This window comes from Coccinella septempunctata, chromosome 4 (genome assembly GCF_907165205.1).
Source record: "Coccinella septempunctata chromosome 4, icCocSept1.1, whole genome shotgun sequence".
In the NCBI taxonomy this organism is placed as follows: Eukaryota; Metazoa; Arthropoda; class Insecta; order Coleoptera; family Coccinellidae; genus Coccinella; species Coccinella septempunctata.
Genome location: NC_058192.1, coordinates 33,856,151 through 33,928,239, shown reverse-complemented (window position 1 = coordinate 33,928,239; position 72,089 = coordinate 33,856,151). Strand labels below are relative to the sequence as shown.

At 37.8% G+C, this 72,089-nt stretch overlaps 1 protein-coding gene across 1 annotated transcript; it reads right to left on the bottom strand.

The window, feature by feature from the left end:
* Nucleotides 1–36,467: 36,467 nt before the first annotated feature.
* LOC123311661 (protein still life, isoforms C/SIF type 2-like) lies at nucleotides 36,468–67,847 on the bottom strand. Its single transcript, XM_044895730.1, has 4 exons — nucleotides 67,843–67,847; nucleotides 65,808–66,151; nucleotides 37,371–37,479; nucleotides 36,468–36,816 (listed from the first exon to the last, which is right to left on the bottom strand). Exons 1-4 carry the CDS (start codon nucleotides 67,845–67,847, stop codon nucleotides 36,468–36,470), a joined length of 807 nt encoding a protein of 268 aa, XP_044751665.1.
* Between the last annotated feature and the right edge of the window lie 4,242 nt (nucleotides 67,848–72,089).

Sequence of the window (72,089 nt, the reverse complement as noted above, 5' to 3'; positions counted from 1 at the left end):
GAATGGTGTATGAGCTGGGAGGCACTGAAATAGCCCTATGCGAGTGACGCATTCCAGGACGGTTGCGCCAGTACTCCAGGACCTTTTGCCTTATCCAGCTGTTGTTTCGGTCCCTGATTAAGGAATTGGAAATTCCTATGCTGGGTTCCAGGCCAATAAGCGTTGATGTTGCGCCTTCTCTCGCTAGAGCATCCGATGCATCGTTGCCCCTGAAGCCAGAGTGTCCAGGTACCCAAATCAGTTGCGGTCTGTTTGAACTTCCTAGTTTGGAGAGTTTAGATCTGCATTGAAATACCTGTGCCGAGTTGCATTTGTCTGCCGCGAGAGATTTAACCGCAGCTTGACTATCCGTTAGGATTTTTATCGCACAACCAATGTTAAGCAAATGGCTTGCGCACATATCAATGGCGAAGATTTCTGCCTGAAAATCTGTCGCCGACTTTCTCAGACTGGCACTGAGTTCAGTCAGCGGTCTACGACTGTAGACTCCGGCTGCAGATCCCTGACTGGCTCTGGAGCCATCAGTAAACCAGCAAGGTCCTTGTAGATAGAATTCCTTGTGACGGAGCCATTTGTCTCTGCTTGGAATCAGAGAACTGAAGGTTCCACCCGTGCTGGTTCTAGTGATTATCTGATCAGTTCTTATGCCCATCATATCGTCTGTCTCCAGTTGGACTGAAAGACGACTGGGCACGAAAGTGAGTTCGTCAGGCTCATATGCGGTAAGGTAGTGCAGCCTGTGGGTTGCTAGTCTTGCCTCTCCCTGGACAAAAATGTGAAGGGGAGGGATGTCTAATAGCATCTCCATGGACGCAGTTGGAGTCTACCTCTCAAGTCTTTCCACAAATCCTTTGGCAGGCCCATAGGGAGTGCCTGGCTTTGTGGATGTGGAGGCCAGGGTAAGGAGGCCATTTTCAATTAAAACCGGTCTACAGGAGGACCTAGGCTCCACATTAAATATCATACGCAAGATCTTCTTCTGTATAACAAAAACTCTGCCAACGTTACCCCAGAGTAGGATATTGTATGATAGGTGACTGTACAGCAAACTGTAGTATATGTTGAGGACGGAACGCAATGGAAGTGAATTCCGAACTCTACTCAAAGTAAAGTAAGAGCGATTGAGTTTTTTACAGACAGAATCGATATGTGTGCTCCACTTCAAGTTGGAATCGATCTGGACACCCAGGAAGATTCTGATCAACTTATAATATTGAAAGACTTTTTTTCCTTGTCTGAAGAAAGCAGCAATCGAGATTTCATAGTAAAATATTGTAAATAAAATTTTTTTTAACAAGTTAAATGCAAATTATTTTCCGGTAAATGATTCTGTTGATAAAGACCGATAGTTCATTTTCAGTATCATTTATAAGACGCTCCGTTGCACTTAACGCGCGAATGTTTAGGACGCTGACTGACGGTCTTGGAGTTGAAGATGCAGCTGACATCATTCATTCGTTTTGAGGTATAAACAGTCATATCTGTGAAATTCATGCGGTATCAAATGACTTTGTTTTTTTTAAGTTTGGTCGAGTACATACACGCGGCTGACGTGTAATCCACCATCGTTTATGCAGCTGACGGTTATTCTCCCATTCGGAATGATTTGAACAATCAATATTACGGATTATGGTGCGGTACCGAATCACTTGAAAACTTTTTTTTTCGGCAACTTTGACACGTCGCCAGCATTAGCCCCACTATTGGCGCGGCGACTGACGTTCACTTGCTACTTTCGTGATACTTGAACATCAATCTACCCAGAAAATGAATTTCATGCGGTATCAAATCACTAAAGAAATAGTACGCTACCTCATATACTATAAAGCTTCCTACCAGGCATAAAACATGCTCAGAGGAAGAAAGCTTAAGACATCTCCTAGAGGCTCATTTTCCGGGCTTCACAGAGAACAACAACACGCAGGGTGAGCGCCAACGACATGCCTCACGAGAGGACTGGAAGTTGGCTTCACTAGTGGTGACACAGTCTCGAATCCTATGAGCTATTAACGGATTCGAGCCCTACAAGGCGGCTGGCGAGGACGTCATAGTACCGGCAAGGGGCAGCCCCTTGCCGGAACTATGCCGTCCTCAGGAGCTGGATGTGTTGTCTTCCCCACTAATCCACATACTCCGAGCGAGTCAAGCTCGGTGCGGGTTGTTTTCATCTCCAAACCTGGCAAACCAACGCATACGAGAGCGAACGACTTTCGTCTAAAAAAGCTACGGTTTCCTCGGACAGCCCGTCGACCGTCGCGTCCAGAACGTCAACCGTCGAGGATAGCGATTTCCGCCCGAAGTGGTTTGCTAGAATTGAGTAGGAATTAGTTCGTCGGCTACATTTGTGTGCGGAGCGGTTGATTTTGTTAGTGAAAATAACACGAAATGAGAAATATTTGAAAATGGACCCAGAAAAATTTATTGTAATGTTATTGCTGGAAGAAGAAGAAGAGTAACTAGTGATGACAACCATCAAAGATTCGAATAATGAATTATTTTTGAGACGTCATACGGAAGGTGCCTTCAATATTACAGTGCACGGGAGCCTTTTTAGAAATGAAATGAAATTTAGGGACTAATTCAGAGTCTCCAAATATTATTTTTATTTATTTATTTATTTATCTCTGTACAATTGGGATCCAAACGGGGTGAACCCCATATATGGTATCCACTAACTTTTATATGTAACAAGACAAAAAGGAAAAAAACCGTATTCGAACAACAATGAAACATCCAAAAAAATTCTCCTTCAAAATACGTTTTGCGGCTGCAGATTTTATCACAAAAATATCAAAAAGTTTGGAATACTGATTGACGTGTCTAGAGATCCTGATCATTGGAGAATTCTGGGAAGAATTCGTCCGCATGAACGAATACATTGTAAATGTCTTAAGGTACCAACAAATACCTAATTATTATTATTCTATCAATATATTAAGACGAACAGCTACAAATACGCGCCAGTTGTCCTCTTAAATGTTTATTCATGTGAAATTTTTGTTCAAGTTCATCTTGGCTTGAAATTTTCTTTAATTCCTATTACTTATATTGATGCAAGATTTTTTGTTGAAGAATTTTAACATTCTAGTAACTATCTGTTAATTCCTTCGGGGGATACCCATTCCCAACCACTGCATCATATGCATTTCATCTTCGGGTTAATATTTTTGAAATCTACAACTGATGTATATTCAAATTTCAGCCAAAGAAGATAACGAACATTAACTCTCCTCAAGCCTCAAGCTAGTGCATAGTATATTATGATACTGATCTCTTGTATTTTACATGCAAATAAGTCAAATAACTGGATTTGGTATGCCTTCAATCAGTTTGTATAAATGTTGCGTTAAAAAACGCAACCAAGGAACGAACGAAAGTTCCTAGGGATCTTGCCGCGTACCTGCTTCCCAAATATGCCCATATATGGTAATGAGCTGAATCCGCAAAGATCATTGGTTGTCACACATGTGACGCAAAACTTCCCCAGACGCTCTTCCAAGGGATGGACCGCGGTACCCACGCCACATTAGCCGAGAATTACTCAAGAAACAAAGGCGTTCGACCCAAGCACCACAGGGGTGCAGTTCTTGTTGGCATTCCCTCTCATTTTAGTTTTGTTCTTCTCTCGTTGTCTCGTTAAAAAGTCTTCAAAACCGTGATAAGCAGTGTGTTTCGCTTATCATCATCTTTTATCCGTACTAGTGAAAAGTAATCAGTGAACCGTGTCCGACTGAATTACCAGTACAACTGAGTTTGGCCGAGTATCTAAACAGAAAGCTTAAGCAGAGTTGAGGTTCCCAAAACACAGGACACTCATATCGATCAAAAAGAGGACAATTAGGTTCCACCCGAAGGTCTCAAGCAGACGATTGGGGTATACTTTGAATTGCCTGCAACCTGCAATAAATCTAAAGCTAAGGGATATAAGGTCAGAAAATTCCATTTACTCATACAGCGGTTCAGAGCTAGGAACGTGAAAAAACCCAGTTTCTAGTAACACTGATGTTTTTGCTCAAATAACAACAAAATGCTCAAATAACAACAAAATGAATGAAATTTGGTGCCGGAAATCTAACATCTGATTTTAGATGTTTTTAATGTGCTGATTCCAAAAATGCCACCAGATTTTTTCTATCAGCTCTAGTTTCTGAGATACACGTTACAGGTTAAATGGTATATTTTTTTCTGATAAAGGTCAACAAATGTGTTCTTTTACATAACGGTAACAAATATGGCTCAATTCCTATTGGCCATTCTACTACCATGAAGGAAGAATATGAAACAATAGCATTAGTTTTGAGAAAAATTAAATACGAAGAACATCAGTGGTCAATTTGTGTTGATTTGAAAATGATTAACTTCCTCCTTGGACAGCAGAGTGGTTATACAAAATATCCTTGTTTTTTGTGCCTTTGGGACAGCAGAGCTAAAAATGAGCACTGGGTTAACAAAAATTGGCCTTCAAGAGATGTCATGATTCAAGGAATACAAAACGTGATCAACGAACCTTTGGTTTCAAGAGAAAAAATCTTACTTCCGCCCTTGCATATCAAGCTAGGCCTAATGAAGCAATTTGTGAAGGCTTTAAATCGAGATGGAAATTGTTTTGGGTATTTGTCACGTAAATTTCCTGGCATTAGCACGAAAAAACTAAAAGCTGGTATATTTGATGGTCCTCAAATAAGGCAACTTGTTAAAGATCCACAATTCACCACATCACAATGAACGAGACTGAATCTAACGCTTGGAGTTCATTTGTTCAAGTAGTACAAAATTTTCTTGGCAATCATAAAGCAGAGAATTTCGTAGAATTAGTGGAAACTATGCTTTCAAATTTTAATATTCTCGGCTGTAACATGAGTATAAAAGTTCACTACCTCCACAGCCACCTAGATCGTTTTCCAGAAAACTTAGGTGATTGTAGTGAAGAACAGGGGGAAAGATTCCATCAGGATATTAAAACTATGGAAGATCGTTATCAAGGACGATGGGATAGCCACATGATGGCGGAATACTGCTGGAGCCTTCAGCGAGACTGCCCTAGTAAACTCCATTCTAGAAAATCGTATAAAAGAAAATTTTTATGTGATTAGTGACTAATGTAATTATGTAAATTAAGTTTTTGCAATAAATACTTAAATCCATGTGTCTTTGTTTTTTTTTACTGTCAATAGTAATATTAATAATAATAATAATAATGCTGGAAAACGAACATCACAAGCTCTACTGGGATCGCACGGTTCTCACAGACCGAAAAATAACCCACAATAGACCAGACCTCATATTGCTCAATAAGGATGAGGACAGAGCACTATTCATAGACGTGGCAATTCCAAATAATACCAATCTTCTAGATAGGCACACTGAAAAAATTTCAAAATACAGAGATCTCGAGGAACAAACCAGAAGACAGTGGAAGCTGAAAGATATCAAGACCATCCCTATTGTCATTTCATCTACAGGCCTGATACCGAAGAAACTACTAGAGAACTTGAGGAAACTTCAGTTGGACGAAAATATCTATAGAGTCATGCAGAAGGCGGTACTGCTCGGAACGGCGAGAACTGTACGCAAGTACATGGGGAATGCAGAGGAACACCGTCTGCGCGGACAGGAAGTGCGGGTGGAGCAGGAATCCAACCTACAGCAGGGAGGCGAGGAGCGACCCGGACCCGACCACCACCACGAGCCCGAAAACCTGGAAAGGGTTCCAACAGAGCTTAATCCTTTTGATATCTAAGATATCTGGGATAAGTGAATTTTCCTCTGGAGAGGAGTGTGAAAGCCGCAAGGCTAAAGTCATAATAATATTTATTTCCATAATCAAACAATATTGAAAAGAAAAAACGTCAATATAAGAAGCAACTGAACAAATATAAAACGCTCAGATTTGAAATTTATGATTTAGGTACTCCTTCACATCGTACGGTTCCAATTCTATCAACAATTTCTTGATTCTAGTCTTAAACTTATTAGCATCGAGAATTTGATAATTCCTCGGAAGTTTATCAAATAGTTTTAGGCACATATATTCCACATTCTTTTGTGTCAAAGTGAGCGAACACTTGGGAAAGAGAAACGGATGAATGCGCCTTGTTCTATTGCCGTTCTCATACTCCCTGAATAGATTATAATTGCTTTTCAAAAAAATCAAGCATCTAAAAATGTATGTCCCAGCAGTTGTGAGTATACCTTGACTCTTAAAATGTCCTCGACAAGATGTCCTCGCTGTTAGACCAAGCATAGCTCTGATAGCCTTTTTCTGGACCAAAAAGATTTTCCAAACATCCGAACCATTACCCCATGCCAAAATTCCATAGGACATGACCGAATGAAAATTAGAAAAATATACTGTCCTCAGCAACTCAGAGTCAGACTGCAGTGCCAAGACACGGAGTGTGTAGAGAACAGAGTTCAATCTACTCTGCAATGATCTTATATGTTCAGACCAATTAAGTTGATGATCGATAATCACACCCAGGAAACTAGTACTGGTGGAGATCTTGACAATTTGTCCAGAGAGAACAATATCTTCAGGAATATGAACTCTTGAATGAGAGGTACCGAAAACAACACACTCCGTTTTATTCGAGTTGATTGTAATTCTATTCGAATTACACAAAATCGAAATATCATAAAATCCCCTAGCAGCTATCCCAACAACCTCTGAAATACCAGATGCCGCCACCAGTAGATTAGTATCGTCCACAAACATGACGACTTCCCCCTCAGATTGAACTTCGAAATCTGCAAAGAGATCTCCCAGATAAATAATTTCTTCATTTGCAGGTCTGCTATCAATAGCCAAAATACTCTCAACAGCCAGAGATTCTTCCTCCACCAAAATATTTTCTGGCAGGTCATTGATATATATTAAGAACAGAAATGGACCGAAAATACCCCCCTGAGGCACACCCACCAAAACTTCTGAATCTAACGAAACATACTCTACACCCTGGATCACCAGAGAAACCCTCTGTCAACGATTGCGCAAATAGCTCCTCATAAAATCCAACTGTTTATCTCTAATCCCATAAAGGAACAGTTTTCTTAGTAGATCTTCATGCACGACGCAATCAAATGCCTTAGAGAAATCTATGAAAAGACCGGCAGGAACATCACCACCCTCCAGGGCCCGAAGAACAGAGCGGATCATCTGATAGATTGCAGTCTCAGTACTCTTAGATCTAAGGTATCCGTGTTGACACTTAGAGAATATTCGATGTTTGTTGAAAAAACTTAGGAGCCTATTAACAATCACCTTTTCAAAGACCTTAGAGAAAGATGTCAACAAACTGATTGGTCGATAATTACCGAGCACTTCTATACTCCCCTTCTTAAAAAGAGGTTTAACTACAGCAATTTTCAAAGAATTAGGAAAAATGCCTTCTTTGAAAGATGTATAAATAATATAGGCCAATGGTTCAGCAAACAATTTAATAGATTTCTTGATAACCGTCATTGGTATACCATCATATCCGAATGAACTCTTATTCTTCATTTTATTCACCGTACGAATAACCTCATCAGCTGTAATTTCAAAAAGGAAAAATGTATATAATATGTATATATGTATATAATATTATATATTATAACAGTTATAACGTAAATTATATACATATATATATATATATATATATATATATATATATATATATATATATATATATATATATATATATATATATATATATATATAATATATAATATATATATATATATATATATATATTTGTCCAATAGACGTTTCCAGTCCCGATACGTTTCTAAGGCGACCTGAGACCCACATGATCCGAATGTTTTCTTCGAGTATATATGATGAAATAACGTTAATGAGAATTATAACTCTTTAGGCACACTTAGAGGGGAAAAGAATTCCTTCATTTAAAAAAGTAGCATAATCGATAATATTTTCCAAACCCGAGACATTGCACCAACTTTACAATCCCACATATACTCCTGCGGTAAATATGGCCAACGTTAACGATCCCGGCGCTGTTGCCAGTCTGACGGGACTGGAACCGACAATTTCGATGTATAAAATGACGCGAAAAAGTAGGTGTTACGGTAGAAATTCATATATGTGTGAGTTTGTTGAGAAAGAAGTAATGTCTCAATATTCTCATGAAGCAAATTCCTTTTTAACAGATTCTTCCCAAATTTTGATCCATTAATAACATAACCTTGAGAGGCTGTATACATAAAATGATTGTACTAAAATATGAGAAATTAATTTTTAGCTTCATTCTGAAATCTATAAGGGGGTTCCTGAAATTCGTGCAAGTACTCCAACTATCATAAAAATGAGACAAAAATCAACAAAATTTATTGAAACACTGTTTACAAAAATTCAGATCTAGAGAGCGAAATATGAATTATTTTTATTCCAGAGCCAGACTCATCACACCTAATTCAACGTGTTCAGTTTCATCATATCATTCTGTATGTCGAATTGAAAATAATTGTTTCACTTTCCAAGAAGTCCGTGCCAAGCCCAGAATTCCTCCTCTAATGTATTTTCCAAATTGAAATAAAAAACAGAAAAATCTAATTTATTCCTATAAATATCGCGTCAATGAGATGTGAAATATTCCAAAACAAACTTTAAAACCAGAATAATCGTAATAGCTTTCCTCGATAGGTACAATCATTCATTAATGCGAAAGACTGAAATGAAATAACACAAACAAAAATGGGAAAATTGTTATAGATTACATACATGCATACATGTTGATAAACGAAAATGAAAGCGAAAAATACAAAACTGAAATATCATATACAAAAAAGAAAACAAAATTAGATATAACACCACAGTTCCTCACAGAGAGGACTTCTACCTGTCATAACTGTTTTTGAAACCGTTTACCGAGGTCGATCGCACTACGCATTCAGGGAGACGGTTCTAGTTGTGAAATATACGGTTAAGGAGAAAGTGTTAACATATGAATATAATGGCTAACAAGATAACAACAAAAAACTCGACACATTCCAAATCTTAATTTGATTGAATGATTGAATATTAAAATTATTCACATGGAAATCATGAATTTATCTGCAAAATCAAATAACCCAAATGAATAAACTAAATTTTAATGATATAGATTTTATGAAAACATGTAAAGAAAACAAATTAATACTAGTACTTATACTCGTAATAATTGCTCGAAATGCCACCGCCTTGTTCAATACATTTTATACATCGTTTTTGTAGTGAATCTGCAACCCTGCGAAGTTTCTGACGCATTTCAGCATAACACAATGTTATTCTTTCTATCAGGACCTCTCGAGGCTGAACGCTAATTTAATAAACTTTTCCTTTCAAGGTGTTCCAGGCATAAAAATCCAAAGGCGTAAGGTCGGAGCCTCTTTGTGGCCATCTTACGTTGACCCTCAACTCATGTTGAAAATGAGAAACCATAGTCGCATGGAAGTTTTCTCTTTTCCATACATGAGTTGAGGGTCAACGTGTGGTTGGCAGTCATGAGAAGTGAACTTTTCGGACGAGTAATATTTCCCGATCCGATTGATCCAAAGCATCTTGACAGATATATTGGAGAAAATGTCTGGTTTCAAATAAATGGCTGCCCAGCTCATAATAGCCGGAATGTACGGGAATGAATATTTTGGGGTGCAATGGATTGGAAGGTACAGTCCGGTAAGATGGCCAACAAGAAGCTCCGACCTTACGCTTTTGGATTTTTATGTCTGGAACACCTTGAAAGAAAAAGTTATCACAATATTTTGAATAGAATCTGAGTGGTGTTATTGAATTCTTTTCGTATGCAAACTAGATTATCACACGTCCGCAAAACTATAAACGTCCGATGAAGTCAGGATCTTCGCTAAAAAAAAATAATTTTAACTTTACCCTACTCTACCCTCTGCCGTCAATAGTCAAACGTTCCTCGCAGATTCCTTTTAAATCGTCGCAGTCGTCACTGAAGGTATTTAATTTCAGTTTATCGCAACAGTTGCGAAATAATTTACTAGTTACGAGAAGTAAAAATTTCAAGACATAGATGAGTTCCAGAAAATGTCAATTTAAATGTCAAAATTTGAAAAATCACTATGGTCTTTTCCAGAATTATTGACATCCCAGTAGGTTTTTAAAGTCCAGAGGCACATAAAAGCGTTTCTGGTATTGGAACCTGAAGATGGGATGCGATTAGTCATCCCGAAACCGGTAGTTCTTGTAGAATAAATTGGTGAGAGACAGTTTTTAGGTGTTTTTATTTATTTTGGTATATTATATCATCTGTTCATTTCAGCTCAAGCTAATTCAAATATCTATATTAAACTTATATTAGGTATCACATCACTCTGTAAATTAACTTGTACCTATAGGCGAAAACCAATCGTGTAACTGAAAGTCCTCTGAATTGATAATAATTTTTATGTGTATTTTTATAAATGATAAAATTGAAAGTTTGACTGAGGTATACCCTTCCACTTCCTGAACTGAAAATTTCCAATTGTTAGTTCGGGATACTCGAGTAATTTCCAATATTTCATCTCTATGATTCAAACAAAAATGAAGTTGCTGAAGAATACCAGAGATAGAGTTTTCAAGAATAGTTTTTCAAGAATATAAGGACTTCATACTGAAAAAAACCTTTTTATCACTGTGGTAGGAGTACAAAATCTCCATTGCTTTTGTATATTGATCTTCTGAAAAATTTCTGGAAAATAGCTCCTGTCAACCAAATATAACTACAATGATGTTCAGGAAATTCGTAAATTCGTAAACACGACAGAGGGTCAAGTAGGGTGTGGTGAAAATACAATTTTTGTGCATAGGATCCTAAACGTGCCAGTGCTCCTGAAATTAGGTCGCCTCACTTCGCTTAATCGGGCTTGTATAAGTTTCCATATGTGTGCTATTATAGTTCGTATACGAAAAGAATCCAATAACACCACTTCAATTCAATTCAAAATATCGTCATTGAATATTTTTCATGACGACTGTTCATCATACCGGGATCGTATAAGTTTTCTTATAGTACATTTGAGGTGTATAAATCGAAAAGATGACAAAATAAATTCTCAAGCCTTCAACTGCAGCGTTGCCAAATTTTCGGACTAGATGCGTCGGTCAACTATGCGGATTATATACATCAAGTTCATGTCGCTCGAAGCGCCCTCGCACTGGCCAAACCCTGAAGTTTTCTGTATATAATAACGAGTATAACCGACTTTTCAGACCCACCTGAAAATTCACCCCTAGCATCCCCTAACCCCCCTTATAACGATTCTATGGTCGAACGTTACCAGACCCGGAGCCGGGTCTGACAACGTCACTTTTGGACTGAAAAGTCGGTCGAGTATACCGTTTTGGGTCTGTATATGCGGTCGAACAAATCTATATATATATATATATAATATATAATATTATATATATATATATATATAATGTAAATAATTGCTCAATAGTTTGTTTGACTGTAAATATAATTGTTACGAGTTAAATTAACCGTCTTTCATTATCCTTGCAATACGATCTCTACCAAGTTACATTTCTAGACTCCGCAATTCTGCGTAACCAGTGACAAGGTAGCTCACTGTTCTTCTTTAAGCGAGCGAAGATATTATTCTAATCTTGCGTTCGCAACAAATGGTCCTTCGGGCCGGATCTAGAATTGTGACTTAGGAAGAATTTGCAAGATTACAAATTGTGATTTCTAGGTGATTACCTCTTTCGTGTCTTTCTTCTATCTGCTTGTTTGTATTTGATTGCATGTAATTCTATGTTCTTATCTTCATCGAAAATGGAAGATGTATCTTATAACAATTTGAAATCCAAACGTACCATATTCAAGTCTAAAATAACTAGAGTTAGCAATTGGGTTGAACTAAATTTACAGACAGAATTGAATCCCAAGGTTTTTAAGCGATATCTTGAATCATTAGAGTCTGCCTTTAATAATTATGAAGGTGTTCAAAATGCAATTGAACTCCTACCAGATTCTGAAAATTTCGATGACGAAAATCGTGTAGAGATAGAAACAAAATTCCACAATATTGCTGGAAAAATTGAACTTCAAATCGAAAAAATGTCTAGCCTAATCAGTAAATCTACTCCTCTAGGAAATTTAAAATCTCTCCCTCAGGGCCATTGTAATGTAAATTTACCCCAAATTAATATAAAACCGTTTAAAGGCGATGCTTCTGAATGGACTTCGTTTTTGCAGTTATTCGAAACTTTAATTGTTGATAATTCTTCTTTTTCTGAAATTCAAAGATTTGTTTATTTAAGAATGTCATTGCGAGATGAGCCACTCAAGCTTATTGAGGGCTTAGCGGTAACTCATGAGAATTTTAAGATTGCTTTAGAAATTCCGAAAAAAAGGTACGAAAATAAATAAACTGTTATTAATGCTCATTTTAATTCATTTTTGGAAACAACACATATGTCCAAATGTAATGCTTCGAATTTAAGAGAATTTGTCACAAATTGTAAAAGAAACTGGGATTCTTTACATAATCTAGGATATTCGGACTCAGAATAATTAGAATTCTTTTTGATCTATGTGTTGGGCAGAAAGATTGATTTTAATACACGAAGAGCATTCAAATCTGAAAGGGATATGGACCAACTCCCGTCATTGAATCAGTTTTTTGAAATCATTGAGAAAAGATGTTTAGTTTTTGAAAATTTAAGTAGCACTGAGACAATACCAGTTTATAAAAATCCGAAATCTCAAATGAAAACGTCTCTTCATGTTTCAAACAGTCAAGTTACTTCAAATTCACCGCCTTGTTCATTTTGTAATGACCATTTTCACAGAATTTATGCTTGCAATAAGTTCAAAGGTATACCTCTTTCTGAAAGGAGGCAGTTCTTTAACTCCAAACAACTCTGCTTCAACTGTCTTGGTAAGGGTCATCAAATTTCGCAATGTAGTTCTAAAAGATGTTGCACCGTGTGTTCAAAAAAACATCACTCTCTTCTTCACCACAGTCAGGGCCCACTGTCTACGAACTCCCAAAATACCTCTCCAACAGAGCGTTATGTCGAAGCAACAAGTCCATCTCGACACAATGCTGGTGCTGGACCTCTGTCCCAGTTCGCATCTGGATCTCAACCTAAAGGTCAATCAAGAGCCTTGCAGCAAGGCAGCAGTAGTTCTCAAGATTCTCATTCATTTTCAGGTGTTTCTACAAGAAAAAATCACGCCCTTCTGGCCACTGCTTGTGTTTTCTTATACAACTCGCAAGGTCATAAAATCAAGGCCAAGGCCATTCTGGATAACGGGTCCCAAAATTCCTTTGTTACTGACGGTTTAATCGAGAAATTAGGTCATGTGCCTTACAACCACTCTCCCATAGTTTCAGGAATTGGGTTGACTAATAGTCATTCAACCAAAATGATTGATCTTACCTTCTTTTCTAATGTTCATTCACACCAGAAGTTTAGAGCAACCTGCGCACTTCTTCCGACAATAACATGTCAACTCCCACAGTTCAAGGTAAATGTTTCTCAGTGGAATATCCCCAGTGAGTTGCCACTGGCAGATCCTACGTTCACCCAACCATCTGACATCGGTATACTCATAGGTGCAGATGTATACTACAAGATTTTGTCTCAAGGTATCATTCCTTTGGGGAGGAATCTTCCCTCTCTTATCAACACACATTTGGGATGGGTGATTGGAGGTTCTTTTCCCACCCACCAAAAAGGAAAAATGCAGCAGCACTCATTTCTGAGCGTAAATCTTCCAGCAGAGAATGTGCATCCCAGAATTTCCCTACTGATTCAGACAGCAGCGGAGGATGAATTAGAACAACAAGTCTCTAGGTTTTGGAAACTGGAAGAAGTCGCCAAGGCAGAATCCCTCTCTCCAGATGATGAAGCAGCTGAAAGTTTGTTCTTACAAACTACAAAGGTTTTGAAGGATGGCAGGTTTCAAGTTAACCTACCACTAAAATCTCAGAGCGAGAACCTCAAGTTAGGTGATTCTTTCGCTATCGCTCGGAGAAGGTTCCCAATAAACACACACACGTGTATTGGCGAATCCAAAAATCTAGACGCCATCTGCCGACTGAATTACGAAACTACTTTGTCAGTACTGCAAAGTCAAAACAAGTTTAGTTCCTTATGTTTTTTCTTATCTCACGTTGTCCAACAAAGTATTATAATTATTATTTGGAGAAGTTATATTGGGATTATTGTCTGGGTTTCTGAATAGAGATATCGACTCCGAAAAAATATTGGAAAAGGTATTTATACCAGTGCTTTCAACTGGCAGGATTTAGGTTAAACGATTTTTTTTTGTGAGAGTTTTCTGCTAAATTCAATTGACGATTTAGAAATACAATTTCATAATTTTCATCCAAATGAATGCTTTTTCCCATCTGTAGAACTTGTTCCATGAGCTGAATCATATTTATGTCTCTTGAGATTTCAGTATGAGGAATACGTATATCATAACATGGAATTTAAATACTTTAAATAGAAACTTCACAAACTCAGTATATGCTGCCTCAACATTATTAGCTAGGTTTAATTCAAGAAAGAATCTGTGGAACAATAGGATTTTGTGTCTAGGTACAGTGAATCACCAATATCATCGCTCGATTTTATTCCACAATTCATCCTTTTCAAATGAAATATTTCCAAAGAATGTTGATCTTTCTTTACGAAACTAAATCAATCAATTCACTTCCGATAAATATCTTTCTATTTCTATTTTCTATTTTTCTATTTTTCTAGAAAAACTCTATTAGGCCATACAAATTTCGAAAAGAGTACTGACAAACGTCAAAGTTTGTTTTCATTTCGCAGCGCCCTCAACGGTAATTGGATTCGCGAATTATACGTTTATATGTGGTGGGGGGCGTTGATTCAAGGTTACTCGTTGAATTTTGAAACGTTATTTCGAAACCTAAATTCCACCATAGGTTGATTTCACATATAATCAACGTTTATGATCAACCTGGTTACTGAATCCACTAACATGAAACGTTGTTATTTTAGTGCAACCTCAACGTGTATTCAATAGGAAGTGAGAAACATTGAATTAACGTTGAATACGGTACCATTCAACAACTCGTTACTGTAGTCACCAATATGTAACGTTTCTTTAGCGTACTTCCCCAACGTATATTCAATAGGAAATAAATAACATTACATCAACGTTGTATACGAAATCATTCAACAACTCGTTACTGTAGTCACCAATATGTAACGTTTCTTTAGCGTACTTCCTCAACGTATATTCAATGGGAAATAAATAAGATTACATCAACGTTGTACACGAAATCATTCAACAACTCGTTACTGTAGTCACCAATATGTAACGTTTCTTTAGCGTACTTCCTCAACGTATATTCAATAGGAAATAAATAACATTACATCAACGTTGTATACGAAATCATTCAACAACTCGTTACTGCAGTCACGAATATGAAACGTGGATATGTGGTGTTTTCTAGAAGTATATTCTATTAAAAGCAACGAACATCCCATTCTTGTAGCCACTATTACAGAACGTTTCCTTGTCTTGCCAAGTAGTATATATCGAAAAAAAATGAGTGTCCTGTATTTGGCATTGTAAGAGCAATAGCGATCACTTTTTTATAATGGATTGAGTATGTTCTACCAGTTACCATTAGTTATGAGATCTGCTTATAATTTGAATCAATTCAAGAGACTGGTAATGGTAATAAAGAATATGTATCGAGCGGATGACTGTTGATGTAGATATATTGTGAATATAATGTTATGAAATTTGTAGCCTTAAGCTAATGGAATATTCACTACTACTACAATAAAAACTATAGGGTGCAGTGGTCTCGGTGGCAGCGATATAGGGTAGGACGCCAGAGGTAGCAGGTTCGAATCCCGGCGGTGATGGATGTTTGCGGTTGTCTCGATGAACCTAGTGTGGGAAGAGATATGTTGGCTAATGGGAACTATTACAAGACTAGTGGATGCTGGGCAGAAAAAAAAATATTTATTTTAGAATCAACATTTGAATTTCATATTGTAGCAACGTTATTTCAATCGAATGGCAACGTTATATTCTCGTAGAATTTCCATTCCAAAAAGATCGTCCGCTACGTTACTGTACCACTAGAACGAAACGTATTTCCTAACGACATTTTGCCGGTTTCTCAACGTAGCGTTACTTGAGGAACTCAACGTTACTTCCACGTATCTGTGTTTATTGGGTTTGACAACCTAGAAAAAAGGTTCATCCGGGATCCTTTGTATTATGCAGAGTACAAAAAATTCGTTGATGAATATGTTTCCCTCGGGCATGGCAAGGTCGTCCCCCTGTCCCTGACAAATGAATTTTTATTATTATTATTATTATTATTATTAAACCAGGTTACAGAGTTGAGGTACAATAACCTATAAACTCTAACTTAAAAGTAATGAAAAAAAAAACACAACTGTAAAAAAATAGAAACAAGTGAAGTAAGATTAAAATAAAAAAGGAAGGTCATTTAGAAATCAAATAATAGGAACACGGAATCAACATAACGCCAAATGAACAATAACATTGCAACAAGCAAGCCGAACAAATTATGCAGCCCTGTTCGATAGCCAGGTGTCAAGTCTATTCTTGAACGCATTGACCGATACAGCATCCACAATCTCGCCAGGCAGGCTGTTCCAATGGTTGAACACACGGTTGCACAGGAAGTTTTCTCGGCATCTGGTTCGGAAGACCTCTCGATTCAGCTTGTATCGATGTCCACGGAGTTGATTCGTGTTCAGCTCATACAGGTGGGACATATCGACGCCGAACAAGCCGTGCAATGCTCGATATGTAGCTATCAGGTCTCCCCTTGAACGACGATCGGCGAAAGTAGGAAGACCCATCAACTGTAGCCGTTCCTGATAACTAGGAAGATTCACTCCAAAGGGAATACGTGTGACACGACGCTGCAGATTTTCCAATACTGTAGCGTCCCCCACCAACCACGGATGCCAAACCGGACCGGCAATCTCAAGTATTGGTCGAATATACGTTTTGTATAATTTGGAGATATGCGCCACACCATTACCACGAAAAGCGTTCTGGACGATATGTATAAGACGCTTTGCCTTATTAGTTATGTGTAATACATGTTCAGTCCACGATAGATCACTAGATATCACCACACCCAGATCCACGTGAGATGAACATCCGAGGATTTCAACACCATCAACGTAATACTTCAGTTTTGGATTGTTATTACCTAAATGTAGAATTCGACATTTCGAAGGGTTCAGTGGAATCAACCATTTGGCGCACCAACAAACGACCTTGTCCAAGTCCTCCTGCAAGGTTTCATAGTTGTTAAGGGGGCAATTGAAAAACTTAATATCATCTGCAAATGAAGCACTTTCCGACTTAAATTCATCAGCCAAATCACTCACATACACTAAAAAGAGCAAGGGCCCCAGAACCGAGCCTTGAGGAACGCCACTGAGCACGCATCGAGGTTCCGATCTAGCAGCACCAACCCTGACCTCAAACGACCTGTCAGTCGGATAGTCCTGAATCCATTTCAAGAGCAATCCTCGAATTCCGAAGTTGTCCAGCTTGTATATAAGCCTATTTATTGGAACTCTGTCGAAAGCCTTCGAAAAATCTAGATAGACCACATCTACAGGAAGTTTTTTATCCAAGGAAAGGGTCCATTTGTTGAGGCAGCTGAGAAGGCATGTGACAATAGATCTTCCATTGATGAAACCATGCTGGGTGTCAGGTATGATGTTATGATCCAGAAAAAAAGTTAGCATTTTGTCGTATATCAACCTTTCCAGTATCTTACACAGAATAGAAGTGAGGCTTATAGGTCTAAAGTTGTTCGGATTTTGTTTATCGCCTTTTTTATGAATGGGTGTTACCAGTGCACTCTTCCATGATAGTGGCAGCATACCAGACTTCAACGATATAGAAAAAATGTTGGATATGGGTAGACTAAGAGTGTGAGAACATTCTTTGAGCAACCTAGCAGAAAAACCGTCTGGACCAGGAGACGATGAGACATTCAGTGATTGTAATTTCCTTCAACAGTCAAGGGATCAATGTCAAAACAAGCAAGAGAAGAGTCGTTGCGAGGAGAAGTCGTAGAAGGTAGTGGTGTGTCTGGTTCAGACGTGAATGCCATTGCGAAGGTGTTGGCCAAAATTTCAGCTGAAGATTTGTGGTCATCTGCAACCACACCATCAGTGTTTTTGACAAGAGGCAGAGAAGGTAAGATATTGAAAATTCGGCGTGTGTATTTAAACAACTTCTTTTTGTCCTTCGAGGTAGCTAGATCATTCTCAAATTTGGACTTGGCTTCACGTAATCTGTTAGAAAGGTTATTGGAGAACACTCTATGCCTCTGAAAGTCACAAGTCTGCCTGCTGCGAACATATCTCTGCCATAATGATTTCTTGAACTTAATCATTCCAAAAAAGTGGTTGTCAATCCAAGGTTTACTACTATTAATCCTTGTGGTTCGTGTGGAAGTGTGATCCTCAACAGTTACCAATTACAGTATCCCAGTCTGTTTTGGAGAATATTTCGTTGATACATTCATATTGTACAATTTTGTAAGTTTTTGTTTCAGATGGCAACTTAGTAGGAAGGAAGAATAGTATTTTTGTTGACAAAACCAAATGATCTGATCTGCCTAGTGGTGGTAGGTATTCTAATTCGGAAACTAAATTAACATCATTTGTCAGGATTAGATCTGGGATTGTTGGCTCTTGATTTGATCGGTAACGAGTGGGTTGATCAACTAGCTGGTGTAAATTGGAGTTGTTCAACATATCGATGAATGGAACTGAAGGAGAATTTGCTGAGGGTGAACGAGATATTGGCCAAGTTATTATGTCGCCGAGATTGAAGTCTCCAGCGAACAAAACATGCTTATGCAGATTAGACAAGTTGATTAGATGTTCACATAGGTCTTTGTCATATATGGATGGTCGTGGACGATATATACAGCCAACACATAAGGTGAAGCCAGATGATTCTAGTTTCAGAAAGATATTATCTATGCCAGGGGTTTTCAGTGAATGTTTTGAGATTTTAAAGGAATTCACAATAGAGTTGTGGACATATATACATACTCCTGCATATCCCGGAGTAGTAAGACTGTCGCAACGGTTTAAGGTGTAATCAGGTATATGGGCAATAATATCAGACTTTTCTGGATGTAGCAATGTTTCCGTAATCAGTATAAAAGAGGGCTTATGATATTTGACAAGAAGAAGGAGCTCATTGAACTTCGCAGTTAGAGAAGCTGTGTTGGTATATAATACTGGCCATACATTCAAAGGGATGCTTGTTTTTTGAGGCCGAATTATCGGGTGTTATGGTGGGAACACCTTTGATGTATTTTATGGTGATATTGGCTTCCCCAGCTCGGCGTCTTCTTTCAAGCTCTGCGCGAAGGTCTTGAAGTTGTTTCGTCTGTACAGGGGTTTTATCTTCTGAAAGTGTGTATTTCTTGTATCTAGGATGGCTTGATAGGATCTTCTTATTGCGAAGAATACGAGTCACCGAATTTGGGTTGCTGAACTCAATTTTTATTGGTCTTGGTTGTTCGGGTTTGGATGACCCCACACGGTAAACAGCACTTATATCGGCAGCACTCCTAGCATCAACCCTCTTCACAATCTCCTGCACCAGTGAAACATCGAGACCGGAATCGCCATCTTCGGGAACATGGCGAATAAGAAGGTTGTATGATCTTTTGACACGCAATACCACTTCTTCCGGACAGACAGCAGGATTCGATGGGGCCAACTGACATGCTTGCTTAAGTGTCTTAGATACTTCATCCAGTTGCGATACCCTAGATTTCACCGTAGAAAAATCCCCATTGATATTATTATATGTCTCCTGTAGAGTTGAAATATCAGCTCGACAGATTTTGATTGTGCTAGTATGCTCACTTAATACGTCGCCCTGTAGCTTCAATGTTTCCACACATGCCGCCAGTCGCTCAGAAAGCATTGCCTGGTTTGACTTAATAGCAGCTACATCAATAGCAATACTATCGAGAATACTCAGTTTGGCTAGAATTTGGTCGAGCTGTGATGAACTGCCCGATGAGGAGCCTGTAGACTTCGACAAAGCTACTGGAGTGTTGCCACCAGAGTTACTCCTTAAAAGCCTCACATTGTTTATGCAGGTTTGGCAGGTGAACTTTCCACTGGAATCTCCGAAGAATTTGATGTCTTGAGGGGTGAGATTAACACATGACCCATGGAAAGAGCAGTTGGCACAGATGATCTTATCCTTAGAGGATACATTCTTCGAGCACGTAGTGCAAATGGGCATTGTTAGAATTCAATAAGTTTCAACTCAGAAATCCGAAAGTGTATGGTAGCCTTTAGTTCGCTCTATCTGCAGATAATCAGCTATCGATTGTTTTGTGACACCGCTACAGATGTTAACAATGAGATATCGATTCTTGATATTTTGATTCAAAAATTAGGAATTGTAGTGAATTGTTAGTGACTTTCCCAGTGACCAAATGTCGACGAAAATAGCTCGATGAAATGTAAATACCTTGTGTAAACACCTGCACAAATTTCACCAGAGAATATTCACTGTAAACCAGGAATTTTGTAGTTAACAACGGAGCTCTCAGTTTACGTGTTTCACAGTTGAGTTTTTCAAGCAAGAATGAATTGTCACAGCCTAAATATTTTCTTCCCCACCACGCTGTCTTCAAGGAAGATAGTGGGTCCACAAAAGTGCGAGTTGTCTTTGATGGTTCTTGTAAAAGCTCTTCTGGTATTTCCTTGAACGATATACTTCTAACTGGTTATCAAGTACAACCAGATCTCTTCGATATCCTGTGTAGGTTCAGGTCTTACAAATTTGTTCTCACATCGGATATTATAAAAATGTTTAGGCAAATTCAAGTTAATCCTACTCAAAGGTTCCTTCTGAATATTCTTTGGCGTGACAAGCCACAGGAAGAATTGAAGTGTATAGAATTCTCTACTGTGACTTATGGCACAAACTGTGCTTCGTTTCTTGCCACTAGAGTATTGAAGGCCTCCATTCAAAATGCTTCAAGATTTCCCATGGCTGCTGAAGTCCTCAAATACCAAACTTATGTCGATGATGTTCTAGGGGAAACATACGATATTGGGAGAGGCAAGACTAGCAACCCACAGGCTCCACCACCTTACCGTAAACGAGCCTGACAAACTCACTTTCGTGCCCAGTCGTCTGTCGGCCCAATTGGAGGCTGACGAGGTGATGGGCATGAGAACTGATCAAATAATCACAAGAACCAGCACTGAGGGAACATTCGCTTCTCTGATTCCAAGCAGAGACGAATGGCTCCGTCACAAGGATTTCTATTTACAAGGACCTTGCTGGTTTACTGATGGCTCCAGAACCAGTCAGGGATCTGGAGCCGGAGTCTACAGCCGTAGACCGCTGACTAAACTCAGTGCTAGTCTGGGAAAGTCGGCGACAGCTTTTCAGGCAGAAATCTTCGCCATTGATCTGTGCGCAGGCCATTTGCTTGATAGTGGCTGTGCGAGCAGATCAATAAAAATCCTTACGGATAGTCAAGCTGCGATCAAATCTCTCGCGGCTGACAAATGCAACTCGGCACAGGTATTTGAATGCAGATCTAAACTCACCAAATTGGGAAGTTCAAACAGACTGCAACTGATTTGGATACCTGGACACTCTGGTTTCAGTGGCAACGATGTATCGGATGCTCTGGCCAGAGAAGGCGCGACATCATCGCTTATCGGCCCGGAACCCAGTATAGGAATTTCTAATTCCTTAATCAGGGACCAAAACAACAGCTGGATAAGGCAAAAGGTCCTGGAGCACTGGCGCAACCGTCCTGGATTGCGTCACTCGCATAGGGCTATTTCAGTGCCTCCCAGCCCATACACCAGTCGCTGGCTAGAATTTTCTAGAACTAATCTGAGATCCATAATAGCGGTTTTTACAGGACACTGCAGACTCAGAGCCCACCTCAAAAAACTCAGCATCGTCAATGACCCACTCTGCAGACTCTGCTTAGAGGAAGACGAAACAATTGAGCATATCCTCTGTGACTGCCCGGCGGCAGACAGGGTCAGACTTGGAGTTTTCGGCTCTCCGAAGATGATCCTAGAGGAACTCAAGAATCACTCCCCCTCCGACATCATCTCCTTTTTGGGTAGGATGGGACTAGAGGGAGAGATCTAGCTCTTTGAGCATGCTTGTGTGCTACAATAGACCGTTGGTCGCAGTGGCAGGTTTGGGTTTATCCGTCCAACACACCCAGCAATCAGTAATCAGTAAATCAGTAACATACGATATTACGGAATTGGATCAGCTATATTTCCAACTCAATTCTCTTCTTACTTCTCATGGCTTCAAATTGCACAAGTGGTGTTCGAATTCTAGACAGTTTTTGAATAAAATCTCTGAAGAAGTTACAACAGAAAGAGATTTCAACTTGGAAAATGTTTCTAGCAAGGTATTGGGTCTGAAATGGAAACCAGATGCTGACTCGTTTGGTATTTCTATTCCACTAAAATCACTCGTGGCACCAATGACAAAAAGGAAGGTTTTGTCGATATTATCGCAGTGCTATGATCCTCTTGGGTTTCTGTCTCCTCTAATAGTCAGAGGTAAGCTTCTTATATAGAGACTCTGGAGCAGCAAAATAGACTGGGACACTCCTGTCATCGACCAGTCTCTTCTTCAAGATTGGAGCCAGTTCGCTAATGACTTCAATTTATTGAAAAATTTGAATATTCCCAGGTATTTCTTCCTAGGCAAAACTGTGAAACTAATAGAATTTCATGATTCGTAGATGCCAGCTTGAGGGCTTATGCAGCTTGTGTCTATATTCGGACAGTTTATATAGATAACACGGTCTCGTGTTTCCTGATTTCAGTCCAGAGTAGCCCCCCTCAAAACTGTCACTTTACCCAGACTGGAGCTGTGTGCGATGCTCCTTCTTTCACAGTTGACAGACAAACTGATGAACATATTCAAAACTCGATTTCATGTCGACTCTGTGGTTCTCTGGTCTGACTCTGAAATAGCTCTTAATTGGATAAAATCTCACTCTTCTCGTTGGACTATCTTTGTCGCCAACAGAGTGGCACAAATTCAGGAACTGACTTAAAATTTCACTTGGTGTCATGTTCGATCAGAGAATAATCCTGCTGATCTTCCTTCTCGAGGTGTTCTTATGTCGGACCTCCTCCACATGCAGCTCTGGTGGAATGGTCCAGAGTTTCTTTCGGACTCTGCTTGGAAATATTCAGATATGCCAGAAATCGTGGTTCCGGTAATGGAAGTTTCGGAAGAAAGAAAATTGGTTCTCGTGTCTTCCATCATGTCGTATCAAAACAAATATTGGGACTCCTGGTTTAACAAGTACTCTTCTTTCTCAAGGCTACAAAGAGTGATAGCTTATTGTCTTCGTTTTCATCATAACGTCAGGAGTGATGACAAATGGTATGGCTCTCTTCAAGTACATGAGCTGAATGCAGCTCTCAAACTTGTGGTGAAGGTGCTGCAGCACATTCATTTCCACAAGGAAATCTAAGATTTAAAAAACCAGAAACCTTCTACGATCAGAAGCATCCTATGTTGTTACCTCGTCGCAACTATGTAGTGTCTCTCATGCTTAAACAGAAGCATGAATCTCTAGGTCATGCAGGTGCTCAGAGTGTTTTATCTAACAATAAAAACAAATTATCGGGAATTTGGACTTTTATTGTGGATGTTAAATTATCTTAAATCTTCGCCGACGTTTCGGACACAAACTTGTTCCTTTATCAAGGCTAAAATGTAACAAAGTATAAATTGCAGAGTTCACCCGGAAGAGCACGAAACAGGTACCCACCTCAAATTTTCATTAATTTAACATATAAGTTTTTGGAAGGATAATCATTAATTTTAAAACTTTGTAATGCATTTGGTGAGTTTTTTCTCTTTCTTTCGGAAGTACGTGAATATGTGAACGGACAACAAAGTTTTAGGTTGGAGCATAGAATAATGTTTTTTTGTTTTTTCTTTTCTCAAGGTTTGTGATTCGGGTAGGCCCCCGAATCCTGCTCTGCCAAGCGCCATCCGCATCACCATGATTGAAACCGTATGATGTAGAAACTAAAAAGTATTCGACAAACAATCCACAAAACAAAATAACACACATAAACAATCAATTGGGCAACAATACAAATACAATGATGTTACATAAATCTTCAAATATAATTTCGACAGATCACAGTTATTCGAGCATTTCAAAGTTTTTTGAATATTAAAAATATATTAAAGCACTACAACCTTCCAAAGATTAAAGGATATTAGTTTTAAATAATTTCATTTTTTTATGAGAAATATAGTCACAATACCATCCACCAACCATTACTCTAAGTTCTACCATTATTATTCATTAGACTATCATAAATTTTGCTGAGGTGTTGAGTATCCTCTCTGAAGTTAACTGTATTGTGTGTTCTGATGTGAATCATTTCACTAATTAACCTTCTGTTGTAATGTTGTTCTACGTCCAATATTGTAACCCCGCCAAAGTCAAATCTGTGTCCTTCTGTGTGAGTGTGTGCCATCAGTGCCGTCTTTTGTGTATTGTCAAATCTCCTTGAGTCAATAGTATGTTGTCTGATTCGTTCTTGTAGAAGTTGTTTTGTTTGTCCTATGTAGCATTTTTGGCAATTAGAGCATTCAATCTTATAGACCAGTTCTGATTGTTTCAAAAGAGGTGTTTTGTCCTTTAATTTGGTGTAAAACAATCTTTTATTATCCATTTTGTTATAGAACGCAGCAGTACAATTGTGTTCTCTAAAAATTTTATTAATTTTATATGACAAAATTGGGTAGAATACTAACTTGGAAAATTTTTTCAATGTGGTCTGTGATGATGATGTTTGTTGGTGTGGTCTGTCTGTATTGTCCTGAGTGTCAGCATTTGTTGTCATATTTGGTCTTCTTGTTTGTCGATAGTTATTGATACATGTTTTTACATAATGTATCGGATAGTTATTACTTGTCAGTATTTTTGTGACCTTTTGGAGATTTTCAAAATGATATTCTTCATTACTCAACACCACTGCTCTGTTTATTAAATTCATTGCAATGTTTTTCTTTTGTGAGGCACTGTGGTTGGAAAAGTAGTTAATACATCTATTTGAATTTATGGGTTTTATGTACCAGTTAGTTTTGAGTTCATTTTTATCTCTGATTATCACTATGTCCAAGAAGGAAATGCTAAAATTTGTTTCTTTTTCTAAGGTAAATACAATGTTTCTGTGAAATGAGTTAAACACGTCGAGAGTTTCTTCGATTTTGTCTTTGGGAACCAAGATTAAGGTGTCGTCAACATATAATTTTAACAGTGGAATTGTAAAATCTAATCATGACACCGCAAAATCAAACAAAGCATGTATTATCAAATTTGCGAAAGTGGTACTTTCTGGTTTTTCTTAACAATGTTCATTACAAACAAATTGAAGGTAGAGCAATGGGATCTCCAGAAAGTACCACTTTCGCAAATTTGATAATACATGCTTTGTTTGATTTTGCGGTCTCAAGATTAGATTTTACAATTCCACTGTTAAAATTATATGTTGACGACACCTTAATCTTGGTTCCCAAAGACAAAATCGAAGAAACTCTCGACGTGCTTAACTCATTTCACAGAAACATTGTATTTACCTTAGAAAGAGAATCAAATTTTAGCATTACCTTCTTGGACATAGTAATAATCAGAGATAAAAATGAACTCAAAACAAACTGGTACATAAAACCCATAAATTCAAATAGATGTATTCATTTATTCATTGCTGTATCCCGTTACCGGGAATGAATCTACAAAAAGAAGAAGAAAAAAAAAAAAAAAATTCGAACAGACTTGTAACTTCTTAGTGCTAGTTGCGACTGTGTGCCCTCCTGTGACTAAAGAGACCCAACCGTGACCTGCAGATCCTTCCACACTCAGGGCATGGATAGTCTCCAACCAGATCTGGCCGCCGCTGTATCCTTCTCGATTCTCCACTATAACTGTGGACCAATGACCTCCACTGTGACCTGTCTAACGCTAGTTGTTCCCAGTTATGATTAGCATTAACTGATTTTAGGGATTGATGTAGTGTATCCTTAAACCGCTTATACTGGCCTCCTGGTTTCCGGGCTCCCTCAGTGAGTTCGCCGTATAGAGCTATTTTGGGGAGTCTTGTGTCTTGCATCCTCAGAATGTGGCCGCTCCATCTGAGTCGGGCCCTCGTTACTTGAGTCTCAATTGTTGTACAACTCGCGCGCTGCAAGACTTCTGCATTCGAAACTTTGTGGAACCATCTGATGTGCATTATCTGTCTTAGATGACGTTGCTGCGTCTGTTCAAGCTGTTTAATATGTCGCCTGTAGGGAGTCCAGCTTTCGCTTCCGTAAAGAAGCGTTGGGAGGACCACTGCTCTGTAAACAGCTGTCTTGGTCTTCAGATTGAGGTCGTGATTTTGGAACACTCTGTCCTTCAGCTTCCAGAATGCCCGTGATGCCGAATTGATACGGTTGTGTATTTCCGTGTCAAGGTTAGCCCTAGTATTTATGAAGCTTCCCAAGTATTTGAACTGCTCAACCTGTTCTAGAGTTTCATTGTCCAGGCTGATATCTGTTTGAAGGCTTTCTGGCGGACTTACCAGGATTTTGGTCTTGTCAATATTGAGTCTAAGGCCTAAAGCTTCGTATATATGTTTATAGGTGTCCATCATTATCTGTAGATCCTCTGAGCTGCTAGCGATGAGTGAACAGTCGTCTGCATATTGAAGTTCCGTGATAAACTTGGTACGGGTTTTTGCTCTGAGGCGCTTCAGGTTAAACAAGCCTCCATCAAATCTGAATCTTATCCCAACACCTCTTACGGGCATGCTCATGTCAGCAATTATCGATACAGCTATGGCGAAAATATTGAACAGTAAAGGCGCTAATACGCAGCCTTGTTTTATTCCAGAGTTGGCTGAGAAATGGTCGGCTGCAGAGCCATTATGCTGTATTCTAGCGGTGTTGTTGGTATGAAGGCTTCTACACACTGCTAGGAATTTTTCGGGTACTCCTAGACGTGCCATGATTTTCCAGAGCGCTCTCCGATTCACCGAGTCGAATGCCTTGCTTAAATCGATGAAGGCTGTATAAATCCTTGATTGTTGTTCACGGGCCTTTTCTTGTAGCTGTCGAAGTGTAAAAATTAGGTCCACCGTACCTCGATTTGGTCGAAAGCCGCACTGGGATTCAGGTAAAAGCCTCTCTAAGAGTGGAACCAGACGATTAGCCATAATCTTCGAGAGAATTTTACCGGCCACATTAAGCAACGATATGCCCCTGTAATTGTTGCAATTCGACGTATCGCCTTTGTTCTTATAGATGTTGATAACTAAAGCGTCTCTGAAGTCTTGTGGCACATCTCCCTGTTCCCAGATCTTGCGGAATAGTATTAGGAGACTATTGACAATGTCCTCATCCAAGGCTTTGAATATCTCCGCCGGAATGCCGTCTAGACTAGGGGACTTATCATTTTTCATATTTTTAATCGCGCTTATGATTTCCGACATTGAAATTTCGTCATCAAGCGATGTCATCGGACTATACGCGGGAAGCAGTTCTAAAATGGATAAATCCGAGTCGTTATTTTGATTCAAGACCTGTGAGTAATGCTCCTTCCATGTTTCGAGAATTTTTCTATCATCAGTTAGAATAGCTCCATGAGCATCTCTTATAGGAAAGCTAGCTTTTCTGCTTGGACCGTAAACAGTTTTAATAGCTTCGAAAAAACGCCTGTAGTCATGGTTATCGGCGTAAGCTTGTATTTCTCTAGCTTTTTCTTTCCACCAGCTGTCCTTGATTTTTCTTATTTCTTGACGGACCTCGCGTTTTATGTTTATGAAACCTATTTGGGCTGCAACATCGCCAGGCTTGTTAATTGCGGTTTTCATCGCTTTGTGTTTTGCATCCAAAAGGGGTGCGATATGAGTTTCGCTGTCGGCAAACCAGTCTGGGGATTTTCGGGAGCGTTCCGTGCCCAGTATTTCCTTCGCTGTATTTGTAAGGGATGACTTGAAACGGAGCCAATGAGTCTCAATGTCGTCGTTATAATCCGGTGGTGTTAGGCTACTTTTGACGGCAGCTGTGAATCTGTCCTTTGTAGAAGGGTTTTGTAGTTTGGATATTTGAAGGCGCTCTCTTAGATACTTCGGCTTGCGTTGATATTTTGGGCGCATTGAGATTTTCATTTTCGAGATTACCAGCCTATGATCAGTCCAGCACTCCAGATCTGATCTGGGTTTAGTGACCAACACCTCTTTTAGATCTTTCCTTCTCACGATCACATAGTCGAGGGTATGCCAATGCCCTGAGCGCGGGTGGCGCCAGGTCCCCCTTGAATTGGGTCTCGTAATAAAATAGGTGTTCGTTATACACAGATTGTGTTCTGCACAAAGAGCCAGCAGACGTTCTCCATTCGAATTGATGCTGTCTGTGCCGTGTTTCCCTATTATTCCCGGCCATAGTTCTGAGTCTTGACCTCTGCCCACTCTAGCGTTGAAGTCTCCAAGGAGAATTATTCGTTCCCGTTTTGGGATTTTACTTAATGTAGCAACGAGTGTTTCGTAAAAAGTGTCCTTTAAGTTGTCAGAGGAGTTCAAAGTGGGTGCGTATACTGCAATGATGTTCACAAACGTGTTATTCGCTGCAGGAAAACGTAGGGTCATTAAACGTTCTGAGATACCAACTGGATTTTCGGTAAGTTTGGCGGCCAGGTCGTTTCTAATGGCAAAGCCTACGCCATGTTGTCTGATTTCGCCTTCCGGCAAGCCTTTCCAGAAAAATGTATACGCTTGTTCTACCAAGCTACCTTCGTCCGAAAAGCGTGTTTCGCTTAAAGCAACTATTGCAATGGATGTTCGTTGCAGTTCCTTATCGATTAGGGCAGTACGCCTCTCTGGTCGGTCGGCCTTACGGTTGTCTAGCAAGGTTCTGACTCCCCCGGAGATCCGAATGGGAGGGTATTTTACCTCCGGATACGAATTTTGTCCTGTTCGACTGATCCATCTTTTTGTAGGAGCTGCGTTAGAAGGTGCTCAAAAGCTGCACTGGTAACGCTGTCAGTGCAACTTTGGTTGCGGCTACGACTAGATTATCTTGTGGCACAGGTAACCTGAGACGACAAGGTCTGAGACGTAACTTGAGCAACGCAGAGAGCCATTTCCTGCTCAAGCTAATGTTTAGGCTACGTAATTGTGGGAAACAGAGTTATACCGCTCATGTTCGGTCGCCAGAGCCTCGTTCGTAAGAACAGGGTGCACCGCGAGTAGGTGAGGTTGGCATTTGAGAGGAGAGGCTATAAAACGCATCCTTCCCCCTTACACCCCAATAGATGTATTAACTACTTTTCCAACCACAGTGCCTCACAAAAGAAAAACATTGCAATGAATTTAATAAACAGAGCAGTGGTGTTGAGTAATGAAGAATATCATTTTGAAAATCTCCAAAAGGTCACAAAAATACTGACAAGTAATAACTATCCGATACATTATGTAAAAACATGTATCAATAACTATCGACAAACAAGAAGACCAAATATGACAACAAATGCTGACACTCAGGACAATACAGACAGACCACACCAACAAACATCATCATCACAGACCACATTGAAAAAATTTTCCAAGTTAGTATTCTACCCAATTTTGTCATATAAAATTAATGAAATTTTTAGAGAACACAATTGTACTGCTGCGTTCTATAACAAAATGGATAATAAAAGATTGTTTTACACCAAATTAAAGGACAAAACACCTCTTTTGAAACAATCAGAACTGGTCTATAAGATTGAATGCTCTAATTGCCAAAAATGCTACATAGGACAAACAAAACAACTTCTACAAGAACGAATCAGACAACATACTATTGACTCAAGGAGATTTGACAATACACAAAAGACGGCACTGATGGCACACACTCACACAGAAGGACACAGATTTGACTTTGGCGGTGTTACAATATTGGACGTAGAACAACATTACAACAGAAGGTTAATTAGTGAAATGATTCACATCAGAACACACAATACAGTTAACTTCAGAGAGGATACTCAACACCTCAGCAAAATTTATGATAGTCTAATGAATAATAATGGTAGAACTTAGAGTAATGGTTGGTGGTTGGTATTGTGACTATATTTCTCATAAAAAAATGAAATTATTTAAAACTAATATCCTTTAATCTTTGGAAGGTTGTAGTGCTTTAATATATTTTTAATATTCAAAAAACTTTGAAATGCTCGAATAACTGTGATCTGTCGAAATTATATTTGAAGATTTATGTAACATCATTGTATTTGTATTGTTGCCCAATTGATTGTTTATGTGTGTTATATTGTTTTGTGGATTGTTTGTCAAATCCTTTTTAGTTTCTACATCATACGGTTTTAATCATGTTGATGCGGATGGCGCTTGGCAGAGCAGGATTCGGGGGCCTACCCGAATCACAAACCTTGAGAAAAGAAAAAACAAAAAAACATTATTCTATGCTCCAACCTAAAACTTTGTTGTCCGTTCACATATTCACGTACTTCCGAAAGAAAGAGAAAAATCTCACCAAATGCATTACAAAGTTTTAAAATTAATGATTATCCTTCCAAAAACTTATATGTTAAATTAATGAAAATTCGAGGTGGGTACCTGTTTCGTGCTCTTCCGGGTGAACTCTGCAATTTATACTTTGTTACATTTTAGCCTTGATAAAGGAACAAGTTTGTGTCCGAAACGTCGGCGAAGATTTAAGATAATTTAACATCCACAATAAAAGTCCAAATTCCCGATAATTTGTTTTTATTATTGACAACATGGACGAGAATCCTGATACAGTTTTATCTAACTTCAGGTTGAGATTCTGGCCACTCGATGGTCTCCGAGAGGTAAAAAGGATCTCAAGGAATTGTATCTTGTGCTATCGTTTTAGATCACAGCCTACACATCAGTTGATGGCAGACTTACCAAGAGACAGAGTATTAGAATCACGCTGTTTCAGTCGAGTTGGAGTGGACTATGGTGGTCCATTTGTCATCAAATCTTCGAACTTGAGAAAGGCACCACTAGTTAAGGCATACATAGCGGTCTTTGTATGTATGAGCACAAAGGCTGTTCACTTAGAAATGGTAACAAATTTGTCTGCTGAGCAATTCATCATGACTTTAAAAAGATTCATTGCCCGAAGAGGAAATCCTTCTAGCATATACAGCGATAATGGTACGAATTTTGTCGGAGCCAGAAATCAGTTATATGATCTTTTCAAGGTATTTAAAAACGGCAAATTCCAAGAATCCATAAAAGAATTTGCATCTCAAAATGAGATAGAATTTAAGTTCATACCCCCCAGAAGTCCTCATTGGGGTGGTGTCTGGGAAGCAGCAGTTAAAAGCACAAAGCATCACCTAAAAAGATTGATTGGTGAAGCACACTTTACGTTCGAGGAATTTCACACGGTGTTAGTTCAGATAGAGTCTATTCTGAATTCACGTCCTCTCTGTCCCTTATCAAACGATCCCAATGATGTTCAAATATTAACACCTGGACATTTTCTGATTGGAGCGAGCTTGACTGCCCCTCCATAAAGGGACGTAACAAGGATCAAAGAAAATCGACTGACAAGTTGGCAGAGAATTAGCCAAGTTACCCAAACCTTCTGGAATAGATGGAGAGTTGATTACCTCAACAGACTGCAGAATCGCCCAAAGTGGTTTCATCCTGTTCCAGAATTGCAAATAGGCTCCTTAGTCCTTCTGAAGGACGAGGAAACCCCACCTTTGAAATGGCCATTGGCCAGAGTGCTGGAAGTTTTTCCGGGAAGGGATAAAAGAATTCGAGTGGTGAAACTTAAAACAGCTGATGGCATATTCACAAGAAGCATCGCTAAGCTATGCCCACTCCCCATACCACAGACGCCTTCATAAATAATGGATCCCCTCATATTCTTTCTCTTCAGTGTTTTATTTTTCATTTTTTTTTTTACTTTTTTGGTAGGTCTCGTTTTTCTTGAGGTTGGAAAACTTCAACGGGCGGGAGTATGTTGCGTTAAAAAACGCAACCAAGGAACGAACGAAAGTTCCTAGGGATCTTGCCGCGTACCTGCTTCCCAAATATGCCCATTTATGGTAATGAGCTGAATCCGCAAAGATCATTGGTTGTCACACATGTGACGCAAAACTTCCTCAGACGCTCTTCCAAGGGATGGACCGCGGTACCCACGCCACATTAGCCGAGAATTACTCAAGAAACAAAGGCGTTCGACCCAAGCACCACAGGGGTGCAGTTCTTGTTGGCATTCCCTCTCATTTTAGTTTTGTTCTTCTCTCGTTGTCTCGTTAAAAAGTCTTCAAAACCGTGATAAGCAGTGTGTTTCGCTTATCATCATCTTTTATCCGTACTAGTGAAAAGTAATCAGTGAACCGTGTCCGACTGAATTACCAGTACAACTGAGTTTGGCCGAGTATCTGAACAGAAAGCTTAAGCAGAGTTGAGGTTCCCAAAGCACAGGACAATCAAAAAGAGGACAATTAGGTTCCACCCGAAGGTCTCAAGCAGACGATTGGGGTATACTTTGAATTGCCTGCAACCTGCAATAAATCTAAAGCTAAGGGATATAAGGTCAGAAAATTCCATTTACTCATACAGTGGTTCCGAGCTAGGAACGTGAAAAAACCCAGTTTCTAGTAACACTGATATTTTTGCTCAAATAATGTAAATAATTGCTCAATAGTTTGTTTGACTGTAAATATAATTGTTACGAGTTGAATTAACCGTCTTTCATTATCCTTGCAATACGATCTCTACCAAGTTACATTTCTAGACTCCGTAATTCTGCGTAACCAGTGACAAGGTAGCTCACTGTTCTTCTTTAAGCGAGCGAAGATTATTATTCTAATCTTGCGTTCGCAACAATAAACTTCAATTATGTTCGTCACATATTTTCCGAATAGATTCGACATTGTGATAAAATACGTACCTAATAACAGAAACTTTCACGTTGACAGAGCGTTGATTCAAAACCCAAAAATGTTTTGATAAATGTCATAACCCCACATTTTCGTACTATCATTGTGTATAGGGAACTCTAACGATTTGTTAGAGCATTTGCTGTCGTGAGGCACACCAGCTTTTCCCTCCATTGATTCGTATGCTGTTTTGGTCGAGTAATGTGTTTTGTGCATGTTTTTGGAAAAAATGTTCCTCCCTACTTTAGATTAGAGTGATTAGACTATAACCTTCTAAGAAATGCCTCTTTACACTGATAATAAAGAGCTTTGTGTGCCCCACGGCAATGAAGAGTCAACTGATTTTGACAAATCGTTAGAGTACCCTATTAATACTCAATGGTACTATACAGAGTGAAATGTGTCAAATTTCCATAGCAAACCGAGTGCTAAAATAAAAGTGAATGCAGTATACGTCCATGATATTATTTTCGTTGAAATATCGTGGCTGAACGATAATGTAAGTGATTCGGAAATAGTCGACCTCGAGGAGTACTGTGTTTTTCGGCGCGATCGTTTTTCTTTGGCCAGTTTCAAAAGTGAGCGAGGCGGCAGGCAGGCACCTTTTTATAGCAGTTCATCGGTGTTTGAAACCCTGCTCTGTTTCCGATTATCAAAGTGATGTCAAAGATGATTTGGCTCAAATAATCGTTGCTGGAAGACAAATTTTTATGTGCGTTCTTTACATTCCCCCAGGAGATACGGCAGCTCTCCAAAGCTTCTCTTCCAGGTGAAAAACTCGTAAATACTTTAGTTTCAATCTTTCTACCATTTCTTGGGAAATCATGGGTCTGATGCATTTTTGGATCCAACCAATGTTGAACCTAAATTTTCTGATGGGATTGATACTTTTCCATTCTCTGAACTGCCGCAGTTCAATCATGTCAGGAATATCAACGATTGAGCGGGCACGGATGCTTTGGAACATTCGGGAAGAAAATAGGAAAGAGTAATAACCCCCAGTGCTGGAATTGCCAAGGCCTTGAGAAACCGGACCACATACAAATTTGCAAGAAGATGGTAGGGCAACAGAAGGAGACCCAGAATTCCAATTCAACAGGCAGAATATAGTAAACAGGATGAAAAATGGAATTTGATTACTGAATGGATCAGAAATGTGATGAAAGAAAAGGCCGAAGAAGAAAGGGAGAAAGAAATAAATGGAAGGTATGACTACCTAAGGAAGATAAAAACATAGGCTAAGTGTGTTACAGGAAACAAACAAACAAAGATAAAAAATATGAAGAACGGTAGGACAACCGATAGTAAGAAGTAGGAATGCATAAAAGACGGAGGAAAAGAACCCAATACAAGAAGGAGTACACAAGTAGATTTACAGGAAGTAACTATGACTCCATTGGTCCCTCGAATCTACGGACTCTAGGTAGACCCAAAGAGTAATGTTAGTGCTTCACACCGCAATATCCCAAACCCCAAATCCTTCCAATTCAAGGGCTTAAGTCTAGGCGTACACGTCGCCGGAGACATAGCTAAAAAGATAAGGGTTCGTATGATTAGCAGGAGGAAATGGCGTGGTAAACTATGGCTATTAGCCCCATTAGTCGACAGACAAGGGGTAGACCTAAGAAGCAATGTTAGTACCACATGCAAGAAGCAACTATGACCTAATTGGCCCCCCGAATCCACGGACTCGGGGTAGACCCAAAAGGTAATGTTAGCGCTTCTAATTAGGAGAAACTACCCCAGGAGAAACTACCCCCACCGGGAATCCGAGCGTGGACGCCAGGAGTACTTCTCACTTTCCCCCTCGTAACCATGGGCTTGGAATAGATCCAAGGGGCACAGTTTGTAGTGACGTCAGAGTGACTATGACTGATTTGGCCCTTCTGAATCGTAGGATTGGGAGGAGACCTTACTGCCTACTCCCCGAGGGATCAGGAACAAGGTGAGCCCTAGGGTGCGTTCTGTGACCATCCGAAGTGAGCCTTGTCAAGACATTCCGAAGATATACCCCTACAGTCTGGTGTTCCGTTATCATAGCTAGGGGGAAATACGGAACCGAGGTGAAACCAGTTACAAGTCCTCCGCGAGGGCAGACGAATACGAGACCGAGATTTGAGGCGCAAGCTCACCCTTACATTCCCAACATCCAAGTAGGGTAGTGAGCGGCTTCGAAATGGCCATACCGTAAAATTCTAATCGCCTTGGTGAACCGGTTCGTGCCCTAAGCGACGAAACACACAACAAGTTGGAATCGGTGTCCTTGGGATTCCGACTTTAGTATAAGAGGGGAGTTTTAGTAAGTGAAAGTCCCACACGAATCCGCAGCATTGCACCGCCCGCTGCGGAGAAGGCGGTATCGCTTTCCCTCTTCCTCGAGGACACAAAAAAAAGGAACACCTTTTTGGATCTCATTCTATGTAGCAGATTCAGTGTGAAGCAAGTTATGGAATGTTCTCATCCTTATGTACTGGAAGATAGCCATCATCCTTCTGTGGAATTCTTACTCAGCATAGATCCCCTCCGGACTTTAAAGAGGAATGGAACTACTAATATAATTTAAAAGCGGCAAACTATTCAGAAATAAATAACTGTCTGGGAAATACGCCCTGGAAGGAAATACTTGTAAATCGTAACATAAATGATGATTTCTCCATGTTTTATAATATTGTGAATGGCCTTATAGACACTCATGTACCTGAATTTAAAAGAAGTAGTCGAGGCTTTCTTAGGTTTTTTTTACGGGACACCATAAAGCTCATATAGCAAAAAAAAAATTTATATCATTTGAAATGGAGATTGTATAGGAACTTTGTCGATTATTAGATGTTTCAATCCTTACGTTCTAGATCTATAGATCTAAGAAACAAATAAAATCTGAATTCAAAAAGTATTCATGTTCCGTACAGTCCGGATAGTCCGAAAAAGATATTCGATTATGTTTAAGTCAAAAATAAGGGGCTAAATATTCCGAATTCTCTCACATATAATGATAGCTGTGTAACCTCAGGTGAGGACAAATGTGATTTGTTTTCTGACTACTTTGAGGATCTATAAACCCTGACTCCAAGAATCGTACTCAATCTTATGACTGTTCTCTTTCTCATTACTGTTTAAGTGGAATTCATATATCTGTTGAAAGTGTTCGTGAGGCACTTTCTAAGATAAATATAAAAAAGGGGGCCGGCCATGATTTTATCATCTTCGACAGATCTTGCTGCACCCGCTTGATCTCTGCTTCGCATCGTTCGGGCAACGGCAATTTCGTGCGGGCAAGTATCACTTGATAGGAAAATAACTATTTCCATTTCCTTTCATTATGGTAATTTGCTGGTAGATTTTTCCTTATATGCTCCCTCCATTATTGTGTTGTGGTTACTGCACAGACGCTGGTGTAGATTTTATTTGTTTCCTTTCTAGCGGAATCGTCGTTTGCGATTTACCTACTCTTTCCATGCTAGTTGGCCGTGGGCGGCTCTCTTGTTTGATTTTTTTCAGTTGACCCTAGGCGGCTTCCTTGTTGTGAACTGTTTGTTACAGGCGCTTAAGTTCCGGTGTTGACTGCTTGGCACGGGCGATTCCTCTCGGCACAGGGTCTGAATTATGTGAGGATTCCTTGGCACAGGCAATTCTCTTTGGCACAGGCACTTCTGTTTGGCACAGGCACTGAATCCTGCTTCGACGAACGTCTTGTCCGCCTTCTTGCTCGAAGGACCAAATGTAGAATCAGGTGATGATCGTACAGTAATTTGTATGGGGATGGAGGAAGGTCTATTTTGGTTGCAAAGCAAAGGTGGAGATTCCACTGAATTCCGTTTATTGAATAAGGTAACTGCCGTCTTGCTGATACAGAAATGTGTCGAAGTTCATATAGACCGATAATTGAAAATCGTAAACAATTTTTGACAATATGACTCATGACGCCGAACTTGCTCGATTGCCCATTCTTTCTTTCGTTTATTTAGTGCATGGCAAGGTGTTGCAGTGAATATTGTCTGAAACAAATCCTTCTAAAATCATACTGTTTGATCATATGATTATGTTGAAATATTCCTCAGATGAGTCACAAAATGGGCTAAACAATCTTTATATAACGTATTTAGATTCATGAGCATCGTAAAGTCTAACCACAAGAATTAGTGAAAAATACTTCCCGGTCGTGGAGTAAAGACTGCTTCAAACCACTGATAAAAAATCTCGACAAAGAAACGTCGATATTATATGACATGTTGATCGTACAATCCACCCACAACCAAAAAAAACTTTGCAATGTCTTTCAATATCCCCCAAATAATTTTTCAAAAGGAGAAAATTTGCGCTGTCGAAAACTTTTATTCTATACAACAAGAAGGAACTAAAAAAAATGATACTTCGCATCAGAGTTTTGTAAAGCTTACCTTAGTGTAAGATGATTTGGTGTTTTTCCTAATGACCTTGTTTTCATGAACGATTGGCAGTCTTCTTCACCCTCGGACTTGAAACCTTGTTCATTTTCCGTTTTGGTATCTGAAATTTCATTACATCAGTTTTTTTATGTTTCGGTCAGTTGAGAGTTCTCTCTACCAAAATCGTTGTCTTGATTTTGATCGGCTACTAGATAATACTAGATAAAAAAGTCAGCACTGACGTTGACAGAACAACATTTTGAAGGTTCATGCGGAATCAGGCGTAATTCGGCGAATAGTTTCTGTGCTACAACATTTTTCATGCTTTTTTCGATAGCATTCACACTAAATTTTTCATAATGTTTCGTATTGTTACCTTACAACTTGGATCGGTTTTTTTAAATATTTAGAAAAATAATGCCAGAACTATTATAATTATGAAGATACCTCAATTACTAGGATATATTGAAAAATTCTCAGCCTACTGTAGAACCAAACAAAATTTCAATGTCAAAATATTTTATTACCCAATATATTCTCCTCTTAATTGGGTACATTTATTACAGCGAATCTGCAATGCCTCTAGACCTTTAAAAAAAATGTTTCTTCTTGCTCTGCAAACCAGACATCTAACTCCTTTTATTACCTCCTTCTTGGTAGAAAATTTATGACCTTTTAAACTCTTTTCCCGTAGAGTGGTCAGTTGTGTCGAATAGTAATTTCCGGTTATTGTTCTATCCTTATCGTAAAAATCAATTATGATTACTCTATGGCAATCCACAAAACCTCAAGCAAGAACTTTTCCAGCAGATTTTTGGACACGAAACTTCTTAGTTCTTGGAGAACCAGAGTGTCGCCATTCCATCGATTGTTGCTTTGTTTCTAGATCGTAGAAATGTACCCAAGTCTCATCCATACTAACAATTCGGTTTAAGAAGTCTACATCGTTTTCAAATCGAGCACCGATCGAACGCGATGCTTCTAAGCTTGCACGCTTTTGGTCCACATTCAAACATTTGGGGATCCATTTTGCAGCAATTTTTCACAATTTCGGTGGACATCTTCTTTCTTTTAATTTATTGCGTAACTCTGGTTTACTTTTTTGATCTCAAACTCCACACTGACACATCTGATAAGTTATTGTTCGTTGCTATGGTAACGCAATATTTTTTTATGCATGGAACTGGTCTAGGCTAACTAGATATCAAAACATCCTCGTACCCCAACCTTACATATGGTTTCTTTGACCCTGCTTTTGAGGCATATATCAGATACCTCATTTTTTTTTTTTTCAAATTTGGGATAAGTCAAGTGGAGGACTGAGCGCAGGTCGGTCGTAATTCACGACGGTCCGGGAAAATTAATCGCAAATCGTGTAATTTGAGAGGTGAAAAATAATAATTTCGATCCAGTAACGATTGAAGTTAAGTACAAGTGAGAAAACGTTTCAAACGTTGTGAACAATAGTGAGAAAAGCAACTACTAGTTCAAAAACAACAGTGAGGAAAAAGACTCGAAAGTGAAAGAAAACAAACAATCGAAACAGATGGTCTGGATTTCTTGAATCCAGATAACGTCTGTTTACTTTATTCATTGGCGTGCCGCCAAATTACTCAATATGAGCATGGATACGTCAACCGAAAAATTCTGTGACCAATCACAGAACTCAACTACGTTAGAAGATATTCTTATTAACCTCAATCGAACACAAACAAAAACAAACAATTCTTACATAGTGAGAACGTCATCAACAAGTTCAGAAGAATTTCTAGGATTTGAGACAAATAAGTCTGAAGAAAATCCATGGCAATCAGTAAGGTCGGCGCCAACAAAGAGGAGAAAAATTAACAACAAAAACAACAACAACATTACAATCCAAAATAGATTCGATGTTCTAAAGAGTGTCGACGAAACAACTACAACAAGAAATGATGCCGCTTCAGAGAAAATTCCGAAACCACCCCCAATATTCATTTACGGGGTAGTTCACTACCCTGAAATGGCCAAAAAACTAAAAAGCGTAGCAGAAGATGATCAGTATACCACGAAATGCTTGCCCGACAATACTATCAAAGTAAATAGGATAACACCAGAAACTTACAGAAAATTTATAAAATTTATGCGCGACAATAATGTTATCCATCATACATACCAACCCAAAGATGAGAGAGCTTTCAGGATAGTGATAAAAAACTCACATCACACAACTGATGTAAATGAAATCAAGCAGGAATTAGAAAACTCTGGACACAGAACAAGGAATATAATAAATGGTAGACACAGGTCAACAAAAGAACCACTAAATATCTTTTTTGTGGACTTGGAACCAGCCCCAAATAATAAAGATGTGTATAAAATACAGTACCTAAGTAACAGAGCAATAAAAATAGAACCACCGAGGAAATCGAAAGGAATTACCCAATGCACAAGGTGCCAACAATATGGCCACACCAAGACATATTGTAACAGACCATTCCTCTGTGTGAAATGTGGAGGACCACATAACACAACTGCATGCAAGAAAAGCCGAGACTCTCCAGCAACGTGCGATTTATGTGGTGGAGCCCACCCTGCAAACTACAAAGGTTGTGAATTCTATAACAACCTTATGAAAACTGAACAAAATACAAATAACAGACTAAATATCCAACAAAACAAAAAGTTAACAACCGATAATAATACAACTTCAATAACGCAAACACAATATGACCAATATCCAAAAACCCAACAAAATCAACCAGACAAACAAGAACTTCTCAGAATTATACACAACCCAGGAAAAGCTATGCAGATGCGGTCAACAACAACAGGGAGCAACTAGGAAATATTAACGACACCATGGATCATTTTCTTGAGGAATTCAAAGCTATGTTCCAGCAAATAATCCAACAAAACAGTATGATAATGAATATATTGACAACGCTCATAAATAAAATTCAATAACATAATAAAAGTTGCAGAATGGAATGCCAATGGCCTTCTACAACATAAGAATAAAGTAGAAATTTTCCTTCATAATAACTCGATAGATGTCTTACTGGTGAGTGAAACACATTTTACTGAAAAATCGTACTTCAACATACCACAGTACAAAACTTACACCACCAACCATCCAGACAAAACAGCCCATGCAGGTACTGCAATTGTGATAAGAAACACCATAAAACATGAAGAACTGCCAAAGTACGAAAACGAATTTCTACAAGCCAAAACAATAATAGTCCGGGAGGTGACGTCACTTTTGAACTAGTGATCGATCTTCACACGAATTTTTTAGGATGAGTAGTTCTCCACTTGTACATATGAGGTCCGCTCGTCAGTCAGTCCAGTAGCGGTGGGCATGGGCGTGGAAGGCGGTGAAACTCGCCGGAAAAATCTCAAAAAAAAAGTGATTGATCTCCACGTGAAACTTTGTAATAATGTAAATTATTCATGATTATGAGTGAAAATGGGCGTCAGTCATTCTCCCGATGGTGGAAACATCGTCAGTCAGGCGGTTGAAGTGGTCGGAAAAATCTGAAAATTGAAGTGACCACACCTTATGCAGTTCGAATGACGCATATTCCACCGGCATCGTGCCTACTGACGATTATTTATCGAGTGTACATAACAATTACTTGTTTATACAGGGTGTTTCATCATATAAATAAATAAATAAAATTTATTGATCCTTTTGGACCCTTAAGAAATGTATAGGACAAGTCATATATTATGACAAATACAAGAGAAAAAAAAATTACACATTCAACGAATGTAGTCCTTAAGGAACTCCTCTGCACTATAGTAACACCTGTTAGTTAAAAGGAACTTCTCTCTTGAAAGATTTTCCACTCATTGATTTCAAGCGATTGGGCAAATGGTTATATAATTTGATACCTTTATAACTCATATTTAACTGTATGACGCCTAGGGAAGGCTATGGTATCAGTGTGTCATGTTTCGTACCCATGAAAATCAGAGCATTTCCTGTATTTTCCGATGTTCAGGTGGATATAAACAAGACAATTAGGGATGAATTTACAAGGGAAGGGAAGAATACGAAACTCAAAATCGGACGACATGAATCACGTGACCGAAGTTTGAATATAAGCCTTATGACGCGTTTCTAAGAAATGAAAACTCGAAATTGTTGAAATGTTTCCTGATTGTAGGAAACTACAAGGAAATTGTTCGAAAATTGTGTTCATTCAGAAAATGAAATTCAATTTGGAAACCAAAAAAAAAAAATCACGAACATCGAAGGTTTTCCGCCATTTTGAATTTTTTTCTGAGTTCTTCATCCATTCTGAATTGCGCACTCAAAAATACTCCGATGTGACCAGAAACCGTTACTTTGTGGTTTATACATAACTGAGCACACCCAATAGAATATTGCTCAAATACGACGTTGAACACCTTATTTCTCGCTTATGCGTCGAAAACGGGGTATATGTCATAAGGCGAAAGTGATTCTACCGGTGTCATTTACCCACTATATATGTTTGTCCAGTTTATGATGAAACACACTGTATAAACAAGTAATTGTTATGTACACTCGATAAATAATCGTCAGCTAGCACGATGCCTGTAAAATATGCGTCAGTCGAACTGCATAAGGTGCAGCGCGAGTTATATTTATTAAGGCAGGATAAGCGTTTTTAAAAAAAGCTATATTTCATACAATACGTATTTACAGTGAAGGTTATGTCAGAACTGATTCAATGATGATGAAATTATAATTTATAACCTCGGTACACTTTTTTAGTTCTTGGAAAATGAGACGATGCTGAGATCGCACTTCCTGCGATCTTCCAACGAAGTTCATCGTTTTCGGATATATAACTCCTCCATCCTCAGAAAGGTGTCTACGTAGTGAAGAATGGAACTGCTCTAGCTTGGGATTTTTCTCTCTCTGGTTCATTTCGTGGAACTGATCGTGGTTGGAATTCTTCTGTTTCTGTTTGATTTCTTGGAACCCTTATAACGTGTCGAATTTCCCCTTGAATATTTCAGCAACTCCAAAAATTTTCACTGTGTTTCATGAGTTGCCTTTAAACCATATTTCCTCAATATTTTCATTTGCCTAATTAAGTTTTTATCAAACATCCAACATGTGTTCGGACCCGTTCTAAAATATTCATTCACGGCGTTTCTTTGAGAGAAAATCATCGATTGTTACTTCGAATAGCTTGCTTGTGCGTAATTAGAGGTTCTTCACTGAATTTTCTTGTGAAAATCCAAGTTTTGGGATAAAGTGAGATCGTCTATTGTTTCAATATTGCTAGTTTGTTTGTTGGAATAGCAATATTACCCTTGTGGGGATTAAACACGTACTTCTGCTACGACGAGGAGCATTCAATTTTAAAGGCCGCCTAACAACTTGAGGCCTTTTTCTTTTCCTGTCTACGTATGTTTTCATCTTCTAATTTCCTTCTGCGAGTATAAGAGTTTTGTGGATTTTGGATCGTCCCGTTTGAACGGAACATCGGAAATATCGTAGTTTCAATCTGAAGGAAAAAGGAGGAAAACAACTTGAGGAGGATTTTCGACATCGTGGATTGGTTGAGATCTTTGAATTGATAATTTCATCGTTGGGATCTTCGAATTGGTAATTTCATCATTCGATTGGAAATTCCTGGTATGTACATAGAATTTTTCTGACATTGACGTCAAGGAAGCCATTTGTGAAAAGTGGACATATTGTTCATGTGACATCTGAATTTACGTCTTTCTCATATTAATTTGATCAAGTCAATCAATTATGGTCACTTTTTGAAATAATAATAGGGAGTTTAGATATTTGTCCTTACATTCATTCAGGAAATTTCAGATTTAATTTTATTCCATGCATAGACTGTTTACTGTTAGAGTGAATTTGAAAAGACAATATCTCAATATACAGTGAACTCTCGATAAGTCGAACATCGGTAAGTCGAACTCTTTGATAAGTCGAACTGTTTCTCCGGTCCCGATTCATGCGTATCTCACCCTGTGTAATTTCACCTCAATGAGTCGAACAGTGTTCTAGGGACTAGAGAGACTAATAGATGAGTCGAACTGCTAGAAAGGCTCTGCGAAAATCTCCACCTCTATGAGTCGTACTCCTGACCACCATCGCCTCAATGAGTCGAACTATTTGATCTAAAGAATGAAAGCTAAAAGGATTACGCAAACCAATCACCACATGTGGCAGCTATCATAATGTGTTTTTCAACCGCTTAGGACATTTGTTCCATTAATTCCTTATTTGTTTATAAAGCCGTCGTGTGGTTCTCGTTGACTAACGATGATCATTATTATCTCAAGTTTTTCCCTCAATGAGTCGAACTCCCACCTCAATAACTCGAACGTTTGGTGAGCCAAACTATAGATAAGTCGAACAGTTTTTTGTGGTCCCTGGGAGTTCGACTTATCGAGAGTCCACTGTATATATATATATATATATTTATTCCATCTATAAGCATTTTCACAAGGCAAGTACATTTAATAGGGTATATTTGTAAGTAAATAATACGTAACAATATATAATACATAAATACATAAGTATTTATAAGTACATAATACATTATTTTCCATCTTTAATAAATTTATGAACTGAAGTGAAATTCTGGTAGAACTGTTACCTAATTGTTATATAGTGTGTACCATAATTTGTTCGAAAGTATTTTGGGAACTACGCTTGATCAAGCATAGGGAAAAGTGTTTGTACATCAGGATCATAATCATTCAGAAAACAATAATTGTCAGAACAGACAGAATATCGCTTTATTATTTCTATAATTTTTGAAATTACACTTTTCATGAGATATTGGACTTTGTTTACTTACCTTTTTTTTGATCGTCATTTACATTACTCTTTCAAAAGATACTCAACTTGATTTGGTTACCTTTTCTTTAATAGTCATTTACGTTCTATTTTATCTGTTTCGGAGTTTACGTATTTGGCCGAAGCAGTATTCATTAGTTTTTTTTTTTTTGTGAATTTATGATTTTAGGATAATCCGTTCACCTTCGTTTTTTTTTGCTTTGGATCGCTAGGAAAAAAAAATAAATACGTTGGCGCCCTATTCCATCAAACTGAACTCACCCCACTCACTTTTTTTTTTTGGGCGTTATAAATTTTGGCGCCCAACGTGGGGCCATTCTGTGTTTAGCTTGAATACTTGCTTGGAAAATTAGTTTTTATAATTTTTTTTGAGGAAGTATTGTATTCAAGATGTCAGGGAAAATAGTTGTTAACAGATTAAATCAGGCACAGTTAACATATTTGTTGGCTATAAGAGGTTTGCCAACGGGAACAGTTGATAGTATGCGCAAAAGTCTGTCTAGGGCGATGAAACTAGAAAAGGAAGGATCGTCAATATCCTATCCTAATTACCCGTTCACTTTTGAGGAAGATAAAGCAGCTATTGATGAGGTCATCGCGAAGGTAGAAGGTAGTATTGCTGGTTCGGAGTCCTTGACGGTGAGGAGTGGACGTTATGTGGTGAATGGTACACGTTTGAGATACGCATTGATTAGATTGGATCATATAAATGCAAAGTCACCTGAAGAGGAGGCGTATAGAAGGGAAGTTTTTGCAAAAGTTCTCAGTTTACTGGATCGGCTTGAGGAGAAGACAAATGTTGCATCAGGATCACCATTGAAACCGCTCAACCAGGAAGGCACTGACACTGAAGATGATGATTCTTTAGAGGGAGTTGATGAACAGAATTTGGCAAGTTCGACTCCACGTGTACCGGTAACACGGGTTATGGAAACAACTTTTGGTCAAGTGAAAGCAATTCCAGTTTACAAATGGGGTTTACAATTTTCAGGCGAAAAACAGGGAATGTCTGTCCATGCATTCTTACAGCGAGTTGAGGAGTTATGCGAGGCAAGAGGAGTGACCAAATCTGAGGTACTGAGGTCGGCTGTGGATTTGTTGAGTGGCAGAGCGTTAATCTGGTTTAGAGCTATCAAGGACACGATAGTGGACTGGGATTCTTTTGTTGAGAACTTGAGAGCCGAATTTGAACCCTTCAACTACGATGAAAAGCTCTTAGAAGAAATTCGAAAACGTACTCAGGGTAAGGAAGAACCTATTGGCATATATTTGGCTACTATGAAATCATTCTTTAATCGTTTACGATCACCCCCAACAGAACAACAACAAATTAGGACAGTTTTGAGGAATATTCTCCCCTTTTTCCAGACCCAATTAGCTTTGGTGAGTGTAGATTCTTATGTGGAATTGAAGAGGTTATGTCGTCAATTGGAGGAACGGCGCGAGTATGTCGAATCTTTCGCTCCGCCAGCCAGAAGGTCTCAGTCTTGCCTCGAGCCTGACTTAGCATATGCAAGCATCGGAGAAGGTATTGAAGAAATGCAACTTGTAGGACCTCAGCCTTCATCTGGGTCTAAATGCGAAAAACCGGTAAGCTGCTATAATTGTGGTAAACTAGGACATAGAGCGATAGGATGTGCTGCACCGAAGACTATGCGTTGCTACAAATGCAATCAGGTAGGGTATACCATCAGAACTTGTCCCAAATGCAATTTGTCGGGAAACAGATCGAGTCGTTGATTGCGGGACCACTTCCAACGACTGTTTGACCTGAAGGTCCTATTGATAAACTTCGTCCTATACTAAATTATGTACTAGATAGCGTACATGGAGACGAGAGACTATATCTACGGTTGTCAATTTATGGAAAGGAATTTCTTGGTCTGCTTGATTCTGGTGCATCCCGAACAATAATTAACGGAGAGTGTTGGTCGATTCTTCAAAAATTGGGAGTAACTCTGGATTCTCGAAAAGAGGTTACATGTACTGTAGCTAATGGACAGGTTTGCTCAAGCATTGGAAGCTGCAGGTTACCGATGAAAGTTAAGGACAAAGTAGTGTTGATGGAGGTTTTGATAATGTTAGAGTTACCTCGGATGATATTGCTCGGAGCAGACTTTTGGAAAGCTTTAGGTATAGTTCCCAATTTGCGAGATAGTGAATGGTTCTTTTCAGCTGACGAAGTTGATGTTGCCACTGTAGATACCTACTTGGATGAGGATCAGAAGAGGAAATTGGACGAATTGGTCGATAGAAATTCTGGTGTGATGGGAGATGATGCTATCGGTTGTACGAATGTAGTCGAGCATGAAATTTTAGTAGATGGACCACCTATCAAACAGAGGTACTACCCAGTATCTCCTGTACTTCAAAAACATATTGACGAGCAGTTGAATGATATGTTGCAGCAAGGAATTGTAGAAAAAAGTTTCAGCCCCTGGTCATCCCCAATAATTATGGTTAAAAAGAAAGATGGTACATACAGATTCTGCGTGGACTATCGGAAGGTAAATGCAGTTACGAAAAAGGATAGTTATCCTCTACCCTATATATCTAATACCTTAGATAAATTACGAAATGCGAAGTACATAAGTTCTTTAGATGTAAAGAGTGCATTCTGGCAAGTTCCAGTCAAAGAAGAATCCCGCCAGTACACTGCATTCACAGTTCCGAATAGGGGACTATTTCAATTTCGAAGGATGCCATTTGGATTAAGTAATAGCCCAGCAACTTGGCAAAGACTGATGGATGTTGTGCTTGGGAGCGACCTTGAACCGTACGTTTTCTTTTATCTAGATGATATCATCATTGTTACAGAAGACTTCGAGAAACACCTTTATATACTTGAAGAAGTATTCCGTAGACTGCATGAGGCAGGACTCACAGTTTCTAGAGATAAGTGTAAGTTTTGCAGGAGTGAAATGAAGTATTTGGGATATGTGGTGAATAGTCATGGTCTCCAAGTTGATCCAGAGAAGGTTAAAGCAATGGTGGAGATTGCGACTCCTCGTAATGTCAAGGATGTACGTAGCTTAGTTGGAACCTTTCCATGGTATCGTAGATTCATACCTAATTTTTCTGACCTCATTTCGCCTCTCTATTAAAGAGAGGTAGCAAATTTCAGTGGACAGCAGAATGCGAGAAATCGTTCAGCTTGTTGAAGGAAAAACTTGTGTCTGCACCAATTATGAGCTGCCCTAACTACGATTTGCCTTTTCAAGTCCAAACCGACGCGTCAGGATATGGATTGGGTGCTGTATTGAGCCAACCTGATCCCGAAGGAGGTGAGAGGGTGATATGCTACATCAGTCGTTCTCTAACGAGACAGGAACAGAATTTCTCGACAACAGAGAGGGAATGTTTGGCAGTTCAGTGGGCTCTGGAAAAGCTGCGTCCGTATATTGAAGGGATAAAAGTCGAGGTGATCACCGATCATTACTGCTTGGTTTGGCTTCAGAATATTAAAGCTGTGTCTGGTCGTCTTGCAAGGTGGATTGTACGACTGCAACAGTTTGAATTTAGTGTCACGCATCGTAAGGGCTCTGACCACCATGTCCCCGATCTTTTGTCACGCTCTGTACCTAAGTTAGATATGGTAACCTCCGATGATTTTGGAAATATAGTTGACCCATGGTATTTGAGAATGTTGGGTAACGTTAAGAACCGTCCAGAAAAATTTCCCACCTGGAGAGTTCATCATAATTTTCTATATAAACATTTGGGATCACCTGGGAACGATTTGAGTGAAAATCCGTGGAAGTTGGTTGTACCTGAGCAACTGAGAATGAGGGTTATTCAGGATATGCATGATTCTTGCACGTCGGGTCATATGGGAGTGTTTTAGACTCATTCTCGGTTGTGCGAAAGATATTTCTGGCCAAAATCTCGCTCGGACGTGGCTCGATATATCAGAAATTGTCAGATTTGTTTGAGATATAAGGTAGATTCGAAAAAGCCTGCTGGTTTAATGGCATCATATCATCCTGAATCGTCAAAGCCTTGGGAGGTTGTTTGTTCGGATCTGATAGGTCCCCTTCCTAGGTCTAAAAGAGGAAATTCTTATATATTTGTCGTTGATTACTTCAGTAAATTCTGCCTAACTTTTCCTATGAGAAAGGCTACGTCTGCGGCGATATGTAGAGCATTAGAGGAGGGTGTATTTTTAATTTTCGGTGTTCCACGGCTCATAATTTCTGATAATGGTCCCCAATATAAGAAGGAATATCCGAAATTGTTAGAAAAATATAAAATTCGTGCTAAGTTCAATGCGAATTTCCATCCTCAAGCAAACCCCACTGAAAGATATAATAGAACTCTGAAGTTTCTTCTTTCAGCATATGCTTCTGATAATCATCAGAGATGGGACGAGAATTTAGCTGAGCTCACCTGTGCTATGAGGACTTCTAGAAACGAGACCACGAAATACACACCTTATTTTGTGAACTTTGGTAGAACGATGATGTTGTCTGGAGACGATTATAATATTGCTCTGCAAGGAGATTCTGCTGTTGATTCGTCCGAAGAAACGAGGTCCAAGGGATTCCAGAGGATTTTTAATGAGCTAAAGGGTCGACTAAAATCAGCTGCTGAGAGGAATGCTCATTATTACAATTTGAGAAGAAGGAATGAGGAGTTTATTGTTCACCAACCCGTCTATAGAAGAAATTTTGTACTTTCTGATGCTAGTAAGCATTTCACGAAGAAATTAGCCCCAAAATGGATAGGTCCGTTTCTAATTGCTAAAAGGTTATCACCTTGGACATACCGATTGGAGGACAGAGCTGGCAATGATAAAGGAGTTTGGCATGTAAAGGACCTCAAGTCTGACCCAACCGATAAAGACGACTAAAGTAGTCAATTCTAAGATTTATTAGGTGTTTTTGTTTTCTTTTCTGTGTTTGTTGTGAAATTTTGGGAAAATTTCTTGACGAAGGGGGAGAATTTATAACGTGTCGAATTTCCCCTTGAATATTTCAGCAACTCCAAAAATTTTCACTGTGTTTCATGAGTTGCCTATAAACCATATTTCCTCAATATTTTCATTTGCCTAATTAAGTTTTTATGAAGCATCCAACATGTGTTCGGACCCGTTCTAAAATATTCATTCACGGCGTTTCTTTGAGAGAAAATCATCGATTGTTACTTCGAATAGCTTGCTTGTGCGTAATTAGAGGTTCTTCACTGAATTTTCTTGTGAAAATCCAAGTTTTGGGATAAAGTGAGATCGTCTATTGTTTCAATATTGCTAGTTTGTTTGTTGGAATAGCAATATTACCCTTGTGGGGATTAAACACGTACTTCTGCTACGACGAGGAGCATTCAATTTTAAAGGCCGCCTAACAACTTGAGGCCTTTTTCTTTTCCTGTCTACGTATGTTTTCATCTTCTAATTTCCTTCTGCGAGTATAAGAGTTTTGTGGATTTTGGATCGTCCCGTTTGAACGGAACATCGGAAATATCGTAGTTTCAATCTGAAGGAAAAAGGAGGAAAACAACTTGAGGAGGATTTTCGACATCGTGGATTGGTTGAGATCTTTGAATTGGTAATTTCATCGTTGGGATCTTCGAATTGGTAATTTCATCATTCGATTGGAAATTCCTGGTATGTACATAGAATTTTTCTGACATTGACGTCAAGGAAGCCATTTGTGAAAAGTGGACATATTGTTCATGTGACATCTGAATTTACGTCTTTCTCATATTAATTTGATCAAGTCAATCAATTATGGTCACTTTTTGAAATAATAATAGGGAGTTTAGATATTTGTCCTTACATTCATTCAGGAAATTTCAGATTTAATTTTATTCCATGGATAGACTGTTTACTGTTAGAGTGAATTTGAAAAGACAATATCTCAATATATATATACATATTTATTCCATCTATAAGCATTTTCACAAGACAAGTACATTTAATAGGGTATATTTGTAAGTAAATAATACGTAACAATATATAATACATAAATACATAAGTATTTATAAGTACATAATACCTTATTTTCCATCTTTAATAAATTTATGAACTGAAGTGAAATTCTGGTAGAACTGTTACCTAATTGTTATATAGTGTGTACCATAATTTGTTCGAAAGTATTTTGGGAACTACGCTTGATCAAGCATAGGGAAAAGTGTTTGTACATCAGGATCATAATCATTCAGAAAACAATAATTGTCAGAACAGACAGAATATCGCTTTATTATTTCTATAAATTTTGAAATTACACCTTTCATGAGATATTGGACTTTGTTTACTTACCTTTTTTTTGATCGTCATTTACATTACTCTTTCAAAAGATACTCAACTTGATTTGGTTACCTTTTCTTTAATAGTCATTTACGTTCTATTTTATCTGTTTCGGAGTTTACGTATTTGGCCGAAGCAGTATTCATTGGTTTTTTTTTTTTTTTTGTGAATTTATGATTTTAGGATAATCCGTTCACCTTCGTTTTTTTTTTGCGTTGGATCGCTAGGAAAAAAAAAATAAATACGTTGGCGCCCTATTCCATCAAACTGAACTCACCCCATCTCCACTGTAAGCAAACCGAGGTGTTCCTAGCGTTTCCTTCCGTTTTTTTTTTGTTTGTTCTTTCAAAAGTTAAGATAGTTGAACTTTTTTTTTTTGGGCGTTATGATCTCAGCCATAACTTAATTTTCCTCGATCCAAAATACGAGATAATTATGAAAAATAGCAAATAAATGATAATTATCAGGACTTCATGCAATGATTTGGTACTTTTTTGCTTTTCCATTAAGGGTTGAATTTCCTCTTGTTTCTTCTTCAATTTGTGTATTTGGTCCAATGAAAAATCTTCAAGTTTTATTTTGAATGCAGTTAGGGTTGTTGCATTCAACTCGGCAGCAATTTGAGGAAGGTACATTGGTTCTCCCTTCAAGATTTCCTTGTCGTTGTAGGAAGTTTCCCTTCAGTGTGCTGACGTCGGTTCTTCTACATACTGTGCGAATTTTCATTCCAGTTGGAGCTAATATGACGAATCTTCCATTACCAATCTGCTGGACAACGTTCTTGCTAGTTTCCACAGGGTGATTTTGGCAGGAACCAGTGGATTTTTGGAGTTGCAGTAGCTGGAACAGGCAATCTTCTACTTCTGACCCATTATTGAGTTTGTCGTTTTCACAGTAATATAGTGGGTGTAAATCAATACAAGGCGAAGAGGCGCATTGATACCATTTTTCATTGCTTGCCAGATAGGTATTTTTGGGAATAGTAATAGTGTTGTTTATAGTTGGGATTGAAAATAAATGGTAATGAGAAAAAGGTTCGGGGTGTACAATAGGAAAATGAAGAACGAAAACAATTCTGAATTCAACAAAATATGCATCTACTTTTATCAATTCATAAAATCTGTGATATTCTCTCTCGTCGACGAATATCAGATTACTTGAACCATATAAATTTTTTGTTTTATTGATAATTGAATATAATTCGGAAAATTTAATAATGCTATGATGCAATATTCCGAGTCTGGAAAAACTAATGGCGTTTTCAATTTCATCGATTAATTCTATAATAATATTGATAGATATTCCGATTTGGTCCATGAGATTTTTAATCTGAATATACATATAAAAGTTATCACTTAATTGATCAAATTTTCCTGAAATTCCTTCAAGTTGGGAAGCAATTGTTTTTTGATTATTTCTGAGGACAAAAATAGTTTTATTGAAATTTTCGATTACTTCACCGGTTAATGAAATACCTGCATTTAAATTGAACATAATATCCTTCTGATTATTTTGAAGTTCTTTTAATGCCGATTCATAATGTAATGCGTCATTTGCATCTAAATTACCAGTAATATTTTTTATTATGGTTCCCAATCCATCAATAATTCCTCTTTTTGATCTTCCCATTGGTATCAAACTTTTCAATTTTTGTTTTGCTGAGCTTAATTGATATTCATAAAACATTTTATGATTTTCCAATTTTGTACGAAACACGGAACTTGAAGTATTTAAAATAGTACTAGATACTGTCTTATAATGAAATACTAAATATTTTAACTGTGTGGAGATGGGTTGAAGGTCATAGTAATGTATGAAACTGTGAAATTTGCTTCTAACTTTCGCTTTCCCTAGGAGAATTGGAAGGACTCCCGGATTGTCCTTCAGGTTTATTATTTGAATGTCCTGTGCTGTCACCAGAATCATTAGGATTAGCCTGAAAAAGTTTCTTAGATTTAGTTTTAGGTTTTTTGAGATTTTGTTTGTGCAAAATTTTCTTATCACTAAAGATTTCATTGCACTTCAATAATTTGAAAGCGGATTGTTTAAATGTTTTTCTGAGAATTTCGCATATTTCTTTATAATAATTATCTTTTTTGAAATACAAAGCGTAAAGAATATTAGGTCTTAAGTATGTTTTGAAGAAGTCAATAATTTCCCTTTTCAAATCGTTAGTAGAAATTTGAACAAAAATTCTTTGTTTGCTCGAAAAAAATTTTTTTATTCTAACCTCCACCGGGGAATGAAAAACAAATTCAAAAACTATTTGATTGTCAAAAATATTTAAAATTTTTTCAGAAATGGGGACTTTTTGAATTGGATTTTCGTGATTGGAATGTATAGTGTTACCATCCGATTCGTACTGATTTTCAATGTTCTTGGAATTGATTAAATCGTCTTGAGATAAGTAATGAATGTTAATATTTATGGTGGAATTTGCAAAAATATAGTTAATCATGCTGAATATTTTTCTCCATTCTAGTCCATCCAAACCACACGAAATTTTTGGTAATGCTAAGGATTTAACATTTTCTTTTTGACACAATTCTTTGAGATTGGAAAGTGATTCGAATACTGTTTCATATCGTGGTTTATGGTAATAAAATTCCTTAGTTATTAAGTAATAAATTTTTCTTTTGTTGTGTGAAATTTTAGCAACTTCTCCAGTTCTTTTATTCTAAGATTGAGTTCTTGAACTTTACCGAATTTTTCTTTGAAATCAAGTGCAATACCCTTATTCATATAAAAATCTTCAGATACACAATGAGCAAGGGAGAAGGATTCCGGAGCATCAAATAAATTGCCAATTTTTTCGGTCACAGTTGAACAATAATATATTTCATTTGCATTAAAAAGCTTCTCAAATTTCTCGAATGATATCTCCTCAACGTCTGCTTCTTCCAAATTAACAATCATCGACTCGTTATCGTTATTCGTATTTTTCTCGGAAAATTCTTTATTAAATTTCTCCATATAATCAAAAAAATCTTTGTTGTGAATCTCGACTCTCGATAGAGCATCTGCATTTGTGTTAGAACTACCTTTTTTGTAAACAATTTCGAAATCAAATTCCTCGAGTTTTAATCTCCATCTTAAAAGCTTACTATTAGGCTCCTTAAGTGACATAAGCCATTGTAATGGTTTATGATCTGTTACGATTTTAAATTTTCTGCCAAAAATGTAATTTCTAAAGTATTTAGTTGCCCAAACGATAGAGAGTAATTCCTTTTCAATTGTACTGTAATTTTGCTCATTATCATTGAGAGTTCTTGATGCATATGCGACCGGCTTATCGTTACCAATTTTTCCTTGTGATAGGACTGCACCAATGGCAAAATTACTGGCGTCTGTAGTAATAACAAATTCTTTTGAAAAGTCCGGATATTGAAGAATAGGTTCGTTCATTAACAAATTTTTACAGTATTCAAAACAGTTGATAAACGATGTGGGGTGCTCGATTTTTGCGCCTTTTTTCAATCAGGCCGTTAAAGGTTTGGTAATTCTCGCGAAGTCATGGATAAATTTTCTATAATATCCTAATAACCCTAAAAATCCTTTAATTTCTTTTGTTGTTTTAGGTATTGGGTAATTTTTGAATTTTGTCTGGATTTGGTTTGACTCCATCTGTTGTTACAATATGCTCCAAATAAGCTACTTCCTTTTTTAGAAATTCTGATTTATCTAACTGAATTTTGAAATTGGCCTCTCTGAGCCTTTTGAAAACTTTTGAAAGATTAACAATATGTTCTTGTAATGATGTTGAAAAGACAATTATGTCATCTAGATAGACTAAACAATTTTCAAGTCCTCTGAGTACATTATCCATTACCCTTTGAAAGGTAGAACCCGCATTTTTTAATCCGAATGGCATACGTAGAAATTCGTAGTGGCCATTCTCTACATTGAAAGCTGTTTTAGGAATATCAACAGGATCCATCTCTATTTGGTGAAATCCGCTAGCTAAATCTAGTGTTGTAAAATATTGACATTGGCCGATTTTATCAAGAACATCATTTATATTAGGTATATGATATTTATCGTCAATAGTCTTCTCATTGAGTTTTCGGAAATCTATGACAACTCTCCATTTTTGTTTACCAGATGCATCAGCTTTTTTTGGTACTACCCAAATCGGCGATGACCAAGGTGACTGGCTGGGTCTGATAATACCTTGTTCTAACATAGAATTTATTTGATTTTTAACTTTCTTTTTATGAATAAAAGGATATCTATAAGATTTTGTGTAGACAGGGATATCGTCTTTAGTTTTAATAGAGTGTTTTATCTGATTTGAAAAAGAAAGGAGTTGATTCTCTAACTTAAAGATATCTGGATATTTTCGACATAATTTTAAAATATGACATTTTTCTTCTTCATTCATATGATTGGTTCTAATTAATTCTTCTACGCTTATATATTCTGAATTATTATTAGTTTCCATTTGAAAGATTTCGAAATTATTCTGTATGGAAATTGATTCAATCGGTTTATTTAAAATGAAGATAACATCTTCGTTGGTTTCATTACAAATTTCTACGTTTGCTAGGCCATTTTTAGAACAAGTTACAATCTCAGAAATTTCACAAGATTGAATAATTTGTTTCGGTATTATCACGTCACCGGATAGGTGTTTGATTGGAATTTTAGCAATGATTCTAGAATTCGCATCAATTTTAATTTTGAATGGAGCTTTATTTGCTGATTCTTGATATTTTATTGGCATTGTTGAAAAAGGAGTGTTGAGCTTAGAACTATGAAAATCAAGAGACGCATCCTATAGTTATAGATTATCTAATCCAATTAAACCGTCATAAATATTATGAAACTTGAATAGATAGAATTTGAAATTTTCATTATGTCTATTAAACTCAGCAAATATAGGAATATTGGCACAAAATTGATGATGAGAGGTTTGATGGACTGTTGAGACAGTGAATGGTTCTTTGAATATGAAATTTGAATAATATTTTTTAGCTAAATCTGGATTAATGAAAGCTTTTATTGATCCTGTATCGATTAGTAATTTAAGAGAGGGATTTTTAATTTCTATATAAGGTAATTCGCGTTTACCATTAGAAACATAAAATTCTATTATGTGCTGTGGGTCTGAAATTGAACGTTCCGAAAATTTTGTTCGTAATCTTCAGCAACTCGTCATTTTTGAATTCTTCTTTAGAGCTGTGAGGATTATTATGATACTCGGTATTAAAAAGCTCTTCACTTATAAAATTTGGTTTCTGAGGAAAGGATTGATTTTGCCTGTTTGTAAAATATCTATTATTTGTTGAGGTACTCATTGGTTGAGTTCTCTGTTTAGTATGATTAGTAGATATACTCATTGGAGTAGGTGCAGGTTGTTGCTGCTTTCCGAAAACTTGAGCGTTACTGAAATATTTCGGCTCTCTATAACTTATATTTCTTTGAATAGTAATGGGTCTGCTAGGAAATTGCTGATTCGTAACAAAATTTTGTCGTTCGATGGGTACCATTGTGGAAAAGTTTTGACGAAATTTTGAAAAATTATTTGAATTATTTCTGTGATTACTATAATTCATGAATTTTCTGGAATTATTGATTACCGTTTGATTAGATTTTTGGCAATGTTTTATATTGTCTTCTTCAATTATGAATTGTAGTGCTTGAGATGAAGAATTAGGCCTCATAGCCCTAATAATAGGATCTCTTAAACCGGCTAAAAAGGTTTTTAAAGCTTGTTTTTGGAAAAAATCTCTTTTACTTGCTCTAATTCCAACTTCACATTTCAAATCAATATAATTACAAATTATATTTAATAATGTTATTACTTTTTCATAGAAGTCATGAGGAGATTTTCCGAAGTTTTGCCTCAGATTAACTAGATCTCATCTCGTTGATCACCGAAATGTAATAAAAGTGAATTTTTTATGTCGTTCCAATTACTGGTAGCTCCATGAATTGCGACAACTTCTTCCGCTTTGCCGTGAAGCTTATTCAAAATACCATTCAATATCAACACATTTTGGAAGTTATTTTGATTTTCAACATCAAAATAGTGATTCAAAATTGCTTCCGAAGCTTGAATGAACCTATGTAATTTATTCGGATTCCCATCGAAATCGGGAATGATGCTTAAATTTTTGATATCAAAGTTTTCAGGTACGTTAGGCATATTCAAAGTTGTATTATTACTATTAAGTGAAAGATTATTAAATAATTCTAACAAATCTGTCTCTAATTCAGAATTGGTTTCCGCTACAGAATCAATACTAGGATTAGAGGAGTCTGACATCAACGAATAAAAATACGCTCACCACCTTGTTATGATTATCCACAACTGCATTATCTTCTTCCTCCTAGAAGGATTTTTGACTGTAACTGCTGTGGGTAGGTTCTCGTTTCACCAAAAAGAGAACTCTTAAGTTTTTCACAATGAAAACTCCGTGAAACTCCGTCGACTGCGCCAGTTATATTTATTAAGGCAGGATAAGCGTTTTTAAAAAAAGCTATATTTCATACAATACGTATACAGGGTGTCCAGGGAATAACTGTACATACTCTTACCAGATATAGAGTTGGACTAGCTGGTTACGGATTGACTATAAAAAATTAATTTCTGGATTTCCCTAGAAAGCTACAGGGTGATTTTCCAACTTCATGGAAATACTTAGATCATCATAAAATCCAAACTTATTGACGGATATTATTGAGACTTGGGAGGTTATTGACACATGCTAAGGTCAAGTCAGAAAGATATCAATTATTTCATTATTCCAGGGCCGGACTCATTAATATTCATTTAAAGTATTCAGGGCAAAAAAATCACTTTGTATTTCAAATTACAAATAATTGATTCGTTTTTTAGGAAGAAGCTAAATTATGCTCCAATTCTCGGTATCACTCAAAGTTGTCACATCAAGAATTATTTTTTTATGAATTTTTGAATTTGGATAAAGTTCGAAAATATAAATTTTTCACCATGAAGAGAATTGAAAATCTCATGTTTGAATATAAAATGCGAATGTATTAGTAGAAGATTAACAAAAAAGTTCAGAGCTTTAATAAGCACTTCAATAACGAAACAATAACAAATGAAAAAAACTAAAATACAGTAAAGAGTACCTAATAAAAATAAAAATAGTAACGAATGAATTGCTGAGTCAACGATATTTCAAAAGTGGTTCGAAATAAAAACCATCAGCTTGTATACATTTCTCTTGCCGAATTTTCAAATTGGATACAGCCTTTCGAATTCTGAAATATGCTTCTGTATACCCTATACACATCACCAATTTTTTTTTCAAAATACCTTCATTTACTCCCTCAAAGTGAAATCCGCGTCTGGGGTAGCCACCCAGTATATCAACAAATTATTATAGTCTTCTTCACCTTCAGTGACTTTTTTAAGAAAATTTATTATTTATTTTCGACCTGCACAAGATGACTATGTCCTGTTCAGGTAAATAAATTGCAATTTTCGAACATTATCCAAATTAAAAAATTCATAAAGAAATAATTGTTGATGTGACAACTTTGAGCGGTACCAAAAATTGAAGCATAATTTAGCTTCTTTCTAAAAAGCTAATCAATTATTTGTTATTCGAAATACAAAGTGTTTTCTTTACCCTGAATATTTTAAATGGAGATTAATGAGTCCGGCCCTGGAATAATGGAATAATTGATATATTTCTGGCTCAACCTTAGCATGTGTCAAGAACCTCCTGAGTTTCAATAATATCCGTCAATAAGTTTGGATTTTATGATGGTCTAAGTATTTCCATGAAGTTGGAAAATCACCCTGTAGCTTTTCAGGAAAATCCAGAAATTAATTTTTTATAGTCAATCCGTAATCAGCTAGTCCAACTCTATCTCTGGTATGAGTATGTACAGTTACTCCCCGGACACCCTGTACATATACAGTGAAGGTTATGTCAAAACTGATTCAACGATGATAAAATTATAATTTATAACCTCGGTACACTTTCTTAGTTCTTGAAAAATGAGACGATGCTGAGATCGCACTTCCTGCGATCTTCCAACGAAGTTCATCGTTCTCGGATATATAACTCGCGTCAAAGGAAGCTGGTCACTGCCCTTGAATTTGGAAGTGACGTAGAATCCACCACTATAAACGCGACTGACGTCCAGTTTTACGTTCAATTTGATTAAAATAATCATTTTTCAAAATTTCAAGTGAAGATGGGTCACTTGTCAATTTTCAGATTTTTCCGACCATTTCAACCGCCTGACTGACGATGTTTCCACCATCGGGAAAGTCACTGACGCCCATTTTCACTAATAATAATGAATAATTTACATTATTACAAAGTTTCACGTGGAGATCAATCACTTTTTTTTGATATTTTTCCGGCGAGTTTCACCGCCTCCCACGCCCACGCCCACCACGGTCGCGCTGACTGACTTTCGATTTCGAGTACAGTAATAGTGCAACTCTCTAATTAATCACATTTGAGTTGCAGATAAATCACTAATAAAAAAGTGACACCACCTCCCGGACTATAAGAGTACAATCGTTATCTTATAATCTCACAATTGCAGCAGTCTACTGTCCGCCACGACACAGCATCAAAATAGAACAATTTGATGACTTCTTTTCTACGTTGGACTCTAAATTTATAGTAGGTGGAGACTTCAACAGCAAACATACCACATATGGCTCCCGGTTGACAACTCCAAAAGGAAGGCAACTAGTAAGTCTTGCAGAACAAAAAGGCTATTCCTTCTTATCGACAGGGTCACCCACTTATTGGCCAACCGACCCAAAGAAAATTCCTGACCTTCTGGATTTATTTGTTACTAATGGCATTTCTTCAACAAACATGGATGTAAAATCTAGTTTTGACCTGTCTTCAGATCACTCAGCAATAATAGCGACATTTAGCAGCTTTATTATCCACAGAAAACACACCACCAGGCAACACAATAGAAAAACAGATTGGGATAAGTATCGAACAAAAATTGAAGACGATTTACCTCGGGGAATAAGTCTCAAAACTCAGAAAGACATAGAAGAAGCTCTAAGCACATTCAACAACGTGATCACTAAAGCTGTTGAGGAGACAACTCCAACAATAGCCCAGCCAAATAAAATCTACCACATCCCAACAGGAATCAAAGAACTTATAGCGCACAAAAGAAGAGCAAGAGCAATATGACATTCAACACATTCTCCAGTTGACAAGAACAACCTGAACCGAGTGACCAACCGACTGAAGGCTAAAATTAATGAGGCAAAAGAAGCATCCTTCTATGAATATGTTTCGAACCTGAACAGATTTGACAACTCCATTTGGAGACCAATAAAAAACCGCAAGAGGCCAATAATACACATTCCACCCTTACGTAAACAGTCAGATTCCAACTGTGCCAGAAGTGATGGAGAAAAAGCCGGACTTTTTGCAGACCATCTAGCCGAGGTATTTACTCCAAACAGCAATACTATGGACAGCGAAATCGACAGAGAACTACAGAAAACATCTGATAGAACAAGATTCATTAGACCTTTCAAATACTGCGAAGTAAAATCTGAAATTAACCACCTAAACGTAAAAAAAGCTTCTGGAGTGGATAAAATCAGTCCAAAAATGATCAAAGAGCTACCAGAAAGAGGAATTGCCCAACTCATGATTATATTCAACGCCATCATCAAGCAAAGCTACTTGCCAGAACACTTTAAAGCTGCGGAAATAATCATGATTCTAAAACCAGGAAAAGACCCAAACTGTGTTACCTCTTACCGTCCAATCAGCTTGCTACCTGTTGTCTCGAAAATTCTCGAAAAACTGGTCCTTCGAAGAATAAAGAATGACCCAAATACAGAAGAATGGATTCCACTTCATCAGTTTGGCTTCCGGTCAGAGCATTCGACAGTGCAGCAAGTCCACAGAGTCACTCAAGAGGTGAATAAAACACTTGAAGAAAAGAAATACTGTATATCAGTGTTTTTAGATGTCAGCCAAGCTTTTGATGAAGTTTGGCATCCTGGCTTGCTATTCAAAATAAAAAAGCTCCTACCATCAACCTAGTTCAATCTACTACAATCCTATATTACTGAAAGGAAATTCAGGGTCAAAGTAAACGACAACATCACAGACTATCTCCCTATAACATCTGGAGTTCCGCAAGGAAGTGTCCTGGGCCCTCTATTGTACTTGTTATACACAGCCGACCTACCAACACACAGAGAAACAACAACTGTTACATTCGTTGATGATACCGCTATATTAGCAAGCCATGAAGATCCAAATATAGCTTCTCAAATGCTTCAGAACCACCTCCTAGAAATTAAAAAATGGTCCAACAAGTGGAGAATAAAAATCAATGAGACAAAATCAGTACAAGTTAATTTCTCTCTTCGCAAGGAACAATGTCCTAGGATACCGGAATCCACATCTACAAAATACCTGGGCATGCATCTTGACAAACGACTCACCTGGAAAGAACATATAACCAAGAAAAGAAAACAAGTCGACTTAAAAGTCAAGGAGCTTTATTGGCTAATTGGTAAAAAATCAAAATTATCTCTGGAAAACAAACTCCTCATATACAAAACCATCATTAAACCCATTTGGACCTATGGAATTGAGCTCTGGGGATGTTCAAGTAAATCCAATGTCTCCATAATACAGAGAAGCCAATCAAAAATTCTAAGAATGTTAACAAACGCACCCTGGTACGTTACGAACCAAACGCTCCATACAGATCTAAAGATCCCATACGTGAAAGAAGTAATCCAGGACAGAAGTTGCAGACATCACGCAAAACTCGAAAGCCATCCTAACGCCCTAATCCGACCACTGACCTAACCCCAGATACCAGACGACTGAAGAGAAACTGGCCAGCAGATCTGAAGGATGCCTGAGGACCTATCACTGGATAAGACCTCATAACGCCACTTAGGAGCCTACAGCTCTGAACCAGCAAACAGGCCCATAGAATGAATACATTCTGATTGCTTGTATACGTACTATAATAAAAAAAAAAAATTTGGGATGTATTAAACTGAAATTACAGCACCATAGGATAAGTATAACTATCTCTCAGTTTATCGCTTCGAATTTTTTGTATCAACTTAGACTTGACATGTATTCAGAATCTCCGGAAAACAAAAGAACAACTGATATTTACCAGAATATTGTTGAAAGTATACATCAAGCAGCAAGAGGAGCTATTGGAAAGAAAAGAAAATTCAACAGTGCAAAAATATGGTGGAACGGTGAAATAGAAGAAATAATTGCACAAAAGAAGAAAGCTTATATGAAGTGGATCACAACAAGGCTACAGGAAGATCGGAATGCTTACAACGTTATGAACAGAGAAACACGAAATAAGATTAACAAAGCAAAGAACGGAATATGGGATGAAAAATGCCAAGAAATAGATACATACATAGGGGGAAGGAAATCTATAGAAGTGTGGAAGTTTATAAAAAATGTAAAATCAACAGGAAAGGAAAAATCCAACATAAGCGTAATCCGATAACAACAATGGATACAGCACTACACAGAATTACTTCAGGAACGACGTCCACAATACAGAGAAGAGGAGAACCCATTTTAAAATTCAAGGTGAGAAAATTGAAATTGATATGGAAATGGTGGTGGAGAATATAAAAGTTCTGAAACCGGGTAGATCCTGTGGACCAGAAGGGATATATGCGGAGCTCATCAAGAACGGTACTAAAAAACTTTTCCACCTGCTCACTACAATATTCAGCCGATACATAAACGGTGAGGATGTTCCAGATGCTTGGAAACCGGCTTATGTATCCTCAATCCATAAAAAAGGGAAAAAAAATGTATGCTCGAAAGGCTCGAAGGCATCTCAGTTACAAGTACGCCTAAGCAGACTATACGAAAGAGTTTTAAGAACCCTAATAGAAAAAAAAATTGACGAAGAGAACAATGTGGATTCAGAGCTGGAAGATCTTGCACGGACAATGTGTACTGTATGAAAGAGATAATTGAAAAAAGAAGTTCAGTTAACCTAGCAACACATATTTTATTCGTAGATCTAACCAAGGCTTATGATTCAATACCTTGGTGTTTGCTATGGGAAACACTACAGATAATAAATATAAATCAGACTTTGATTGGGGAATGGAAGAATCTATATTATGGCTCAACATCTAGAATTAAAATAGGAAACAAATTGTCAAGTCCATTTTATGTCAATAAGGGCTTACGACAGGTATGCACCATATCAACCACTTTATTTAAAGTATATATAAAAAATGCTTTAATGCAATGGAAGCGAAAATGTTCTGGGATAGGCATACCCCTGAATGATACAAACATTTACACTTTACAATTTGCGGATGATCAGGTGATAGTCGCAGGAGACAAAGAAGATCTGGAATACATGACACGCAAACTAAAAGAAATATATGAATATTGGGAATTAGACATGAACCTGGAAAAAACTGAATAATTTTGTATAGGAGACGACAAGAGTGTACTGGATATTGGGGGTGCAGAAGGCATACAACCTTGCGAGGAGTTCAAGTATTTGGGAGTGAAGTTCGAAGTTCGAAGTTCGGCACAGATGACAATGAGATAAGATCTAGAGTAACAGAGGCAAGAAAAGTGATTGGCTGTTTGAATGGAATATTGTGGAGCAAAAACATAAGTAGATCACGAAAGTTCAACATCTACAATACAATGATCAAAAGCCAACATATGGGTCCTAGACACGGAGACTGACAGAAATAAATAAGAAGAGGATAGAAGCTGCAGAGATGGATGCGTTGAGGAGATCGGCTAGAATATCAAGAATGCAAAGAATAAGAAACCAGGACGTACGTAATCAAATGGGAGTAGAAGGCACAATCATGGATGATATAGAGAGAAAACAACTGATCTGGTATGGACATGTGCAACGGATGGGACAAACATGATTACCGAAACAAATAAAGGACTGGATACCAAATATAAAAAGACGAAGAGGAATAAGACCAAAGAAAAACTGCTTGGAGGGAATACGAAAAGCAATGAGCGATCGAAACTTACAAATAGGACAATGGGAAGATCGCAAACATTGGAATCTAGGCATTATCGGGTATGTGGTCAATTTTTAAGTAAAACCAGCCAAAAATGCTATGGGTTAATCTTTACTTCTCAATATTTCGTTGACAGTTTTCAACTTTTTCAGGAGAATCTGTAAATTATTGGACGTGAAACTGTGAACAAGACAAACTACAAACGAATTACTTACAAGATGTACAAACATTGACTATTTCAAACCAAAAACGACATATTAGCAATGATAATCTCTTCGGAGATAAATATTAACAACAATTAGTCATCTTCATTACGCAGCAAGGTGAGATAATAATGTGCTGCACATACGTTTTTAAGAGAACAACGCTAGATATCAGTACCCTCTATGGGTTGACAATTATACTATTAAAAATCATTCAAAATCTTACTATAAAAGACACTCATTTGGTCCGTGTCTGATTTGAAATTAATTGTGTGGTTTTTTTTTTAATCTGTAACATCTCGAGGAATAGCCTATTTCTATAATTCGAATTCGTCTCTAACACTTTTACATATTCCATCCCAAATTCGAAACTGTGTCCCGTTTCCTGGCAGTGCTTAACAACACAACTTGAGTTCTTCCCGATGCGGCAACCACTTCTGTGTTGAGTGATTCTTCGTTTTAACCATTGTTGCGTTTGGCCCACGTAACAACCATCACAATGCTGACATGAAATCTTATACACTGGATCTGTGCAAAATTCCTTTGGCGTCTTTTCTTTTGTCTTCGAGAACAGGTCTCCTAATTTTGTCAAATAATATTTGAGAAGTTAGATGTCCTCGAATTTACTCAAAACCCTGTAAGATTAGGCGTCATATTTTTGAGGAATGGAATTTTCTTGAATTTAAAATTGTTTTATTGTATAATACTTGTTGCCGACCTTAATTTCCTATTATGTATCAATCTATTAGAAATATATTTAGGGTAACCGTTAACAAAAAAAAATATCAAACAAACTATACAAACAAACAATTTTGAATTCAAGAAAATTTCATTCGTTAAAAATTTGATGCCCAATCTCACAGGAGTTTTAAGTAAATTCGAGCCAAATATAATTTGACAAAAGTAGGGGACTCGAGAACTAAAGAAAAGACGCCAAAGGAATTTTGCACAGATGCAGTGTATAAGATTTCATGTCAGCATTGTGATGGTTGTTACGTGGCGTGGTCCAAACGCAACAATGGTTAAAACAAGGAATCACTCAACACAGAAGTGATTGCCGCATCGGGAAGAACTCATGTGCTGTTGTTAAGCACTGCCAGGAAACGGGACACAGTTTCGAATTTGGGATGGAAAATGTAAGAGTGTTGGAAACAAATTTGAATTATAGGAATAGGTTATTCCTCGAGATTTTACAAATTAAAAAACAACCTAATACACTTAATTTTAAATCAGACATGGACCAAATGAGTGTCACTGTATATACAGTTCTACAAGCTCTATGACAAACTTTGACAGATGGTAGCTATGATTATTCTGACCATTTTTTTCCTATGAGTATATCCGATTCGTTTTTGTTTAAAAGATACAAGCATTTGAAAAATCATATTTTTATGTTGAAGTCATAACAATAAATGGAAATTTTGAGGATAAATTGTTCAAAATGTCTACCTTCGGCTTGAATGTAATCTTCACATTGACGAACTAAAGATGCCGTAACGCGGCGGATCAGATTTGGGTCGTTTCGTATTTTGTTTGCTGCATCTTGAATTCTATCAAGTATGTATAATTGTTGATGAGATTGGATTTCAACATAATGAACAAGCTGCTTTCACGTGTCCCCATAAATAAAATTTAAGGGATTCAAGTCATTCGAACGCGATGTACCATTGTATTGGTCCTCCTTGACCTATTCATTTATTCAGCCAACTGACTACTCCTTCTACGTGGTAGTGCACCATCGTGCTGATACCACATATTTCAAACAATGCTGAGCTCTAAGTAATCAATGAAGTCAAAAAGGATGTGCTCCAAAAATTTTTATACAAATCTGCATTCAAACAATCGTTTACTGGCATCAAATCGTTTTTAGAAATCCTATCTAAAATGTTTACGCTGAAACGTTGCTGAAATCGTCTTTGTCTAATGGTATATGGGTTCTGCAGTGCCAATACATGTTCATTTATGGTTATTGTTGATACCATTCTCAGTGGAACAAGTGTCAAAAAAGTAAATAAAAAACCGATATTGTCGTCCTACTTAATCAAAACAGGAAAAAAAATTCAAATGCTTGTAACTCCTAAACAAAAACTAATCGGATCTACGTTCATAGGAAAAAAAATGTTCAAAAGAATTACAGCTACCTTCTGTCGAAGTTTGTCATAGAGCTTGTAGAACACCCTATATAGTGAAATTAGTGCCTCACCTGGTGCGTCTGTGATAGTCTTACTCCTCCTTCTAAAGTTCCGTGTATTTTCATCACCATCTTGGTTTAATTGATCGTAATCTATATTTCCAGCAGAGTGCCGTTGAGTGGGTTTGGATTTTTTCACTTTTCCTAAAGTATGGGATCCTCCGGCAATAACGATAGTATGTCTAGCAGTTGGTCTTTCGAGAGTATGACTGCTTAAACCTTCCGCTTTGTGTCCAGTCACTAGAAGAATGCCAGGTCCACTTCCTGGTTTTGTAGAAGGAATTGACATGTTTCTCACTGATTCTCTGATAATTTGACGTATTGTTTTCAGGAAGGCATTCCTGAAATCCGCCGTGCTAAAAGAGAAATGGAATAGGTTATATAAGAATGACTAATTTTTTTTAGAATTATTCTTGAAAGATCCATTTAATAGTGTTCGAATGCACATCTTTCTTCTTCTATTGAAGAATCAAGAGCTTCGCTACACGTTCATGTCGTGTGCATTAGAATCGAAGGACTGAAACAAAAAAAATTCTACAGAAAGAGTATTTGTACATTGTTGTCATCCTGTAGATTAATGACTTATTGTAAAACCATATTTGCTCAAGTCAGCCTTTCAAAAAATATATATAAGAATGAGTAAGGCGCTATCAGTTCATTTCGGATTCTCAGTTCAGATCATACAGTTCATTTTTTCAGTAGTCGTTGAGGTTGAAGATTGTTTCTACAGGGTGTTTCATCGACAACTTATCGATGTCGAATTCGATGAGGCGTTGTCGGCAATCTAATTACATCCGACAGTTTGCGTGTTAACAAGATGTACATACAGAGAATACTGATCATCTTTGGTACAGATTTTCAACTATTCGACTTAAAGATAAGGCAGGAAAGAAGGGGAAAAACGGGATTATTGTCGAGTCGTGCGCTTGTCGTGAGCTTGTGGTACACTGATCCACTGATCCACCTACACAAAAACAGATTGTCTTAGCAGAGAAAACATTTCTCACTTCGCTTTCCCTGGAGTTTCCCCTTGAGCAGAATGACGTGCGGGCAAATGAAATCTACTGAATCTCAGATTTTCTGCTCTTTTCAAATATCTCCATCAAATCCAAAAATTTTGAATCCCAGCTTGGAAGATGTCCCATATTTTTCAATAACGGACCTGAAATTTTTTTGGAATTCACTGTGCAAGTGAATCATATATTCCAATTATCAACCGACTATACTGGTTGGTTCAAAAGTTATCACAAATTGAAATTTTAGGTGAATATATGAAGCACCCTGTCTCTCAGTCATGGAATTGATTAGACCTATCATATATGGGTTTTTCGGACTCACCTAGTGTAGTTCTAGCTGGTTACTGTATGTTCAATTACCAATGAAACACCCTGTATATTTATTTTTATGACTTCCAAATGCATCACCTTGAAGTAGTAGTATTTTTATTCGTAAAAAAGTGACATATCTACCAGTGAAACCAGATCAATTATCAGAGTGGTTATAACTGCAGGTCTTAGGTAGCTTTATCTGCTGACAGCGACCCTATTTTTTCTTATACTTGTGTTCCGTGTGTTTCGACAGTAATACAACATAAAAATTGGTGCCAGCGGTTTGATACGTGGAGGAGGGCCAGACGGATACCTAAAGCAGCAAAAGTCAGCAAAATACCTAAAAGAGCAAGATACCTGAAGGAAAACCAACACGATACCTAAAGAGGAATGTACAAGGACCAGCAGGATAACTACTGGACTGCAGTCACCGTGTTTCTTCTGTTTGGTGAAGTACAGTGAATAGTTCAGTGTCACTCGGTGGAGAAGATCACATCTTGACCGCCCCTTCATGATCATAGCTTTTAATGGGAAAAAAACAAAGCAACAAGACAAATCTACTTCCCCCTTCTAAGACTGGATCTGAAGATTCACCAGACTAACAAAGTCTATGCAGATGAATTCACCTATGTTAATATTTTTTCGAATATAGAAAAAACTTTCAATTCGGAGTCAATTATGAGAGGCTTCCGGATAATACTTTATATCCAGACACCTACCTCATCATTCCCATCTCATTAATTTATCTGTCAGTAATGGCGTATTTTCGAGTCTTTTAAAGACTGCGATGGTTATTCCTGTTGTGAAGAAGAAAAATGACATTCATAACATTTACAACTATGTACTGTCCTATATTTGTGCTCAGTGTTATGATGGACTTTTTCGCATTTTGGCAGCTCCTTGCAGTCCTTGCCTTTGCTTGCGCACCATTGGGGCTATCAGTGAAAATCAGTGAAAACCCCGTCACAGAATACAATAGAGAGCCGGGGTAGACTTCGAACATCAGTGGAGATGGGTATCTTTGAAGACTGGGATGAAAGCGTCTTCTGAGTCTCTGCTTTTCAACGGTTTTAAGTGTTGAAAATAGTGCTAACCTCTCCTTACTGAAAACCTGGTTTAAACTGGATCTTAGACTAAACTCCTATTGGCAATATACGGCTACAAAAATAACATAGAGTTCTTCATTTCACTTGAATCCAATAATTTACAATTATTCACAAAAATAATGTACAACGATCGGATATCACCTCGCGGAACTTGTACGTGAGCAGTTAAGAAATGAAGGTATAAATCAGCTGGAGTTAATTCAAATTTAAAAACCAGGCAAGTAACTCCACTTCCAGTCGTGGATCGGTAACAGCTGTTGCAGTGGCGGCTCGTGATCTAGTTCACTAGGAGGCTACTTTTAGAATAATAACAAAAATATGAAATTTTAAAACCAGTTTACCGCAAAATTTGATGCAATTCATAATTCTTTTTGAAACATACCTGTTCTTATCTACTTGCTCGTTCTGCTTGATAATATTATGCCGGTAAGCTGAATCTAATTGAGCCGCGATATTAGTCGTACCCAAAAAACCTAATTCTTTCGAACAATTCACATGCTTGGCAGATAGCTCATGCTTCTCAATTTTTTCATTAAGGTGCTTCAAATCTCTAAATCCTGCCCTTCCCCACACGTTATCACTTCAAGCGGAGTTTAATAATAAGCAAGGAAAGCAAAACAACGCATTCACAGTATCACAGCCACACATATATATATATATATATATATATATATATATATATATATATATATTTTTTTTTTTTTTTTTTTCACACTGAATCGTGGTTTCCGTGTTACCCGGGCGCGAACGCCAAGAGCAATTCCGTGTGCTAGTAGGGATAAATTATTTTCCGTATGATGTTGACGGTTCCCAAAATAACAGCTTTCTGCATCCACATGATAGTATTCCTTGGTAGGTCTAGTTCTTGTAGGTGTAGGGTGGTCTTTTTATGAACGAGACCATTAACGCTTATTATCAAGGGCATTATGGTGACAGTTTTTAGTCTCCATATGTCTTTCATTTGCTGTGCCAGCGCCTCGTACTTTGTTATTTTCTCGGCACAGCTTTTGGCTAGGTTGTTATCTTGTGGCACAGCGAAGTCAACAATCAAGGCAGTCTTTCGCTGCTTGTCCCACACTACCATGTCCGGTCTATTGTGTTCCACACCTCGATCGGTCACAATTGTGAGGTCCCAGTATATTTTATAATGTTCGTTCTCCACTATTGTCTGGGGTGAGTAAATGTGGTGAGGCACGAAATGTTGAGCAAGTTGTTTTTGAAGGCACAGCAGTTGATGGACGACCTTACCCATATTGTTATGCCTGACGAGATATCTGGTTCCCGCTATTGCCGAACATCCTGAGGAAAGGTGCTGGATTGTTTCCTCGGCGGCATGGCACATCCTACATTCGGTAGTATCAACTTGTTGTTGCATTATGTATTTCACATATGTTCTGGTTGGAATAACTTGGTCCTGGATTGCCAGGACTGTTCCTTCGGTTTCGGGGGAGAGATAGCCTTGTATCAGGTAAGCATGAGAGCTCTGGTGATCTACCTCTGGCTGATTTAAGCTGGTGAAAAACCTGCCATGTAAGGGTTTGGATCTCCATCTTTGTTTTAATTTTTCAGGTAGATATTCTCCTGTGTCGTTCTCATCGATTATTTCGTTGTACTGGGCAGAAATCCATTGGTGTACAGGTAAGTTGTTTTTCCTGAAGTATTCTTTCATTTTTCTTTCTTCTCTTCGGCAGATCTGTTCCAGGTTACCGAGTCCACGTCCGCCATCTTTACGTGGTAAGTATAGCCTTTCTATTGCCGATTTCGGGTGCAGCATACCGCGTTGAGTAAATGATGTTCGTATTCTTCTATCGAGTTTTTCTAAATCTGTTTTGGACCAATTGAGAATTCCAGCAGTGTAAGCGAACGTGGGGATCGCCCAGATGTTTATAGCTGTGATTTTATTTTTCGCTGACAGTTGCGAATTGATTATTTTCTTGACTCTCCTGATGAGTTCCTGTTCAGCATTATTTTTGTTTTTCTCATACACTTGTCTTGAGAATCGTCTTGTGTAAGAAGTTTTTGGAGTTTTTTCTGCCTGGGTTAAATTTAAATCGGGAGTCGCGGTCTAGCCAGCAGTTTGATACGGCTTTTTTCCGACAGCGAAAGCCTCGCGAAATCAGTTTTTAAAATATTTTGAACACTACTGCCCGCCATGATTTCAAAACGTAAACAAACACGAACACACGCTAGGTTGTCAATGCGCTAACGGCTAGAGTGAAGCGGATAGGGGCGACTTTTATCGTAGCCCTTTTACTCGTTAAAACGACCGACACGAAGAGTTGCGGGTGGAGCCGAATGACTGTCCGAATGCAAGAAATCGGGGCTATACGATTCATCGCCCCTGTAGGGACGGACTGCTAGATTATTTATTTATTTATTTCACATTGGGAACACAAACAGGTCAATGACCCATAAACAGTATCCACAAAGTACAAAGATGAAAATAAAAATCAGCGACAAAAAAATCAACCAAAGACAACAACAAAAAATCACTGCATCAAAAAATGTTTCTTCAGTTGAAGCTTGATGTTAGCACAATGAAATACATCGATAATTCGTAGCTCATTGCAGGCTCGGAACATTCTAATCAACGGAGAGTTTTTAGATGCATTTGTCCTTCTAAATGGTACATGGAAAATTTCAAAAGATCTTAAATTAACATTTGGAACATTAATGTTTACCTCCCGCAATAAATCCGGTACCTGCAACTCACCACTTACAATTTTCCTCAACAAAACTACATCGCCTATGCAGCGTCTATTTTCAAGCGAAATCAAGTTAAAATGTTTTCTGGCCATATAATAAAAATTGACATTATCTCCTGAAGCAGAAAATTTACTTCTATAACTTAAATATTTCAGCAACTTATTTTGTATTCTTTCGATTCGTTCTATATAAATCCTATATTGCGGGTTCCAAACAACCGAAGCGAAATTTAGTAGGCTAAAAGCGTAGGCATAGTAAATACTGAGAACCGGCTTGATACCTCTAAAAACCCTACACCCCCTAAACAGAAATCCTAACATTCTACTGGCGGAATTGACAGTACTGTCGATATGAAATGAGAAAGTTAACTTTCCATCCAGAATTACGCCCAAATCCCTGATGTGATCAACTCTCTCCAGTGTCGCCTGATCAATACTATATTGAAAACGAATAGGGGCTTTATTACGTGTGAATGTAATTGTTTTACATTTAGAAATGTTTAAAAATAAATTGTGCAAGCGACAAAACTCCGAGAACCTCTCCAGCTCCCCTTGTATGATCATACAGTCCTCTATAGATCTGACAACGTAGAAAATTTTCAAATCGTCCGCATAGAGAAGCACTCTACATCTATGAAAAACGGAAATAATATTATTGATATATATCAAGAAAAATAAAGGTCCGAGATGAGAGCCTTGTGGCACACCAGATGGACATGTGAACTCAGCCGACCTACTTCCATCCACAGAAACGAATTGCACTCTATCAGTCAGATAGGATTCGCACCAGTGCAAAAGACTACCTCCCACACCGACCTCAGAAAGACGACGACTGAGAATTCTATGTGAAATTTTGTCAAATGCCTTACTGAAGTCGGTGTAAACAGCGTCAACCTGCAAACGCTCATCCATTGCCCCCTCCAAAACGTTCATGAATAACAAAAGGTTAGTCTCTATGGACTTTCCCTTCAAAAACCCGTGCTGTTCTGGGATTATCTGATTTTTCACTAAATTGTATAGATGAGCATAAACAAGTTTTTCAAGGAGTTTGGAAAAGACGCATAATTTGCTTATGGGGCGGTAATTTTCAATAATAGATCTATCGCCACCCTTGAAAATTGGGACAACCGATGCAATCCTCCAGCGCCGAGGGAA

Bases quoted from the DNA above. Each gene is read 5' to 3' on its own strand.
- LOC123311661 (XM_044895730.1), bottom strand. The intron at 37,480-65,807 runs GTGAGGCACTAA...ATGAAATTTCAG, and splicing joins GACTATCACAGACGCACCAG to ATACCAAAACGGAAAATGAA. The intron at 36,817-37,370 runs GTAAGCTTTACA...TTTCTGTATCAG, and splicing joins CCAAATCATCTTACACTAAG to CAAGACGGCAGTTACCTTAT.